The sequence below is a fragment of the Neoarius graeffei genome, chromosome 27 (genome assembly GCF_027579695.1).
Source record: "Neoarius graeffei isolate fNeoGra1 chromosome 27, fNeoGra1.pri, whole genome shotgun sequence".
NCBI lineage: Eukaryota > Metazoa > Chordata > Actinopteri > Siluriformes > Ariidae > Neoarius > Neoarius graeffei.
Genome location: NC_083595.1, coordinates 6,047,933 through 6,120,021, shown reverse-complemented (window position 1 = coordinate 6,120,021; position 72,089 = coordinate 6,047,933). Strand labels below are relative to the sequence as shown.

Sequence of the window (72,089 nt, the reverse complement as noted above, 5' to 3'; positions counted from 1 at the left end):
GATCGGAGATCTCAAACACGGAAGAGGAAAAGAATCGAGAAACGAACGAGAGATATTTATCCTCTCCTGGATCAGAATCAGAATCATAATTCTGATGACCAGCTCATCTAAGGTGTCATTGAGGCATCATGTTAGTGTGGGTCACTGGAGGCTCGGTGTGAATGGTGAGTCATTAGAGTGATCAAAGGATTTCCCGTTAGGGTGATCAATGGCAAATTTAAGATGCCATTCCTCACTCAATCTGGCAATCTGACTCTCTCTGTAAATTTAGGCATCTTAAAATCTTTTTATTAATGCCAAATAAAATATCCAGCACAAATTATATATGATAGACATAAATTAATAATTTATAAATTTTATTTCAAACACGTTTTTAGTTAGCGGGACTGCAGCTTATCACCACTCCCACCCGCGCCGCATATGTGCACTCCTGCTCCCGCCCGCGCGCGCATATGTGCACTTCCGGTCCCGCCCGCGCCCGCAATGAGCTTTCAAAATTTGTCCCGCGCCGCACTGCTTTGCGGCGGGTCCCGCGGGTAAGTGCTGCTTTAAAAAGCTTGAGCGATTGAAGCCCAGGCAGTGTGCGCACATTGCGTGCTGGAATGTGCGCACACTGCCTGGGCTTCAATACCTTACCTGGTGCACAAACTTCAACTCGAAAAACAGCTGAGTTGGATAGAGAGCTCGCTAGACTTAACATCGACATTTGCGCTCTCTTGGAACCCCACCTTACTGAGTCGGGATACATCTGCAAAAACGAATATACGGTCTTCTGGCGTCGTCTAGCCGCTGAAGATCAAAGGCTCCATGGGGTAGGCTTTGCTGTCAAGAATAGCCTCTTATCCTTCATTGACACCCCGACTTTGACAAATGAAAGACTCATGACAATGAAACTCAATAACTGCTCGGGACCGGTCCATCTGATCAGCGTCTATGCACCCAGTCTACAGGCTCCTGATGAAGTAAAGGATTCCTTCTATGATCTCCTCCAAAACACCCTTGTGAACATTCCCTGGAAGCATCCCGTGTATGTTCTTGGGGATTTCAATGCTAGAGTTGGGGCTGATCACGATTCTTGGCCCCATCAGATCGGTATCCATGGCATAGGCAAGGTAAACGAAAACAGTCAGAGAGTGCTAGAGCTATGTGCAGAATTAGACCTCTGTGTGACTAACATGTATTTCAGTGGCCATAAGATGGTGTCTTGGCACCATCCCCGATCCGGTCACTGGCATCAACTCGACCTCGTATTAGCCCGTCGACGGTTGCTCCAAAGCGTCCATCACACCGTGTCGATGCACAGTGCTGACTGTGACACAGATCACACTCTTATCCAGTGCATCGTCCGACTCTCCAAGCCAACGAGACCAAAGATCAATAACCCCCAGAAGCGCCGCATCCCAAAAATGGAAACTCACAACATGAGTGATCCGGGACTGTTTGAGCGATTTAGAGATGGCCTATTGGAGGTTCTTGATGCCCCTTCAGCCAAAGGCACATCATCTTGTGATGACAAATGGTCAAAGCTGCGTGACACCTTGCAGCAAGTAGGGAAAGACACGTTCGGTCTCTGAACGAGGAAGCGGCCAGATTGGTTTCAGGCCAATCTAGATTAGATTAGATTAGATTAGATTAGATTAGATTAGATTAGATTAGATTAGATTAGATTAGATTAGATTTGATTAGATTAGATTAGATTAGATTAGATTAGATTAGATAAAACTTTATTGATCCCTTTGGGTGGGTTCCCTCAGGGAAATTCAGATTCCAGCAGCATCATTACAGATACAGAGAAAAGAAATAGAGAAAACTTCTAGATAAATTAAAATAAATTAAGTATTTACATATACAAATAGATAAAAAGAATAAGATATGGGGAAGAGTGGAGGGGGGAAAGGTGGGGGGGTGGTAGGAGAGATATTGCACATTGTCCAGTATTGCTTATTGTTAGGCTAGGCTACAACTGCTCTTTCCCGTCCTCTGTCCTCCTGTTACCCCTCCCCCCCCCCCAGAGAGGAGTTGTACAGTCTGATGGCATGAGGGACATTTTAGACCAGATCGGTCCAGTTTTGGACGAAAAGAGGAATTCCAGACTGACCTATGTCAACGCACCCAACCCAGTGAATGAAGCAACTATGAAAAAAGCTTGTGCCAATGCACAACACGTTCTCAGAGAGACACAAAAGGAGTTCTGGGACAACGTTTGTGAAAATGTTCAGAGGTGCGATGACCGTGGTGACATCACAGGTGTCCACGCAGCCCTGAAGTTTGTTCTAGGCCCACCACCTCAACTGACTGTAAAAAGACTCTTTGAAAGACTCTGATGGTAACATCTTGTTGGAGAAACCTGACCAACTCAAACGCTGGGTTGATTACTTTAGCTCTCTCTACAGCAATCCCATACCTTTTGATGAATCCGCGCTGGACTGCATAGAACAACTCCCGGAATTGACGTACCTTGACAAAGATCCCACCTTGCAAGAAATTGAGAGCGCCCTAAAGGACATGAAAAGAGGCAAGGCACCTGGGAGTGATGGTATACCTCCAGATCATCTTAAACTTGACGTCCCTGTCTTGAAAGAACACCTGCTTGACCCATTGTTATCATGCTGGCGTGAAGGCCACGTCCCACAGGATCTCAAAGAGACAAAGCTGATGACCCTCTTTAAAGGGCCCATGGCATGGTGGTTTGTTGATGCTTTAAACGGGCTCGTGCAGGCTTCCAGGTGTTATATCCGCAGCCTTTCTCGAAATGAACCCTCGGTACGTAGATATAGCCTCCTGGGAGAAAGCCCCATTTCAGCGCTTTTCGCAGTGCGTTGTTTTGCTAATGAGAAGCAGGAGGCGGGGAAGGGTAGACGGTGGGGGCGTGCCATGGGGGGAGGGGGAGGGGCTGCCGTCTGCCTCCCAAGCCGGCCGAGAGCGCTCCTCGTCGGGCATGGCCAGGCGGGCGAATGCCCTGGTCCATCCACCCTGTCTAAAAAATGGTACAACTCGAGCCCATGGTAAAACTGGGACTTTGTCATTTTTTCCCGCCTGAGGCCCATGGTAAAACTGAGCAGTGGGACTTTGTCATTTTTTTCCGCATGAGGCCCATGGTAAAACTGTACTTCCAGGAGGGGCTGCCGTCTGCCTCCCAAGCCGGCCGAGAGCGCTCCTCGTCGGGCACGGCCAGACGGGCGAATGCCCTGGTCCGTCCGCCCTGTCTAAAAAAATGGTACAACTCGAGCCCATGTACCTGGCTAACTGCAGGAAGCGGTTAGCTGCACAGCCATTGCTAGGCTAATGCACCGATTTTAAAACACAGCAAAATGACCAGTTATACACTTACTTGTTCGGTGTTTGTTGCTGATGCGGCAGGGATGCTTGGCACAGACCCAGGCTTCAGTGACAGTTGATGTGCAAAACCTGCCCTACTGTCCCAAGTTGTGGAAACATTCCTCAGGAAAATGCTTCTGACAAACATACACCGTCTTAGGTAGACTCGACGGCGTATTATTGAAGTAAATAAAATTAAGCCACTGCGTCTTCAGGGGCTCTCCCGTCGGCAGTAAAAACAGACTCCTTTCTGTGTTGTCACATCCATGTACAGCACAATTTACATGTTGTGTCTTCTATGGGCTCCTCACTACAAAATGTAGTCATGTGTTCTGCGCATGCGCAGTAGGCTTCGCGCATGCGCAGTAGGCTTGGTAGGACAAACAGCAACTTTGAGTTGGGCGGGCAATCCATACAGTGGGTGGGAATCCAGAGGGGGGGGCGTGGGGATCATCTCCCTTGCTGATGTAGGCAAGGGAAGAGTTTATCAACGCGCCGTTTTGACGCGCCATTCTCAAATGTTGGGCATAGTTTGGTTTACACATTATGAAATTTCTAGCCACTGGGGTGACTTAAGAAGGTCAGAGGAACTCATTTTAATGTTAAAAAACCTCAGAAAGTGAAAATTTCATGCCATGGGACCTTTAAGAACAAGTGGTTGAGACAAGTCTGGGACAACTATAGAGCCATTGCTTTGCTCAGTCTGATCGGTAAACTCTTCGCCCGTGTAATTCTGAAGAGATGACAGGTTCTTGCAGACAGAATTTATCCTGAATCTCAGTGCGGCTTCCGAAGGCATTGATCCACCATCGACATGGTCTTCACTCTCCGTCTGCTTCAGGAGAAATGCACTGAGTAAAATAAACCTTTGCTGGCTGTTTTCATAGACCTAACCAAAGCCTTTGACTCGGTCAGCCGTGAAGGTCTGTATCTGGTACTACACAAGTTAGGCTGTCCACCTAAACTCCTAGCTATCATCAAGGCATTTCACGACGGAATGTCTGCTTGCGTAGATTTTGATGGTGAACTATCAGAAGCCTTCACAGTGAATTGCGGAGTTAAACAAAGATGCGTGATGGTGCCAACTCTGTTTGGCATCTTTTTATCCACCCTGCTACATATCGCTGTTCCAAACCCTGAAGGCATCGCCCTCAGCACCAGGAGCGATGGCAAACTTTTCAATCTTGCGCGCCTCAGGGCAAAGTCGAAAACCAGCACAGTCCTGATACACGAACTAATGTTCGCTGATGATGCCACGTTTTGCTCTCATAGTGAAGCCGAGCTACAAGGCATGTGTGATGCATTCAGCAATACCTGTGACAAATTTGGCCAAATGATTAGTGTGAAGAAGACAGTTGCCTTCTCAACAAATGCACCCCCTCCTCACATCACCATCAATGAGCGCCCTCTTGACACGGTCAAAGACTTCCGTTACCTAGGTTCCACGGTCTCGTCTTCTGGAAATCTAAACCGTGAAGTTGACTCACGCATTGGCCAAGCTGCCTATCTGTTCAGGAAACTGAAAAGCCGTGTTCGGGACAGCAAGTATCTTACAATCCATACCAAAGTGCGCATATACCAAACTTGCGTACTGTCCACTCTGCTCTACGGTAGTAAGACATGGGCTTCTTATGCCCACGTTGAAAGGAAACTTAACAGCTTCCACCTTAGATGCCTCAGAAAAATCTGTGGGGTTACATGGATGGATAAAGTTCCAAACTTGGAGATCCACAAAAGATGTGGCACCACAAGCCTGTATCCAATCCTGAAACAACGTAGGCTGCGTTGGTTGGGCCATGTGTCCCACATGGCCCACTCTCGTCTCCCCCACCAAATTTTGTACGGTCAGCTTGCAGATGGCAAATGCAACGGGGGCATCCAAAGCTTTTGCTTCGTCAACATTTGCAAGCGTGACCTTAAATTATTCAACATTGGAGCTGATTGGGAGAACCTCACCCAAGATCATATTTCTTGGCGGCACAAGCTCCACCAAGGCGCCAAAAAACTTGAAAATGATCTGGTGACAAAGGAGTCTGACAGAAGACGTAAGAGACATGAACCTTGCCAAACAACGGAATTCATCTGTGAAACCTGCGGCAAGCTGCCCACGGTCGTGACCATCGACACTGAACACACACACACACACTCACACACATATATATGTGTATATATATATATATATATATATATATATATATATATATATATGTATGTGTGTGTGTGTGTGTGTGTGTGTGTGTATATACAGTGGGGAAAACAAGTATTTGATCCCTTGCTGATTTTGTTGGTTTGGCCACTAATAAAGACTCGATCAGTCTGTAATATTAATGGTAGGTGTAGTCTAACATGCTGAGACAGAATATCACAAAGAAAATCAAGAAATCGACTTTAAAGAATTTGTATTAATTTATTTGCATTTTATTGAGGAAAATAAGTATTTGAACCCTCTTGCCAAAAGGACTTAGTACTTTGTGGCAAACCCCTTATTAGCAAGCACAGAGGTCAGATGTTTTTTGTAGTTGATGACCAGGTTTCTGCACATATTAGGAGGAATTTTGGTCCACTCTTCTTTGCAAATGACCTCTAAATCATCAAGATTCCGTGGCTGTCGCTTGGCAACTCTGAGCTTCAGCTCTCTCCATAGATTTTCTATAGGATTCAGGTCCGGAGACTGGCTGGGCCACTCCATGACCTTGATATGTTTCTTCTTCAGCCATTCCTTGGTTGCCTTGGCTGTATGCTTTGGGTCATTATCCTGCTGGAAGACCCATCCACGACCCATTTTAAGCTTCCTGGCAGAGGGAAGGAGGTTTTCACTTAGGATTTTATGGTACATGGCTCCGTCCATCCTCCCATTGATACGGTGAAGTAGCCCTGTGCCCTGTGCAGAAAAACACCCCCAAAACATAATGTTATCACCTCCATGCTTGACAGTGGGGATAGTGTTCTTGGGGTCATAAGCAGCATGTCTCTCCCTCCAGACACGACGGGTTTAATTGATGCCAAAGAGCTCAATTTTGGTCTCATCCAACCATAACACCTTCTCCCAGTCACTCTCCAAGTCATTCAGATGTTCATTGGCAAAGTTCAGGCGGGCCTGCAAATGTGCTTTCCTAAGCAGGCGTACTTTGCGAGCACTGCAAGATGTTAGACCATTGAGGTGTAAAGTGTTACCAACTGTTTGCTTGGTGACTGTGATCCCAGCTGCTTTAAGATCATCCACTAACTCTGCCCGTGTTGTATTAGGTCTATTTCTCACCGTTCTCATGATCCTGGAAACCCCATGAGGTGAGATCTTGTTTGGAGCCCCAGACCTAGGTCGATTGATGATCATGTTGTGAGTCTTGTACTTGCGCACAATTGCACCAACAGTTGTCACCTTAACGCCCAGCTTCTTGCTAATGGTTTTGTAGCCCATACCGGTCTTGTGCAGGTCTACAATCTTCTCCCTTAAATCCACAGAAAGCTCTTTAGTCTTTCCCATGTTGGAGAGTTTGGAGTCTGACAAACTGATTGATTCTGTGGCCAGGTGGCTTTTATACAAGTCATTAGTGATATCAGGTGTCTTCAATTTAGGTGACAAGGTAATTTGGAGAGTCTAACTTGTCTGTATTAACAAGAACTCTTGATGGTTACTAGGGGATCAAATACTTCTTTTGCTCAATAAAATACAAATAAATTAATATAGAGATTTAAAAGTTATTTTCTGGATTTTCTTTTTGATATTCTGTCTCCACATGTTAGAATACACCTACCATTAAAATTACAGACTGATCAAGTCTTTCTTAGTGGGTAAACCAACAAAATCAGCAAGGGATCAAATACTTGTTTTCCCCACTGTATTATATATATATATATATATATATATATATATATATATATATATATATATATATATATATATAAAATATACTAGTGCAGGGCTTTTCAAAGTGTGGGGCACGCCCCCCCTGGGGGGCGCCAGGAGGGGCGCAACGTGAGGGAAAATAAACCAGAATAAGTTACTATTGTGGACATTTAGCGAACTTCAGCTAGCCTTTGCCAGAGACAAAATGGATAGGTTTTTAGTACCTAAAGCTACAGTGAGTGAGGAGACAGAGTCTGGGCCAAGCAAAAAAAGGAGGAAGTATGACCACAATTATTTAAAGCTTGGATTTTCATAGACTGGATCTGAAGATGCTCCACTGCCACAGTGTGTTGTCTGCCAAGAAGTGCTAGCTAATGATGCAATGAGACCATGTCGACTCCGGCGTCATATTGAGACCAAACACCCAAGTTTGGTGAGCAAGCCCCGGGAGTTTTTTGACAGGAGGCTAAATGAACTGCGGTCACAGCAGAAAGTAATTCATACTTTTAGCACTGTAAATGACAAGGCAACTGAAGCATCATATCATGTGGCGTTACGCATAGCTAAAGCAGGTAAGCCTCACAACATCGGTGAAACATTAATCTTACCTGCTGCTAAAGACATGTGTTCAGTGATGATGGGAGATGCTGCTGCTGCCAAGCTGAATGCCATACTGATGTCTGATAACACCATCCAGCGCCGCATCTCAGACATGGCATCGGATGTTAAGGAACAGGTGCTGGATGCTATTCGTGAGAGCCCTCTCTTCTCCATTCAGCTGGATGAGTCTACCGACGTCTCTGTGAAGATTCTCAATCATCCAGGTCATAGTAAACTGTGGGTGGTAGAAATGGGCAACTGGACTTGCTTGAAGATTCTTGAAAACGTTTCACCTCTCGTCCAAAAGGCTTCCTCAGTTCTGTCTGACTAATAGGGAGTATCAGATATTTATCCTCTCCTGGATCAGAATCAGAATCAGAATTCTGATGACCAGCTCATCTAAGGTGTCATTGAGGCATCATGTTGGTGTGGGTCACTGGAGGCTGGGTGTGAACGGCAAGTCATTAGGGTGATCAAAGGATTGCCCGTTAGGGTGATCAATGGCAATCTGACTCTCTCTGTCCTCCTGTGAGTCACCGAAAACAGCTGGGTCCTGGCGTACACCCAGCTGTCTGGGAAGAGTGTCCAAGACCGCCTTGTAGATGGTTGACAAATGATGTCTTAGACCCCCACCTCTGTTCAGTGATGGCCGTTCCAGGTTGACAAAAATGGCTTCTTTAACTCCTCGCTCATACCAATGATCCTCTCTGGTTAAAATGCATATGTTACAATCCTGAAATGAGTGTCCTTTGTTGTTAAGATGAATGTAGACAGCCGAGTCCTGGCCTGAGGAGCTGGCTCTCCTGTGTTGGGCCAAGCGCCTGTATAGCAGTTGTTTTGTCTCCCCAATATACAAATCCGTGCAATCCTCACTGCACTGAATTGCATACACTACGTTGTCCTGTTTGTGTCTGGGTATTCTGTCCTTAGGGTGGACCAGTTTCTGCTTCAGGGTGTTACTGGGTCTGAAATGTACCGGAATGTTGTGTTTGTAGAAGATCCTCCTGAGTTTCTCAGATAGACCAGAAATGTAGGGAATGACAATGTTCTTGCATTTGTTCCTGTTATCATCCTTGTCAGTTATGTTCCTTTTTATGCTCTTTAGGAAAGCCCAGTTGGGATAACCGCAATTCTGAAGTGCTTTCTTGATATGATTCTGCTCCTTCTCTTTTCCCTCTAATGTTGTAGGAATGTTCTGAGCCCTGTGTTGCAAGGTCCTACCGACGTCGCTAACTGTGCTCAGTTAATGGTGTATGTGCGCTATATTAAAGAGCTCAGTGTCGAGGAGGAGTTTTTGTTTTGTTATCCTCTGCCAACTCGCACTACAGCAGGAGAAATATTCAAGGCTTTGAATGATTTCATGCAGGAGAATCGTATTGATTGGAGCCGATATTGTGGAATATGTACTGATGGCGCAAGGGCAATGACAGGCCACCACATGGGTTTGGTGAAGCAGGTGCAAGCGGTTGCCCCGGCCGCTGTTTGGAATCACTGTATCATCCATCGCCAGGCTTTGGTGACCAAGAAGATGCCAAAAGAGTTGCGCGCGGTGCTGGACGAAGCAGTAAAAATTGTTAATCTAATTAAATCACGTGCCATGAATGCTCGTCTCTTCTCCGTCCTCTGCAATGAGATGGATGCTCACTTCCAACAGCTGCTGCTGCACTCCGAGGCCCGATGGCTGTCCTGGGGCAAGGTCCTCACCCACTTGTGTGATTTGTGCGAGGAAGTGCTCCTATTCCTTGCCAAAATCAGTTCTCCACTGGTGAAGCATATGGGGGACATGAACTGGGTTGCAATGTTGGCATATCTTTCTGATATCTTTGACTGAATAAATGCACTGAACACCTCTCTGCAGAGCAAAGACAGCCATGTCTTTTTGGCACACGATCGAGTCTCTGCATTTAGGAAAAACTTGGACTTGTGGTGTGCTCATGTTAAACGGGGCTCGGTGGAAATGTTCCCAACGTTGGAAGATGTTGTGGAGAAGGCAGGGCTGCAACTGGACACTGTACAACAGGTGATCATTGCGCATTTGGAGGGGCTGCATGAGCAGTTTGCAGAGTATTTTGGAGAGGAGACCTTAGCAAATCAGTGGGTGAGAAATCCATTCTCATTCCCAGCGACATCCAGTGATGCACTAACAGTGCAAGAGGAAGAGGCCCTTGTCGAACTGAACTCTAATATGGACTTGAAAAAAAAGATGAGTGAAGTGTCACTTGTGCACTTCTGGCTGTCTGTGGAGACCAAGTTCCCCCACCTCTCCAAAAAAGCACTTCAGGTACTCATCCTGTTCACATCTACATATCTGTGTGAATGCGGTTTTTCCGCATTAACATTGATCAAAAACAAGTACCGGTCTAGCCTGCAGGTAGAGGATGATATACGTTTATTCCTGTCAACAGTGCGTCCCCGCATCAGGCGCCTGTGCATATCAAAGAAGCAAACTCATTGCTCCCACTAAGATGAGGCAAGAAAAGGGGTTGTGGTGATGTGAGGTGTTAAAAAAGAAAATGTATTAAATGTGGGGTTTTTTTAAAGCACATGTTTAAAATGTGTAAAAAAAAGAATGTTTTTAGCACATGTTTAAAATGTGTAAAACAATGTTTTAAAAAAGCACAATGTTTAAAATGTGTGAAAAAAGATGTTCTAAAAAGCACAGATGTTTAAAATGTGTAAAAAAAAAAAGATGTTCTAAAAAAGCACAGATGTTTAAAATGTGGGAAAAAAAGATGTTCTAAAAAAGCACAGATGTTTAAAATGTGTAAAAAAAAGATGTTCTAAAAAAGCACAGATGTTTAAAATGTGTAAAAAAAAAAGATGTTTTCAAAAAGCACAGATGTTTAAAATGTGTAAAAGAAAAAATAAAAATGTGTACAACAACCATTTTTTTTAAAATACGAATGGAACATTAAGTATAGCAACAACAAAAATTGTAAGGGGGGGGGGGCGCTGTTGTTTATTTGCTCTCTGGGGGGGGGGGGGGGGGGGGGTGACTCTCCCACACTTTGAAAACCCCTGTACTAGTGCATCTCAAAAAATTAGAATACCATGAAAAAGTTCCTTTTTTCATAATTTAATTCAAAAAGGTAAACTTTCATATATTCTATATTCATTACATGTAAAGTGAAATATTTAAAGCCTTTTTTGTTTTAATTTTGATGATTATGGCTTATAGCTCATGAAAATCAGAAATCCAGTATCTCAAATTATTAGAATATTCCCTAAGATCAATCAAAAAAAGGATTTACAATACAGAAATGTCCAACTTCTGAAAAGTATATTCATTTATACACTCAATACTTGGTTGGGGCTCCTTTACCATGAATTACTGTATCAATGCGGTGTGGCATGGAGGTGATCAGTCTGTGGCACTGCTGAGGTGTTACTGAAGCCCAGGTTGCTTTGATAGTGGCCTTCAGCGTATCTGTATTTTTGGGTCGGGTGTTTCTCATCTTCCTCTTGACAATACCCCATAGATTCTCTATGGGGTTCAGGTCAGGCAAGTTGGCAGGCCAATCAAACACAGTAATATCATGGTCAGCAAACTATTTGGTAGTAGTTTTGGCACTGTGGGTAGGTGCTAAGTCCTGCTGGAAAAAGGAAAACAGCATCTCCAAAAAGCTTGTCAGCAGATGGAAGCATGAAGTGCTCTAAAATCTCCTGGTAGATGGCTGCGTTGACTTTGGACTTGATAAAATACAGTGGACCAACACCAGCAGATGGCATGGCACCCCAAATCATCACAGACTGTGGAAACTTCACACTGGGCTTCAAACACCTTGGATTCTGTGCCTCTCCACTCTTCCTCCAGACTCTAGAACTGTGATTTCCAAATTAAATGCAAAAGGTACTTTCATCTGAAAAGAGGACTTTGGACCACTGAGCAACAGTCCATTTCTTTCTCTCCTTAGCCCAGATAAGACACTTCTGACATTGTCTCTGGCTCAGGAGTAGCTTGATATTAGGAATGCGAAAGTTGCATCCCCTTTCTTGAAGATGTCTGTTCGTGATGGGTCTTGATACACTGACACCAGCCTCAGTCCACTCCTTGTGAAGCTCTCCCAAGTTCTTGAATCAACTTTTCTTGACAGTCCTCTCAAGACTGCATCCATCCCTGTTGCTTGTGTACCTTCTCCAGCCACCCTTTTCAGCAATGACCTTTTGTGGCTTACCCTCCATGTGGAGGGCATCAGTGATCATCTTCTGGACAACAGTCAAGTCAGCAGTCTTCCCCATGATTGTGGTTGTGTGTACTGAACTAGACCGAGAGATACACTGTGTTCATACTGTTTTACGCAAACTTGAAATGAAATATTCTAATATTTTGAGATGGGTTTTTTTATGTTTTTGCACTGTATGCCATAGTGATTAAAATTAAAATATAAAAATGCTTGAAACATTTTAGTTTATGTGTAATGAGTCTAACATTTTCACTTTCTTAAATAACTGATGGAAAATATTGAACTTTTTCACAATATTCTAATTTTTGTAGATGCACTAGTGTATAAATATATATATATATATATATATATATATATATATATATATATATATATATACACACACACACACACACACATATATATATATATATATATATATATATATATATATATATAAATCTCCTTCTCACCCCCGGCGGGGGGTGGGGGGTGGTGGGGGGGGGGTGGTGGTATCCGTGTCATCCTCAAGCTCAGGTCCTCTACCAGAGGCCTGGGAGTTTGAGGGTTCTGCGCAGTATCTTCGATGTTCCTAGTACTGCGCTCTTCTGGACTGAGGCTTCAGATGTTGTTCCTGGGATTTGCTGGAGCCACTCTCCCAGTTTGGGGCTTACTGCCCCAAGTGCCCCCACTACCACGGGGACCATGCAACCCTTGACCTTCCACATCCGTTCCAGCTGCTCTTTCAACCCTTGATACTTCTCAAGTTTCTCATGTTCCTTCTTCCTGATGTTGGCGTCAGCTGGGATCGCCACATCTATCACCACCACCCTCTTCTGCTCTTTGTCCACCACCACTATGTCTGGTTGGTTAGCCAGGATCTGTTTGTCAGTCTGGAAGCTGAAGTCCCACAGAACCTTGGCCCTGTTGTTCTCAGCCACCTTCTGTGGTATGGCCCATTGGGACTTGGGTACTTCTATTCCATACTGGTTGCAGATGTTCCTATATACTATCCCAGCCACTTGGTTGTGCCTCTCCATGTACGCTGATCCAGCTAGCATCTTACACCCTGCTACTATGTGCTGGACTGTTTCAGGGGCTTCTTTGCACAGTCTGCATCTTGGGTCTGATCTACTCTGGTAGATCCTGGCCTCTATGGCTCTTGTGCTTATGGCCTGTTCTTGTGCTGCCATGATTAGTGCCTCTGTGCTGTCTGTCAGTCCTGCATTATCCAGCCACTGGTAGGATTTCTTGATATCATGATACCATATATATACACATACAGTGGGGCAAAAAAGTATTTAGTCAGTCACCAATTGTGCAAGTTCTCCCACTTAAAAAGATGAGAGAGTCCTGTAATTTTCATCATAGGTATACCTCAACTATGAGAGACAAAATGAGAAAAAAATCCAGAAAATCACATTGTCTGATTTTTAAAGAATTTACTTGCAAAATATGGTGGAAAATAAGTATTTGGTCAATAACAAAAGTTAATCTCAATACTTTGTTATATACCCTTTGTTGGCAATGACAGAGGTCAAATGTTTTCTGTAAGTCTTCACAAGGTTTTCACACACTGTTGCTGGTATTTTGGCCCATTCCTCCATGCAGATCTCCTCTAGAGCAGTGATGTTTTGGAGCTGTCGCTGGGCAACACAGACTTCCAACTCCCTCCAAAGATTTTCTATGGGGTTGAGATCTGGAGACTGGCTAGGCCACTCCAGGACCTTGAAATGCTTCTTACGAAGCCACTCCTTCGTTGCCCGGGCGGTGTGTTTGGGATCATTGTCATGCTGAAAGATCCAGCCACGTTTCATCTTCAATGCCCTTGCTGATGGAAGGAGGTTTTCACTCAAAATCTCATGATACATGGCCCCATTCATTCTTTCCTTTACACGGATCAGTCGTCCTGGTCCCTTTGCAGAAAAACAGCCCCAAAGCATGATGTTTCCACCCCCATGCTTCACAGTAGGTATGGTGTTCTTTGGATGCAACTCAGCATTCTTTCTCCTCCAAACACGACAAGTTGAGTTTTTACCAAAAAGTTCTATTTTGGTTTCATCTGACCATATGACATTCTCCCAATCCTCTTCTGGATCATCCAAATGCTCTCTAGCAAACTTCAGATGGGCCTGGACATGTACTGGCTTAAGCAGGGGGACACGTCTGGCACTGCAGGATTTGAGTCCCTGGTGGCGTAGTGTGTTACTGATGGTAGCCTTTGTTACTTTGGTCCCAGCTCTCTGCAGGTCATTCACTAGGTCCCCCCGTGTGGTTCTGGGATTTTTGGTCACCGTTCTTGTAATCATTTTGACCACACGGGGTGAGATCTTGCGTGGAGCCCCAGACCGAGGGAGATTATCAGTGGTCTTGTATGTCTTCAATTTTCTAATAATTGCTCCCACAGTTGATTTCTTCACACCAAGCTGCTTACCTATTGCAGATTCAGTCTTCCCAGTCTGGTGCAGGTCTACAATTTTGTTTCTGGTGTCCTTTGACAGCTCTTTGGTCTTAGCCATAGTGGAGTTTGGAGTGTGACTGTTTGAAGTTGTGGACAGGTGTCTTTTATACTGATAATGAGTTCAAACAGGTGCCATTAATACAGGTAACGAGTGGAGGACAGAGGAGCCTCTTAAAGTTGTTGTTCCAGGTCTGTGAGAGCCAGAAATCTTGCTTGTTTGTAGGTGACCAAATACTTATTTTACCGAGGAATTTACCAATTATTTCATTAAAAATCCTACAATGTGCAGGCTATCTGCTGGTACCTTGTATAGTGAAGCATCAGGGGGCAGAGCCTTTTCTTACAAAGCTCCACAGTTATGGAACAGCCTTCCAAATAATGTTCGGGAATCAGACACAGTCTCAGCATTTAAGTCTAGGCTGAAAACATATCTGTTTAGTCAAGCCTTTTGTTAATGGTGTTTATGAGGTAAAGGTGTAGATCTAGAGGGTCCTCAGACATAGAGTGTTTTGGTAAACTGGGATGTATGGATGCTGTCAGTCCCCACTCGCTTGCTCACTTGAGTTTGTTGATGGTGTAGTGGCTGGCTGCCTTATGTCCCGGGGCTCCCTCATGCCTGTGTTACCTTCTGGCTCTCCCCTTTTAGTTATGCTGTCATAGTTAGTTGCCGGAGTCCCTGCTTGTACTCAGTGCAATATGTATACTGTTCCTACTTATTCAGGTGACATTGGGCATACCTAACAACCTGCGTTTTCTTTCCCTCCCCCCCAAATCTGTCCCTCTGAGTTCCATGGAGTAAACAGGAAATCTTTTGGTGGAGAGGGTGGAGACCTCGACTGGCTATCATAGCCTGCAGGGAATCGGCCGTCAGACATTCTGTCGCATGTCCCAGACCCGGTGAAATGTAACTGAATTGTCTTGGCCAGCCCTAAGGGTCCCATCTGCATCTCATCATTGCTGAGGAGTGTGCTCCCATCACCCAATCAAGCATCCAGCCAGAGCAGGTCATGATATTTTTTAACCATATTAACATGCCATTGTTGTGTATTATGCCTGATGTCAGGACTCTCGTCTATGCGAGCCTCCCACACAGATTTAATACTTGTGTCATTTTTAGGGCATACCTAACAACCTGTGTTTTCTCCCCCCCCATCTGTCCCTCTGAGTTACATGTTGGTCCTGGGATTGAGATGCTGGCCTCTTCTGCCCCTCGGACCTGCTTGATCCATCCTGGTGCCCTGTGTCTGGTCGGAGTTTTATTGCATCGCTCCTGTGAAGGACAGCCCCATGAGGACAGTTGAGGGTTATACCTGGAGGATGCTCTGGACTCTTACAGTAATGCTTTTATGGCTGAGGACTACCGTTGACTTGCTAACTTTAGGACTGCAGTTGTCATGAACAGTTTTGTACTCAAGTTTCCATCAATGAAGAGTTTATAACATCAACGAAACTGTCTTCATGTTAAAACTGTTAATGTTATAGTCATGCTGTCTGTTGTTGCCCAAATGAGGATGGGTTCCCTTTTGAGTCTGGTTCCTCTTGAGGTTTCTTCCTCATGTCGTCTGAGGGAGTTTTTCCTTGCCACCGTCGCCACAGGCTTGCTCACTGGGGATAGATTAGGGACAAAATTAGCTCATGTTTTAAGTCATTCAAATTCTGTAAAGCTGCTTTGTGACAATGTTTATTGTTAAAAGCGCTATACAAATAAATTTGACTTGACAATGTGATTTCCTGGATTCTTTCCCCCCATTCTGTCTTTCAAAGTTGAAGTGTACCTATGATGAAAATTACAGGCCTCTCTCATCTTTTTAAGTGGGAGAACTTGCACAATTGGTGGCTGACTAAACACTTTTTTGCCCCACTGTGTGTGTGTGTGTGTGTGTATATATATGTGTGTGTATACAGCGCCCTACACAATTGTTGGCACCCCTGGTTAAGATGTGTTAAAAGCCTTCAAATAAATTACATTTTTATTGCAGAAGCATAATCTCACACTAAAAATTGTAGAAAAATATAACCCTTAACTCAAGTGAATTAAAAATAAAAAATCCCTGACTAAGAAATATTTTTCATAAAATAACCCTGTGGCAGTGGGGGCGTGGCCAAGCGTCGGTCTGTGACCGGTGGGTGGAGTCAGGGAAGGTAAGTGGCAGAATCACTACACCTGATTGACAGGTTGATTAATGTGTTTGTGTGTTTTCCCCAGTGACCGCGCCCTATTTAAGGAAGAGAGCGAGAGCAGAAAGGTTTTCGCTCCCCAACCAGATGACTGGTGTGTGTATGTGTGTGTATAGCAAAGTATAGTTAAGGCTGAAAAGCTGTAATAAACGTGTTTGTGAACTCAGTTCTGGCCTGCCGTCCTTCTGTGCTCCACTCACCCATCCGAGTTGCTACAGTGGTGCCGAAACCCGGGACGGAGCACAGGAGAAAACAGCTCCATGGAGTCCTCCCCTTTCGCCAAGCTGGTCCACGCCCTCACCACGGCCCAGCAAAGCCAGCACCAGGCATTCGTCGCCCTCCAGAGGGAACAGGAACAGCGGTTCGAGGCCCTGATGCTGGCTCATCAGGAAGAGCGACAGGCATTCTGGCACCTCCTCACGTCGGCGGGGTCCACCACCGCGGGACCGGCCCCCTTCACCCTGACGAAGATGGGCCTACAGGACGACCCCGAGGCCTTCCTCATGCTCTTTGAACAGGTTGCAGAGACCTCGGGGTGGCCGATGGAACAGCACGCGGCACGCCTCCTCCCCCTGCTAATGGGAGAGGCACAGCTGGCCACGCTACAGCTCCCCGCCGACCGCCGGCTGGCCTATGCGGACCTTCGCCGGGCCATCCTCCAGCGTGTGGGACGCACCCCCGAGCAACAATGGCAGCGCATCCGCGCTTTGCACTTGGAGGAAGTTGGCCGGCCGTTCGCGTTTGGCCAGCAACTCCGGGACGCCTGCGGGCGGTGGTTGAGGGCCGACAACCGCGATGCCGAGGGGATCATCAACCAGGTGGTGCTGGAGCAGTTCATCGCGCATCTACCAGCCGGAGCTGCAGAGTGGGTCCAGTGCCACCGCCCGGCGTCGCTGGATCAGGCAATCAAGCTAGCGGAGGACCATTTGGCGGCTGTCCCGATGGCAGGACAGCAAACAACCTCTTCTCCCCTCTCCTCTCTCTCCCCCTCTCCTTCTGTGTCTCATCCTCGCCCCGTTCCCCCACCGCAGAGGTGGGGGCCGGCCCCACCCCAGCCGGCCCACCGCACCCGCGGTGCCCTCCCGTTTCTCCCATCTGTGTCTGTCTCTCCCCCCCCTCAGGTGAGTGAGCCCCAGAGCACCAGTGCAGAGAGGAAGCCCGGACCGGTTTGCTGGCGCTGCGGGGAGCCAGGCCACCTCCAACAGCAGTGCTAGGTAATGGAGGTGGGTGCGGTGGTTTGGATCCCCGACGCGCCAGGAGCCGCCCTCGATCGGGCCGGAGCGTATCGCATACCAGTGAGTATCCAAGGGGATACATATCAGGCTTTGGTGGATTCCAGCTGTAATCAGACCTCAATCCACCAAAGCCTGGTGCAAGACGAGGCATTGGGGGGAGCACAATTGCTGAAGGTGTTGTGTGTGCACGGGGATGTTCACAGCTACCCTTTAGTGTCAGTTCACATTCTGTTTCAAGGGGAGAAATTTGTAGTAAAGGCGGCGGGAAATCCTCGCCTCACCCACCCTATAATTTTGGGGACTGATTGGCCAGGATTTCGGGATTTAATGAGTCATCTAGTGAGGAGTGGGTCCTGCCGTAGTTTAATAAGGGGAGGTCCCGGTGTCGCGTTGGCAGGAGCAGCTGTCACAGAACCGTCTACATCAGCTCCGCGTCAGAGTGAGGAGCCGCCGGCCCCTCCTCTCTCTCTCAGGGAATCCCTCGCGGATTTTCCATTAGAGCACTCGCGAGACGAGACTCTGCAGCATGCATTTGACCAAGTGAGAGTAATCAATGGTCAAATGCTCCAGCCAAACGCCACCCCGTCCTTCCCCTACTTCGCGATTATGAAGGATAGATTATACCAAGTGATGCAGGACACTCAGACTAAAGAGCAAATTACGCAGCTTTTGATTCCGAAGAGCCGCCGGGAATTGGTATTCCAGGCGGCTCACTTTAATCCCATGGCTGGACACTTAGGGCAGGATAAAACACTAGCCCGAATAATGGCCCGGTTCTATTGGCCAGGGATTCGCGGCGATGTCCGTAGGTGGTGTACGGCGTGCCGCGAATGCCAGTTAGTAAATCCAGCGACCATTCCAAAAGCGCCTGTGCGCCCTCTACCATTAATAGAGACCCCGTTCGAAAGAATTGGGATGGATCTCGTCAGGCCATTAGATCGGTCAACACGAGGGTACCAATTTATATTAGTTCTGGTGGACTATGCAACGTGATACCCGGAAGCAGTGCCTCTTTGCAATATCTCAGCACGCAGTATTGCGGAGGCGCTGTTCCGCGTTATCTCCCGAGTTGGAATCCCGAAAGAGATTCTGACTGACCTAGGCACAGCGTTTATGTCACGTACACTAAAGGAACTGTATAGGTTGTTGGGTATTAAGCCGATCCGCACCAGCGTTTATCACCCACAAACGGACGGTTTAGTTGAACGGTTCAATCGCACCCTCAAAAATATAATTAAAAAATTCGTAAGTGAAGACGCACGTAATTGGGATAAATGGCTCGAACCCTTGTTGTTTTCAGTGTGAGAGGTCCCACAAGCCTCCACGGGGTTCTCCCCATTCAAATTGTTATATGGGCGTAAGCCGCGCGGCATTCTAGATGTGCTGTGGGAAAATTTGGAGGAGGGACCTTCACAAAGTAAAAATGAAATCCAATACGTTATTGACCTGCACGCAAAACTCCACACACTCGCCCACCTAACCCAGGAGAATTTGCGGCAGGCCCAAGAACGACAAACCCGCCTGTACAACAAGGGTATGCGCTTCAGGGAGTTCGCACCGGGAGATAAAGTACTCGTACTGTTGCCCACATCGAGCTCTAAATTAATCGCCAGGTGGCAAGGACCCTTTGAGGTCACACGGCGAGTCGGGGATGTCGACTATGAGGTGAGGCGAATGGACAGGGGTGGGGCGTTACAGGTATACCACCTCAATCTGTTAAAACGTTGGAGCGAGGAGGTCCCCGTGGCGCTGGTGTTGGTGGTTCCTGAGAAGGCGGAGCTGGGGCCGGAGGTTCAAAAGGGAAAATTGGCATCACCCACCGCTCCAGTCCCCTGTGGAGCCCACCTCTCACCGACCCAGCTCGCGGAGGTCACCCGGTTGCAAACAGAATTTTCTGACATGTTCTCGCCCCTGCCCGGCCGCACCCACCTCATAGAACACCACATTGAGACGCCCCCGGGGGTGGTAGTGCGTAGCTGCCCTTACAGACTGCCCGAACACAAGAAAAAGGTGGTTCGGGAAGAACTCGAGACCATGCTCGAAATGGGCATTGTCGAGGAGTCCCACAGTGACTGAAGCAGTCTGGTGGTCTTGGTACCCAAGGCCGACGGGTCGGTCCGGTTCTGGTAGACTATAGAAAAGTCAACACGGTGTCTAAATTCGACGCGTACCCAATGCCTCGTATTGATGAGTTGCTCGATCGGCTAGGCACAGCTCGCTTTTACTCGACACTGGATTTAACAAAGGGTTATTGGCAGATCCCCTTGACTCCATTATCCCGAGAAAAAACGGCCTTTTCCACACCGTTCGGCTTACACCAGTTCGTCACACTTCCTTTTGGGCTGTTTGGGGCGCCCGCTACGTTTCAGCGGCTGAAGGATAGGGTCCTCCGCCCCCACGCCACCTATGCTGCCACGTACCTTGACAACATCATTATTTGTAGTAATGACTGGCCGCGGCACCTATAACACCTGAGGGCCGTCCTTAGGTCGCTGAGGCGGGTGGGTCTCACAGCCAACCCGAAGAAGTGTGCGATTGGGCGGGTGGAAGTACAGTATCTGGGCTTCCACTTGGGCAGGTGCGTCCCCAAATTAACAAGACTGCAGCGATTGCAGCCTGCCTGAGGCCCAAGACCAAAAAGGGGGTGAGACAGTTCTTGGGGCTGGCTGGCTATTATCGTAGGTTTATACCTAATTATTCGGACATCACCAGCCTGCTGACTGATCTCACTAAAAAGGGGGCACCAGATCCGGTCCAGTGGACGGAGCAGTGCCAGCGGGCTTTTTCTGAGGTAAAGGCTGCACTGTGTGGGGGGCCACTGTTACACTCCCCTGACTTTTCTCTCCCTTTTATATTGCAGACGGACGCGTCGGACAGAGGGCTGGGGGCTGTTTTGTCCCAGGAGGTGGAGGGGGAGGATCGCCCAGTGCTGTATATTAGTCGAAAGCTGTCAGTGTGTGAGGGGCGCTACAGCACCAGAGAGAAGGAGTGCCTGGCCATCAAGTGGGCAGTCCTCGCCCTTCATTACTACCTGCTGGGGCGCCCTTTCACCCTCTGTTCGGACCACGCGCCCCTCCAGTGGCTCCACCGCATGAAGGATGCCAACGCGCAGATCACCCGTTGGTATCTGGCACTCCAACCCTTTAACTTCTAGGTGGTCCACAGGCTGGGGGCGCAGATGGTCATGGCGGACTTCCTCTCCTGTCAAGGGGGGGGAGTCGGCTGCGGGCCGGACGGCTGCCCGGCCTGAGTCGGGCGGTGGGGGTATGTGGCAGTGGGGGCGTGGCCAAGCATTGGTCTGTGACTGGAGGGTGGAGTCGGGGAAGGTAAGTGGCAGAATCACTACACCTGAGGTTGATTAATGTGTTTGTGTGTCTTCCCCAGTGACCACGCCCTATTTAAGGAAGAGAGCGAGAGCAGAAAGGTTTTCGCTCCCCAACCAGACGACTGGTGTGTGTGTGTGTGTGTATAGCAAAGTATAGTTAAGGCTGAAAAGCTGTAATAAACGTGTTTGTGAACTCAGTTCTGGCCTGCTATCCTTCTGTGCTCCACCCACCCATCCGAGTTGCTACACACCCATTCCACAATTATTGGCACCCATAACAATTCCTAGAAAATAAATGTAATTGAAGCATTTCTGTCATTTCTACTGTAGTTTATAAAGTTGATCAGAGTATCTAGGAACCTTTAATTAGTAATTCTTCACATCCTGTTTCCCTGGATGTGACACAGAGGCCTATTTCTCTTATCCACTCTTCAACATGGGAAAGACAAGAGAACACACCATTCAAGTAAGGCAGATGTGTGTCAACCTTCATAAGTCAGGGAATGGCTACAAGAAAATAGCCACTCGCCTACACCGGCCCATATCTACAGTCAGAGGAATCATCAAGAATTTAAAACAACTGGAACAGTGGCAAACAAGCCTGGACGAGGATGCAAGTTTATCTTGCCACCACGCACAGTGAGGAGGATGGTAAGAGAAGTAAAAAGTTCTCCAAAGCTCACTGTTAGAGAATTGCATCAAAGAGTAGCATCTTGGGGTCACAAAGTCTCCATAACAACCATCAGGCGCTATCTACATGCCAACAAGCTGTTTGGGAGGCACGCACGGAAAAAGCCTTTTCTCACTTACAAGCATAAACGTAAACATCTGGAGTTCGCTAAGCGGTACTGGGACTTTAACTGGGACCGTGTGCTTTGGTCAGATGAAACCAAGATAGAGCTTTTTGGCAACAAACACTCTAATACATCACAAAAGATGAGTATGCGGAAAAGCACCTCATGCCCACTGTGAAGTATGGGGGAGGATCGGTGATGCTGTAGGCCTGTTTCTCTTCCAAAGGCCCTGGGAACCTTGTTAGGGTGCATGGCATCATGAACTCTTTGAAATACCAGGACATTTTAAATCAAAATCTGGTGGCCTCTGCCCGAAAGCTGAAGATGGGTCGTCACTGGGTCTTTCAGCAAGATAATGACCCTAAACATGTGGCCAAATCTACACAAAAATGGTTCACCAGACACAAAATCAAGCTCCTCCCATGGCCATCTCAGTCCCCAGACCTCAACCCAATTGAAAACCTGTGGGGTGAGCTGAAGAGGAGAGTGCATAGGAGAGGACCCAGGACTCTGGATGATTTAGAGAGATTGTGCAAAGAGGAATGGTTGAATATCCCTCTCTCTGTATTCTCCCATCTTGTGAAATGTTATAGGAGAATATTAAGTGCTGTCTTGTTGGCAAAAGGGAGTTGTACAAAGTATTAACATCAGGGGTGCCAATAATTGTGGCACACATGATTACATGTAAAAGAATTATTTCTTAATGTGGGATTTTTTTCCCACTGAATAAATGCACTTGAATTAAAGGTTGGATTTTTCTCTTTTTTTTGCACTGTTGTCCTATATTATTTAAAAAAATGAATTTATTAGAAGCCTAAGAACATATCTTAACGAGGGGTGCCAATAATTGTGGAGGGCGCTGTATGTATTTTATATATATATATATATATATATATATATATATATATATGCACACTGAGATGCTTTTCTGCTCATCACGGTTAAAAAGAGTGATTAAGTTACTATATCCTTTCTGGCAGCTCAAACCAATCTGGACAGTTTGGGGTGATAATCAAAAAGCATAAGTCTGTCTTCCAAATTAGTGCAGAATAATTAGCTTTAATGTGGTGAAATTTAGATCTGTTATAAACACATCACACTTTTTTTTTCTTTTCTATTAGAGGGCTGTGGTTTGGTCTGCATGCAGCTGGCTCTGAGCTCTGAGATGGAGTGATACTGATTTTCACTCTCAAGTTGTGATTGTTGTGGATTAAATCTTTATTTAAATAAACAGTTAAAGGAAATATTTTGCCCTGTATATCGATAATAATGCTCAGAGTGTAAAGTTTAAAAATGGAAGATGGCTATAGCTTTAATACACACCTCTCCTTGCCTTTGATATTTTACTTGGAGTAAAATATTTTCATCAAATGAATCCAAGGCTCCATTCTGATTCTGTACTTGAGTGTATAGATGAAGTAAATGTGTACAGGGAATAAAAAACAATGACTTGGAATATTGTAATAGTTGTGATTCATGACTAAGAGTAAATGGCTAAGTAAGCAGTAAAGCAGTTGATGTTGAGCTGTTACGCAATATAAACAATCAGAATGGGGTGGGGTGATCAAGCAGAGTTCCCAACAGCACCATCTGAAGAGTTTTATTTCTCTAATACCACAGCAGTTTGACAAAAATGCAGTTGAATTAAGACAAAAAAAACTCAGCTTGTGAAACTCTTCTGTGCTAAAACTTTCCTGTGTCAGTGACCTTACAACCTTTTACAAAGTCGTCCCACCTGAGGCTTAATACACACATTTTAAATGAGTTTATTATTGGATTATCTCGAGTGTCCTCTGTATTAGTCCCTGTTACTATAGAAATGATTCTGAACTCCTCCCAGAGCTGCTGCTGTAGAAAATGAACCCAGTTCGGGAATCTGACTGCTGTCTTGCTTGAATTCTTTTGTAAAGTCTTATAAAATTTCACACTGATGGAATTAATGCAAGGTTGCTTTTTGAAGCACCTTTAAACTGTGGAGGGGATGAATGAAGGAGGGGATAAAAGTTGTGGTCAAAACGTCAACATACACTTCCGCACACTTCTGCATCTGAACATCAGCAGGCGTGCTTCCTGACTAAATCAGACTCGCTGTTTCGAGCTTCTGGACAGCGTTCAAATGTCATCATGAGGATCTTTCAGCTTCACGTTTGTGAGTAGATTCACAAGTTTCAGATTCAGTTTGAACTTTCCATCCTGTAACTGCATTACTTTGTCTTCTGAAATATTTGTGTGGTGTTCTAATAATTTTAACCTGTGTGTGTGTGTGTGTGTGTGTATTTCTTATCTAGATCTACTTGTGTGCTGTGGAGCTGCAGAAGGTTTCATCGAGAAGTCGGTGGATTTGGGACAAAGTGTGACTCTAAAGTGTGCGGTGACTGGAAGTGATGTGTTCTGGTTCCTGATGAAGCCGTCAGAACCTCCAGTTTATATATTACGTTCTTACTCAAGGCTGTCCCTGAGGGCAGACTACAGTAATACGACCTTCAGCAAGACTTTCTCACTGCAATATAACAGCAGTTTATTTATTCACAATATCAGTACTAATGAATTAGGAGTGTATTATTGCATTCAGTCTGGTTCACCTCCCGACATCAGCAGTGGAATCAGACTTTACATCCAGAATCACTCAGCTGGTGAGTTTATTTAAACCAAAATTAAAATAATATCCTTTAATAGTCGTGTTGAACAGGTTTTGAATTGAAGAAACTTTTGTTTAGTTTTAATTTGAATGTATAAATGATTTGTTTTTGGATAAATTTCTTTTGAAACCGGGCAAAAGTGCAAACATGTCTTCTAGTTATAAAATTATACGGTGATTTTTGAGGTCAGTGATAATGAAAATGTGATTATTTTTAAATTACAACTTCCATTATCGGAGTTGTTGTTATATTTATTATTGTCTTACTAGTCGGCATGCAATGATTCAATTCATAATTCAGTTTGATTCCCAATATTTGGTTCAGGATTCGATTTTCCCATGATATTTAAAAAAAAAATTTAAATGAAGAAAATTTTATTACCAAAAAAAGCAACGTTTTTCCAAATCTTTTTCAACTTAAATAGTACTTTTGTTTAGAAAAAAAAAACTTTTCATTTTCTTAAGTCAATAATTATTACCCACATTTGTAAAGGCTGAAGTAAAATATAATAGCCTGTTAATTAAAATATTTCTTTTGTAAAAAAAAAATTAAAACATTAACAAATAGGCCTTTTCTTAATAAATTTATGAACATTTGTATTTCCTCCATTTGCTGCTTCTGTTTTTTAATCTTTCAGCAGTCTGTAAAAATAGAGCTCCGATTTCTTGTGAAATCTATTTGTACAGTCAATTGCACAATCCGCTATTGTAGATCCTCTGCAGTCTGAACAGCACAACTACAGTCAGGAAAAACTGAGGTTATGCAAACTGATGATCATGATTGATTTTTTTTCATCTATTTGAATCATCATAAATTTGTATAGTGATTTATCATCACACGATACATCATTACATGTTTAAGGAATAACTGTTATCTTCATTCTAAAGGTTTTGTCCGTGCAAAGTTAAATATTACAAATCTCAACAGTGCTAAGAAACAGATTAAATATTATTGTACACATATTTAATAAGTGTAAAATTAATTAAATCTATATTGCAGGCGTCTGTGGAATTTAAGTCTGTAAAAAGTTTGAGAACCCCCAGACCTTCAACCATGTCTGATATAAAACTTACTCGACAAAACATGTTTAATGTGGTTTGTTTAACGTCCAAACTATTTGTTGTTTTTCAAACTGTTTCCAGAGAATCAGTCAGTCAGTACACCTGGAGAAACCTGGAAAACCTTCGTTCCCATTCTCACCATATTAGTAATAATGAACCTGGCTCTGGCTGTTACAGTTACAGGTGGGTTTTATTTACTGTATATTCTCATGACGTGTAAAATAAAGAATGTAGTGTGAGTATAGTTTACTCCTGCACAACTAAAAATACAAATCTGGTCTTCTGGTTGTTCTAATAGTCTTCATGTTGTCTATTGACCTTAAATGAGATTCCTAAAAGGTTCATGGGCACCATATTCAGATAGACGGTCTACAAGTGCCAAAGTGATCTCTTTTTAATTGCATGCTTGTGATATATTTCTGTAGTTAAAACGTGTTATTTTGTCCTGTCCGATAAGCCTAGAATTCTAAACTACCTGTGGCTAAGTGATGTGTTTAGTCTTTTTACAGGGATACAAGAAATGTACATCACATTACCATTTTACCGCTAGATATGCGTCACTGCTTAATCAGTGTTCTAATTCATATAATGTATTATTAATAGTTATTGACACACAGGGCTTGTTCATGTGTATAATAAGGACAGGCTAATGCAGTCCTGGCTCTCGCTGGGTTAACTTCCTATTTTTCCATTTTAGTTTTTACAGTTCGTCACTGCAGAAGATCTCCAAAAGCTCCAGCACAAGCTCCAGATCCTGGTTTACAACTGTGTCAGGACGCCAGCCTTGTGGTAGGATAACTGCTCACTCTTTTGCTTCTTTTTTTTTTTAAACAATACTTAAAATGATTTTGTGAATCTGAAACGCTTCTGCAATCAGGACATGTGCTAAAGTCTGTTGTGGATTCTGTTTCTATGAGTGTTCTTCATTTTTCATCATTGACATGAAGAGATAAATGAGGTGTTTGAGTCACTGTAGATGTGGGCACGGTGTCGATTGTTGCGAAGACAAAGTCCCACATGCAAAAGATGTATCGTGCTGCACAGATCAAAATGCATTAACGTGTGTGAGAAAGTGATGCAAGTTGGTAAAACGTTTTAAAATCTATGGTATAGAGCGCCCTGATTTGCTTTATTACAGTTTTGCGTTTACACTTTAGAATACATTAACAAAGCGATGAGTGCACCAGTGATATTGGAGATCATCAGTGTAAGTCAGCTTACTAAAAATAAAAAAATAAAAAAATAGAAGACATCCACTTTAATGAAACAAATGTTACTCCGATACAAGTGAAAGTTTTCCAGTCAAATTTTTACTTAAGTTAAAGTACTGAAGTACTTGCTTTTAAAAATACTTACACTACCGTTCAAAAGTTTGGGGTCACTTTGAAATGTCCTTATTTTTGAAAGAAAAGCACTGTTCTTTTCAATGAAGATCACTTTAAACTAATCAGAATTCCACTCTATACATTGCTAATGTGGTAAATGACTCTAGCTGCAAATGTCTGGTTTTTGGTGCAATATCTCCATAGGTGTATAGAGGCCCATTTCCAGCAACTCTCACTCCAGTGTTCTAATGGTACAATGTGTTTGCTCATTGCCTCAGAAGGCTAATGGATGATTAGAAAACCCTTGTACAATCATGTTAGCACAGCTGAAAACAGTTGAGCTCTTTAGAGAAGCTATGAAACTGACCTTCCTTTGAGCAGATTGAGTTTCTGGAGCATCACATTTGTGGGGTCGATTAAATGCTCAAAATGGCCAGAAAAATGTCTTGACTATATTTTCTATTCATTTTACAACTTATGGTGGTAAATAAAAGTGTGACTTTTCATGGAAAACACAAAATTGTCTGGGTGACCCCAAACTTCTGAACGGTAGTGTAAGTATTAAAAGTGCATTTTCTGTCAATGCGTCGTTGTATTATTGCCACAACGCTTACAAAACCTAAACGCCTCTGAAACACCAACTGGATTTACTGACGAACTTGTAGAACCTGTAGAATAAAAACCTTTAAACACACATTTCTACATTCTGCTTATTTGGCAAGATTATGGTAAAACATATTTCTGAAAGGACTTCAGATAAGTTAACGTTATTCATGTTAGTGTAACTCCGTTTTTACATGCTAACTAACAGTGTGCAAGTTAACTAGCGATGTGTTATCATTAGCTGTGGACAAGGCGATGGCAACTTGGCGGGCAAATCTATAGAAAGTCATTTGACTAACCAGACTGCACAGCTATTGCGATGTTATCACTAGCTCTAAAAGCACAGACAACTTCATTGCAAGCTTTCTCTTGGAATAAAACATCTCATCTCATCTCATTATCTCTAGCCGCTTTATCCTTCTACAGGGTCGCAGGCAAGCTGGAGCCTATCCCAGCTGACTACGGGCGAAAGGCGGGGTACACCCTGGACAAGTCGCCAGGTCATCACAGGGCTGACACATAGACACAGACAACCATTCACACTCACATTCACACCTACGGTCAATTTAGAGTCACCAGTTAACCTAACCTGCATGTCTTTGGACTGTGGGGGAAACCGGAGCACCCGGAGGAAACCCACGCGGACACGGGGAGAACATGCAAACTCCACACAGAAAGGCCCTCGCCGGACCCGGGGTTCGAACCCAGGACCTTCTTGCTGTGAGGCAACAGCGCTAACCACTACACCACCGTGCCGCCCGGAATAAAACATTTATATACTTAAATATGCTTCCGCAGATTGGGCAGCGAGTTTTTGTAGGCTGTGATGTGGTTCGTTTTCGGCAAACAAAACAAAATGACTCTTTAATCCATACAGAAAACTGAAACATGGGTTCTTGGTAGGAGCATGAGTGCGTACGTTCTCCAGAAGAACCGCCTCCTTCCATTCTGCCATCAACTGATCGTGTTAAATAACGCTGCTGAGAACTCACTGATCTTGATTTTATCCAGTCTGTGGATGTGACGTGACCCTAGTGATTACTGATCGTCTCTCTGTGTCAGCTGTGAAAAAACCAATCACGTTTTAGAAAAGAAAAGAAAAAAAACATCCACTTTCAAAGCTGCTTCATAGTAACTAGTAACGAGGACCTGGATAGAAATGTAGTGGAGTGAAAAGTACGATATTTGTCTTTCAAACGTAGTGAAGTTAGTCATATATTTCAAAAAAAAAAATAATAATAATAATAATAATAATAATAAAGTACAGATACTCAAAGTGTACTTAAGTACAGAACTCAAGTAAATGTACTTCTCTGCTAACACTGGATAATACACTCATTAAAAATGGTTTAGAGGACTGAAACTTGCTCATATAAAGAGTTAATAAATAAATTAATATGAACTGAAAATAAGGATTTGGTGTCTGTTTGGAAATAATCCTATTACTAGTTCAACTAGAATTGCATCCATTTAATGATTTGTACACATGCTGCAATATCAAAGTGTGTAATTTAATGTACTTCTTATGTATAAAAAATAGAGAGTATAAACATACAACATGAAGCAGCTGTTTGTTCTTTGACCTTACTGAGGATAAAACTATTATGGTTTAATATCTTAAGCCCGGCGTACACGGGCGATTTTCCGTCACAAGCGTATTGCAATTTTTGGATGCAAGTTTCCCCTCTCATGTGCGTGTTATCTGCGACCAGTGGGCAATTTGGGGAGGAGGATGTAAGTCATGTGGAAATCACATGACTTCACAGGCAGGGATTGACTTAGCTTTTGGAGGTGTTCGCTTCGTTGTCGCAAAGACACGCACACGTGGCAATATCTCTGCAACAAGTCAGCGACTGACAATTTTTTTTTTTTGGTCTGTCAAGCATGTTTGATACCTGCGATCTGTCGCAAGCAACAAAAAAAATCACCATCGCAAATATCCGCACACAAACCAGTTTTTCGCTTGCGTCAAAAAAAAAAAATTACCCGTGTGCGCCGGGCTTTAGTCACAGAATTGTCAGATAGAACTTAATTCCTGTGCTGTGGTGTTCATACAGCACACACACACCGGGACAGCTCTGCTCTCGTTTCATCAGGGAACTGGCTCATACTACACTTTCACACAATTAACACACTGCATTTAAGTTTTTTTTTTAATCTTAAATACAATTTTAACACGTTTATTAATCCAGTCACATCCTGTTATCCTTTCAGTATACTCAGGTGCAGTACGTACTGATGAAAGGATGCATCAGGACAACTGAACTCAACAGCACGCGCTCCTGCAGCCCGTGAACCCGTGACCCGACGCAACACGTGGACTTCACGAAGGTCATCACAGGCAGAAAGAAGCCCCGCTCCTACAGCTACTGATATGTAATGGACAATTCACACGAGTCATTTTGTAAAACCAGACGAATTGATTCAAAAGCATGAACAAACCTTTTTAGAGGCCTAAATTTATAGAAGAGGCCTAAAGTGCTTTTCGAGTTGTGAATTAAACCTGGAGTCACTTAAGGAGACCATCTGGAAGATTTGAATAAGTGAGTCATTGGACTGAAGTGAGTCGTGATTCAGACACTTAAGGGTTCCGAGTAGAATGTCAGCCATTTTGAGAAACATTTAAAAAAAGGAAGGAGGGGGCAAGCGTTGTGGTCCCGCTGGCCATGAGATTTCCCAGAATGCACTGACAGTGTTTCAGTTTAAACCCTGAGGTACCGTTATCCTGCGGTTCGACTGGCCTCGATGGTGTGGGAAGTTACATCATTTCAGACTTCTGTGCATTTGAGCTACAAAGTTGGGAAGAAACCACAGACGTCTCCATGCCAGCTAACTGCAATGTAAAGCAATGTATAGTTAGTGTTATAGATTTAACAAATTGATCTAAAGTAAATACCTGTATACACTCATTTAAAAGTAAGAATTTGTTTGAAGCTGCCATTTTGATTTGCTGTTACTTGCTAAACTCGAGGTCCAGGAGACGGAATTGAGTCGAGGAACATTTTCCTTAGTCAGAGATTAGAAATGATGTTTTTGACTAAAGGTCATCACTCAGCATTGGCGTTACACCTTTTGTTCACTTGTTCTGTTCATCCTGCAGAGTTTTAACAAGCTACTTATATTGTTCTCGTTTTCTTATTGAGCACAAGTCACACATCCTGTAAAAATATATATATAAAAAAAAACTAATTTATTAAATTCCCTTCGGTTGTATGGAGCTACATGCAGCTCTTCAGTGACTGAACACTGGAACGTTATATGAGCGGCCAACGTGGAAAGAGGCGGAGTCAGTTAACTGGTTACTTGATTACACAACCCAAGCCCCGCCTCCCAAAGTTTGAACTGCAGCAGTGATGCAGGTAATATATTAGCATTTTCAACTAAGATTTTTAAACACTGACTATTTTAAAATATTTTGTTTCAAGGTGAGATGAAGCAAATCTAAATTAAATGCTTTTAATGGGAAATTATACTGAAACCTCACCTACTGTAACCTTTATAACTGGGAAACAATTACTCTAAACATTGTGAGTCTGCGATACGGGTATTGTTAAAGATTCGTGCATTGTGCTCAGCTCTCTCTTTTTTTCCCCCCCTCATCTGTGGTTTTTGCACCACTGCGCAAGATTGAGTTGAAGGCAGTCTGGCCTTGGAGGAAGTGGCAGAAAGGGCTTTGCTACGTGTGAATTGTGGCTGAAGTGTATTGAGTCTCCTTTTTGAATAGTTTCTCATTAATTTCTTAATCTTTTACTGAACATGAGTTTAAAAAAAAAAAAAAGTGATTCTTTGAGTCAGGCTCGTTTGAACACACCACTGAGTCGTACTCATGAGAATTCATGTTAAGTCACGTGATTCAACCACAAACTCTCCAGAATATATTAGTGAAAAGTGATAACAGTTTCTGAGAATTCTCACTTCAAAAGATCAGATTCTTAGACATGATGACTGGTGGAAAAGGGCTGTAGTGTGTTTGTGGGTTTGGTACGAGCTTGTCCTCGAAAACCAAAGTTCCTTTTAGACAATAAATAGCATGTGACCCTGACAGAAGCCATTCTCCACTTTTATCTGTAATTCATCAGCAAGTTTTATTTCGGCTGAACTTCAGTCATATGATTGATGGAGGAGAACAGGGGAAAAAAAAATTTCAGATGAACATAGCCAGGGACGGAGGAGAGCTGAGAAACTAATCAAGATCAAACATTTCATAAAATATCTCCTCAATCATTTTGTTCTTTTGTCACTGTGACTCACTACTACATGTCATAAAATAAACATTATCAGTTGTAACCAATTGTCTGATTTTGCATGTATATTTTTTTTTATTATTTCCAAATAAAATCATGTCTGATCTCCATGTTTTAACATCACACCTGGGCGAAATTTTACCACATGCAATTTTAGTTTATCGTCCCACCTCTCTACAATCGCCATCATATTATGTAGTCCAGTGTATCAGGAATAAAAACAAAAATACAGATGATTCAAACATGTCACTCGAGCAGGAACACGACACAGAACACCATTACGACACTAGCGTGACGACTTCACACAATTCCACAGCAGTGCACTTACTCAACGAAACCACACCCAGCGTGCTATTAACAAAGGCGAAATACATGCGTCCCGTTCTCATTTGGATTTTTCAGCAAAACAGCAGGGGTCAATAAATATTCTTCATCCTACTTATTCACAAACTGAAATTTCAGAGCGATATATACACATACGCATGGGAGGAATGGAAGTGAGAAACCTGTCTACACACAACACTGCGACAGAATGTAATGCATGATTAGTCCATGCGGATCTTCTGATTGGTCATCCTGTAGATGATGCTGTCGTAGCCCGGGTCCATGTTCCACAAGTTGTACGAGATGACGATGACGGCGAGAGCCAACGCGATCATGAGCCATGGCACGATGTTGAACACGACAGCGTATTCAAAGTTGTACTTGTAGGCCAGATTGTAGGGGCTTCCTGGGTTACTCTGGAACCAAAACAAGTCAATCACAAACACTTGGGGTTAATACGGGGCAACGTGGTTTTATTTTACTAATCCTCTTTTGGTTTTAAAAAGATGATGCTCTGATTTACCAAAAAGGCAGTGCGCGCTTATCACCTAAAACGATATCAAAAAGGGTGCATTCATCTTAAAGCTCTAAATAGCGGGCAGCGTGTTGCAATAAGCGTTTTGAAACTCGAAGCAGTTTCTCATGGTGCTGCACTGACCACGTGTTGGACAGTCTGTGTTAGGGTGCATCAGTTGCCCCCTAAAAATGAAAAGTTCCTCCGATCATGATGCATTTTTGTTTTTATGTTCCTTTTGGTAAGAAAAACACACTGGGTGAAATATTTTGACAAAATTCAAAAGTTTCATGGTGGCACCAGGAGCTCAAAGTTATGGAAAAAGCTGCTATTTTATGACTTTTATGACAAAATTTCGATCACTTTTCATGAAACATTATGGCACCTTATAGAGTATACCAAATATCTTACACATTTTTAGTACATATTCTAAATATATTATCAAGCACAGTTTGAGTTTTAGCTGTTCACTGAATCATTGTTCAACTACTTTTAAACAATACAAATGTATTATGAATCACATTAATGCTTCTCAATCCCTTGCAAAGGTTCTTAACATGATCTCTGGGCCACAAGAAATCAATAAATGGAGTCCAACACTGAGATTCAAACCTTACGCGAAAACATAAAATAAGCGTTTTTTGGCAAAAAATGAACCTCATGGTGCCACCATTAGACTTTTGAATATGGTCAAAAAGTTTTACAGGATGTCTTTATTGGTGAAAAGGAACACCCAAACAAAAATGCATCAGATTTTATGAAAGTGAGGGCAACTGATGCACCCTAGTCTGTGTGCACGGGCTCAGTCCATCATGGCTGTAATTAACACACTGTGCAGTGAACACGTCTGACTGTGTGCAAGCTTCTGCGTCTTATAAATCAGAAATGAGGTCAGCTTTAGTGTGGGTTTCACACATTAACATTAACAGAGGATGGAGAGAAACAAGTGCGCTTGTTTGTGAGAGCTGCTTGCTGGGGGTTAGCATGCTCTGACCAATGTTTCTATTTACAGTGCACTCGTTACTTCCTAGCTTTGTGGCTAGTGAGAGGTGTAAATGTTTGAGCTCTGGAAACCACCTGAACCTCACTGGGCAAAGTACCCATGATCGTGCTTCGTTTCAGTAATTCACTGCATTAAATTAAGCACTCGTGTTGAATCTGGTTAATGCCAACATTCTGGCTGCCAAAGTTTAAATCGGCCACCCATTGCCATGATTAGTACGACTACAGGCAATTAATGAGATGAGACACTTCCTGTCGAAGTACTGTGCAAGCTGAGCAGGGATGTGTGGGCGGAGCTACAACATAGTACACTGAGTGCAGAATTATTAGGCAAGTGAGTATTTTGACCACAACATCCTTTTAATGCATGTTGTCCCACTCCAAGCTGTTTAGGCTTGAAAGCCTACTACCAATTAAGTATATCAGGTGCTGTGCATCTGTGTAATGAGAGGGGGTGTGGTCTAATGACATCAACACCCTATATCAGGTGTGCATAATTATTAGGCAACCTCTTTTCCTCTGGCAAAATGGGTCAGGAGAGAGATCTGACAGACTTTGAAAAGTCTAAAATTGTGAGATGTCTTGCAGACGGATGCAGCACTCTTGAAATTATGAAGATGTTGAAACGTGATCACCGAACAATCAAGCGTTTCATTGCAAATAGTCAACAGGGTTGAAAGAAGCGTGTGGAAAAAAAAAAGGCGCAAAATAACTGCACATGATCTGCGGAAAATCAAGCGTGAAGCTAACAAGCAGCCATTAGCATCCAGTTCTGCCATATTCCAGAGTTGCAACATTCCTGGAGTGTCAAAGAGTACAAGCTGTGCAATACTGAGGGACATGGCCAAGGTAAGGAAGGCTGAAAAACGACCACCACTGAGTAAGGCACACAAGATAAAACATCAAGACTGGGCCAAGAAATATCTTAAGACTGATTTTTCTAAGGTGCTGTGGTCTGATGAGATGAGAGTGACTCTTGATGGGCCAGATGGATGGGCCTGTGGCTGGATCAGTAATGGGCACAGAGCTCCACTCCGACTCAGACGCCAGCAAGGTGGAGGTGGAGTACTGCTATGGGCTGGTATCATCAAAGACGAGCTTGTTGGACCTTTTCGAGTTGAGGATGGACTCAAACTCAACTCCCAGACCTACTGCCAGTTCCTGGAAGAAACCTTCTTCAAGCAGTGGTATAGGAAAAAAAAAAGCCAGCATCTTTCAAGAAGAACATGATTTTCATGCAGGATAATGCTCCATCTCATGTGTCCAAATACTCCACTGCGTGGCTAGCCAGTAAAGGTCTGAAAGGTGAAAAAATAATGACATGGCCCCCTTGTTCACTTGACCTAAACCCCATAGAGAACCTGTGGTCCATTATAAAACGTGAGGTCTACAAAGAGGGAAAACAGTACACCTCTCTGAACAGCGTCTGGGAGGCCGTGGTTGCTGCTGCACACAATGTTGGTTGTGAACAAATAAAGAAATTGACAGAATCTATGGATGGAAGGCTTTTGAGTGTCCTCATGAAGAAGGGTGGCTATATTGGTCACTGATTTGTTTTTGTGTTTGAATGTCAGATATGTTTATTTGCAAATCTGGAGTTGTCATATCAGTGTACATAGTGAAAATAAGTGAAATGGCTACATATTTGGTTTTTATTAAGTTGCCTAATAATTCTGCACAGTGAAAGTTACCTGAACACATACATATTCTCCTAAAATGGCCAAAACACCCCACTCTAACTTCCATACATATTCAGCTTTGATATTTATGAGTCTTTTTGGTTGATTGAGAACATAGTTGTTATTCAATAATAAAACTAATCCTCAAAAATACAACTTGCCTAATAATTCTGCACTCAGTGTAGTTGTGTTGACCATTGATTGGTCAAATGTAAATCAGACATGTTGACCTCACATATAGCATACAAAGGTATTTAAGATTCAGCCACAAAAAAAAACGCATGACTGCTTGCGTGTGTTTGCGCACTCACTTATTTTTGAAAGATGATTAAAAGTATTGGCACCATTGGCTGTGTTTGGGTAACGGCTGCACACCGCCATTAAAGCTGTGTTTCCTGCTTACTATCACTACACAGGAGAAACAGCGCAAGGGAGGATTCAATAGGTCACTCAAGCAGGAACGCGACACACAGCATCACTGAATGTGTTTGAGCGCAAACCTTAAACACGCATAAGCAGTCATGCAACTCTTTGTGGCTGAAACATCTTTGTACACAAATGTGGTACAAAGTCAACACATCTGATTATTACATTTGACAAATCGATGGCTGACGCCATTTTGTAGCTCCACCCAAATATCTTTATGTGGCTCAACAGTTAAGACTCTGGGGTGGGTTTCCCAAAAGCCTCTTAATGCTAAGAGCATCTTAACTAGGAGAGCGAGTGTTCATTGTGATGCTCGCTCCACCATTTAATGATGATGTTTGTGCTGTGATGCTTTTGGGAAACTCAGGCCTGAAGGTCATGAGTTCAAGCCCCAGCACTGACAAGCTGCCACTGTCGGGCCCTTGAGCAAGCCTCTTAACCCTTTCTGCTCCAGGACCATGGTCACATACGCCGTTGTTGTAAGAGTGTCTGCTAAATGCCTTTAATGTAACGTAATGAATATCGAATGAGACGGGTGGTCTCGGAAGTGTTTATATGAATCACAAGGAGTATTTTAATACGTGTGCGTATCCCGTCATTGCCTGATAACCTCCAGAGAAACTCCTCCCAGAGTTATGACAAGAAAGTGAGACGCGCTCGGCCGTGATGTGGAAAGTCCTGGAGTTGGGTTTGTCGGTGAGCCGCACCGTTTATCGCAGAAGTCAGTCCCACTCTGACGAAACCACAAAATACACATTTGACATGGCTAAGCCTCCTTTAGTGGTGAGCAGCGGTTGTATGACCTTTCAGATACCCCAGGCAGGTATTTAGTCACTGCTTCTTTAAGGTCACATGAGCTACATGCTTAATTCCACTGGTTCTGGAGTCTCACTAGTCAGTTTACATTGGCATTGTGTTGCTGCTTCAGCGTAGGGCTCGGTGGCAAGCAAGTTCAGCGTTTTTGTATCTGGTGCATGAAACCACAAGCTCTTCCTCCAGGCACATGCCTAATCTTCTAATCTCTAAATGCTAAGAAGGAAAAATTTACCTACATAGAATCCCACAGCTCAGCGTACACAGTGAAGAAACGATAAAAGTGCAAGTTGTTGGAAATCAGTTTCAATATTCTACACAATAAATCATTTATATATAAACTGCATGTTTCTGCGATTATTTAAGTGTTAAAGTGAATGTAATGTCCCGAAACCACACTTTTCCTTGTACAAAGCAACAATCATTCTGTTGACTGACCATGTGTTTTCAAACCATAGCAGATCCAAAAGGCCATAAATTAATGGAAAATCAATAAGATCAGACGATTTCACGGAATCTTCTGATCCTGAAGGGGTGCGTGACGTCACGTGTGTAACAATCCAGGTATCGATTTTGTTCATGTGTGCAGCAGTGGTTAGCAGGCATGAAAACGGGTCAGGGGTGAAAAAGGTGAGAAGGGTGCGCGAGTGGTGACGTGGCCTCTGGTGTTGTTTTATTTTGTTTGGGGGGTCCTCCCCCAGAATAAATATTATAGCCTCCTTACTAAGTATACTGTATTGACATTTGCACAAGGACATGTAGTTATAGTGAAATTATGCCCTGGAAAAAAATGCGAATAATAGAACGAAGAAAGTGGAACACAAGGAATAGTGATCATTTTTTCCTGTTATTTGCCTGGACCACCAGTGTCTCCATGACCCGCTTTCGCAGAGTTGCCACATGTTTCAGCCTTGCCCGCTTCTCTCCTTCAGCAGTCGGTTTCTTGGCCTGCTGAGCACTGCAAGTTGCTTGAGAGCCATACTTGCTCTGCTGCTTTTCCTCCTTGTTCACCCTCTGCTGGTGTTTGTATGTGGCTGCTGCAGAGTTAATGTTCTTGCACAATGTTCTGTCCACTTCCCCAAACTTCACGTCCTCCCTTCTAAAGAGCTGCATAGCTGTCTTCCCCCTGGACATCAGCATGTACTTGACCGTCTGTACTGCATTAAAGGTTTCCACATTCATGTTGCCACTCCATTGATCAATTACATCATTCATCAGACTAAATGAGGACGCGACTCTAGGTCCATGAAAGATGGAGAGGCAACACTTAACCAGTGCACCCAGGGAGGGGCACTTGTCTGGTTTGTCGAAGACATGACCCCACCACTCCACGATGCTCTCTCCCTCCTTGAAGCTGGGGATGGTCAGGTCAACACTGAACTGCACAAGTTCCCTCTGGATATCCTGGTCTGCTGGCAAGAGGTGCCCCAGCATACCACTCAGCCTGCCAAGCTATGGAAGTACCTGCAGCTTTCAGTTCTTTTTAAATCAAGGCTGAATACTTTCTTCTTTGCTGCTGTCTTTTATTAAATTAAATTTGAGACTTTTAATTTGATTTCTTTCAGCACGGACAGCACTACAAAATGGCGTCTCCACTATACAGTGCCCTATAGAGGGCTACCGCATGACGTCACCGCGCCGTGAGATTTTGTTAGGTGCCATATTGGAAGACCAAGTACATGTGCTCACAATATAAAACAAAGTACGAGCGAGAGTAAAGTGACACGATGGATGATAATTCTGGTTATGTGAGTACATTACCAGTTGCAGAAAGGGCACGGTATGTGGAGAAACTGGCTGTGATTGATGGGTTTGACCCATATGATAAGACTCGTGGCAAGGGAGAATGGAAACATAAGGAGGACCAGACACCAATTCTGCCATCTGTTTGCTACCCAGACATTGTAAACTATTTGTTGTTTACACCCAGTGCCTACACTGCTGATGACTTGAAAGCCTACAAAGGGCTACAGGCTTACAATTATGTTGTTAGTGGCTTGGTTCGTGATATTACAGCTGTTGTTAAGAATAACCTACACATAGTTATGGCCAAGGTAATCTTGTTGATATTTATCTTTTAATAATATATCTTTTCAGTTGAAAAATTAATACTTTTTGTTACTATTAAGGTAGCCATAATTTAGGTTAATTTATCCAAATTATACACATGTATTTATGATATATGCCTACACAACTATGCTTTATTTATATAATAGGAGGGAGAGCAAGCCCCAAACCATCCTAAATTATTATTATTAAATTGTAGAAGTCTGGGAGGCTTGCTCCTCATACAGTTATCAACTTGGGGCCAATTTAGCATGTTTTAAATCTGAATTTCTTGCGTTTGCTTACCTCAAAGTGTCCGCAGATCATGCACAGACTTATCCATTATATCCACAGTTTTTTGCCAAGTCTCACACAGGTTTTATTTGTATGTTTCTTTCAAGTCTACTGTTGGGCCAATAAATCATAAATAAAACAGCTCAGATTTGTTTAAGTCGTTTGCCACTCCACTTTATTCTCGTGGGTTCACATACCGCTGCCGTTATTTCCCCCTAATCACGAGTTTGTTGGTCTTCCAAAATGGCACAGGGTCTGTTTACTTCCGGTTTCAGGTGACGTCAGTGAAATCCCTCTCTAGTGAGTAGCGAGCAATTTCGGACACAGGGATTGTCAAAAGACGTGCGCCGCCCTCTTTCGAATGCTGACGTAATCAAGCCGGAAGTTTTGTTTGTTTTGATGGTAAATCAGGAAAGTTTGAAAAAAGTAGGAAATTCAGTCCGATGACTCAATCCAGCTTCCAGCGGTCTGGTCTGCACTCTGACTGATGTGTGCACGCTCTGGCCAGCAGGAGAAGAGGCGCGAAATGATGCTGCTTGGCCTTCGCAGCGAGATGTACTCGTCGCTATGGCATCAATATCAAAGCAGGAGGAGGAGGCGCAAACCGGCACGAACTGTCTATGGGTGCGAAGCGACCTCCTTGCCCTTTGGGTCAATATCAAACACCCCCCCCCCAATTTTTTTTTCTCATCGGATCTACACGATTCACGTAGGTCATCCATTTTGGTTTCAAAACGGCGAATTTCGCCGAAAGGTGAGGGATTTTCATGCATGGGTTAGACCAGTCCCGATATGAAATCAAGTTTTGGAGAGAATTCTGATAGTGACTGGAATTCTTATATGTCGGCTGAAGGGGCACATAATTATCAAGGATATTCCAGAGTAAATGGTTCTCTTTTCAAACCCCCAAGACAAGAAACTGCCAGTTCACGACCATCCCACTCAGCACCGATAGCGCACCACCAGCCAGAGAGAACTGGAAACACAGATGGTTAGTGGATTTTTATTCTAAGATGGCCGATGGAAAATATTTACATGTACCTCAATAAATACAGAAATATAATCTTTAAAGGTCTCATTGCATCGTTTTTTCATTAATTGTGCGGTGGTCTCTAGTATGAATGAATGCCCTGTGAGCCGGTTTTGGTGGAAAAAAATGCTGTGGTTCTCCTGTTTCAGGCTGTTCTAGTTTGGTGGAGGAGTGGGTGGCAGGAGAACGACAGGATTTCAGCTCTTACTCATTAATATTCATGACATGTAAACGTGTTACCTCTGATTGGCTAACAGCACTGTGACGCTACCTCCAGCGGGTCAGAACAAGCGGATGTGGGTGTCTTTGTAAAAACTGTTTTGATTGGCTATTATGGTCTCGACATCGATGTTTTGACCAATAACAATGTAGATGATACGAATTTTACATCACATTCAACGAGATTTAAATGAGACTAAAGATGGCGACTTACAAATAATGTGTAAACATCGTTGGAGTTAATAAAGTTTGAACAGCATGAAGGAACATACCCCAACCCCCCAAAATTAATTAAAAAAAATTAACAGATTTGGCATAATGTAAAAAGGTAATTTTTTACTCAGAAAAACCGGAAAACTCATCCCTGCCGAGCTTGTGACCATGTCATGCATGCTAATGTGGAGAATATGAACATGCTATTTTGTAACAAAAACCTTCGAACAAAAAAGTTCATGTTTCACTTACAGCTTGTGAGCTGGTGGTCGATCGTCTTGACGGTACAGATCCAGGGATTAAAAACAACCTCGAAGCAAAACCACTACTGAAGGCACTGAAGTTTGAAAAGTCACTGTGGTTGAAATGATCAGAACACAGCACTAACGCTGCATTACACTTCGCTGGGGGTGTTCCAAAGATAAATTCCAACCATTTCTTCTTCACCTCTTCTATCTTGGGCAAGAAATGCAACGTTGATGTGTTACTGCCACAAATAACACAGGCACGAACTTGTTCAGCCATGTTTTCAACTTGCTGTTAGGTCCTCTTCGTTAGCTACTGACGAGATGGGCTCTGCTCAGTGTTGCCAGATACTGCTGACGTTTTCCAGCCCAAAATATGTTCAAATCCGCTAAAATGCACTTAAAACCGCCCAATCTGGCAACACTGGCTCTGCTATCTCTCCTCACGCTTAAATCCGAACTTTCTTCCCGTGGGCGGTCGCAAGCCAAGGTGGGCGAGGCCATGACTACTAATTTTCGAACTTGCGCAAGTTCGTAGGGCTTTTTCTGATTCGTTCGTTTTTCCGACTATTTTCTTCCATAAGCTAATACAGGGAACAGGGGTAGAATTACATTTTCACATGCAGCATGCATATGCAACTCGGAGTGAACTATGGTATTTCAAAAAGAGACAGTATTAAACATTTTTGGTGGAAGGGCACCTTTAAAACGTACACTTATTCAGTGTAATTATTGAAAATATGAAGTGATAATAGGGGAATTGACAAACTGTCCAAATGTCATTTATTAAATAAATGGGTTTCTTATTTGCTCTAATAATTCCCATGTGGTCGCTCTGGTGGTGATGGACACTTGATGAATCAGATTTATTATTAGTCGGCGACACGAAATCTGCCCCCTTTGTTTGCAAACCTCACCCACTGTTGCTTTGGATGAGAAGCATTTCTCAAAAAATTGTGAACCGAATGTCCTGTTGTATCGGGATTTGAACATCCAAACACAACGCAGTGCTTTCCAATCGTTATTTTTGTAAGATTCCAACAACAATGTCCAATTTCAGCGCGTAAACAAGCACGGAGTCAGATGAACCGAACTGACCCAGATAACCGGGTTTCCACACGTGACGTCATGCGAGATTAACCCTGAGGCAAGGCTGCCTTTATCCGGGATTTATCGATAGTTTTGTGCTTGATAATTTCTCCCCCCTGCTTTAACTAATTCATTTTGGTTGTTACTAGTAATATTCATTGTAAGGCATTACATACACTTTTTAAATCCTGTTCAGTTTGTGATTAAATAGGAACGAGGCTTGTGTGGATCCAGAACCAGCGTTTTAAGTGTTAAACTGTGTGTTTGTCTCTCTGGCTGGTCTTTGTTGAGGGTGGGCTCTGAGGCCCTTTTTTTTTTTCCAAGGTATTGCATGCATGTTTTTTTAAAAAGACCCTTGCATACATCCTGAAGCTTAGCAAAGTCAAATGGGTCACGGGGGATAAAGTTCAGAGCAGAGAAAATACAGCTGCGAAGGACATCACATGTTTGTGATGCACAAGATGAGGGGCAGAACAAAAAATACCCAGCCTTTATATGGCTCTTCATAACAAGAGATTAATTCTTTAAAGCGTTTAAGTTTCACTAAAGGAGAAAGTGCAGTACAGGAGCTAACAATTTAACACTGAATTTCAATTTTAGAAATCCAAATTTATAAAGCCATCATGTCCATTTCCACTAGTCCTTCAGTCTAGCAGGCAGCGTGACCTGGCCGAGTGTTTTAGCTTCTGGTAAAAGAAATAGTGCTTATGACCACAGCTGAAAATAAACACGCCGCCTCCTTAACAGACCCTCGTGTGAACACTGTGACCCTGCGTAAAGCATCATGCAAATATGCAGACATCAAAAGTGCTGAATTTAAAAACTCACAATCTGCTTTGCCTCCAGGATGGAGCGCGACTTCCTGGTTAGCGGAGTCTCAAACGTCTTCACCGTCACCACCTCCACCACCGCGTTGCTGCCATAAACGCCGAAAACATCATCAGCAAACTAGAGAACATGATGGAGATGAAGAAAGGGTTTAATGACATAAAACATAAGCCGTCACCACTGGCGTTAAATTTCTCCTCGTCAATCCGAGATTTGTATTTGCGGCCATCACTAAAACGTGTTTACTACAGCTGTATACAAATGTATATTATTTATATATGCAATGTGTGCAAGAGTGACGTTGCTACAGAGCCTCAACGCAAGTGAAAGTTAGTTTACAACTTTTTTTTTTTTTACTCTTTTCTGACACTTTCAAAAGGTGTTTGTGGTGAACGTGATGGTGCACAGGTGCAGGTTTAGGAAGAGTTTCCCCCATTTAACCACATGCAATAGGATCTGTTTGCTGAAAACGTGTGGTGTGGTTTTTCACCTTCTGCAGCGCAGCTACCAGAATCTGCCGGGCGTCTTGGAACTGAGGGGAGTCCGGGCCGTAGCGCCGGGTGAGCTCCTCCATCCCAGCCAGCTCCAGAGAGAACAGATCAGGAGCCTGGTCCTTAGCCAAGTGCTTGTGTCTCATCAGCTAGAGAGAGGGGGAGGGACAGAGAGAAGAAGGGGAGAGATGGTCAGTGTTTTCATTCATGGCCAAAGGCTCAGTTCCCAAGACTCAGAGGATTTCAAGCAGATTTTCTTCAGAGCTGTTGCAAAAATCAACATCTCATAGACCCATCCAGCTGTTGTCGTAAAAATCAAAGTGAGGCTCCGCCCCAAAACAGCACGTGTACTACGTACATACACAGGGTATAGTGAGTGCAAGGAGACCCTATTAATGAATACGAGCAGTAGCCAGGCAGCTGACAGGTGTGTGTATGCAGTCAGCCTGCTGCAGCGTCTTATCATTTTAGCTTGTGAACATGCGTGTTAACGATACCATGAACACAAAAGGATGGCGCACACCCTTTACATGGAGTCTACAGCGCAGTCCAGGAATACAGGATGTTATTACAGTGTGGGAAAATAAGGAATTTTAAGCAGACTGTCACAGGACAGACAAGTCTGAAATGTTCTATCCACCCAAGTTTCAGTCTGTCCGAATGACGGGCCAAAGGCCCAGAACAATGCGGCCAGGGGTCCGGGGCCCACCTTCAGGCCCCGGAAGCTGAAGGGCTTTAGATGCCTAGAGATGCTTCTCAGCTATTTCAAGGCACGTTTCTATCATCTTCAAAGGCCAAATTACACTCGACATTAGTTGTTGATTACACTACAAACTGAATATAATTTACAATAAAATGTCAGAAGGGTCAAGAAAAACAATGTTTAAAGTCGGATCCTTTTTTGGGGGGGGACGGGGGAAGGGCCCTAAATCCGCACCAGGTGGCTGTAGTAGTTACTAGAGTCTCTGATGTTAACTTACCAGAGCAGAAATATCATGCAACACTTGAATCTCGAATAGGAAGAGCAGATCAGCCTGGAAAAGAAAGTGCAAAATAAATGACATTATTAAAAAAAAAAAAAAAAATTTCAAAAATCAGCCAAAGGAGTCTAACTTACTAAGAACAGTCAATGTCAAACATCAAGCCTGTTTCTATGGCAACCGCTCTAACCTTATGGTAACCGTATGCTTCACCCAGCGCAAAACGGAGCCGAAACAGGTCGTTCATTTTCAGTGATGCTGATTCTGATTTGCAACATGATGTGGGCGGGGTGTGTCGAGTCACGCAACACACGAGTGGTACGGCCAACATAGGACACGCGATTCATAATGCCCGGTCTGAGTGGCGGTGTGTCTCACTGGTCCACACGTGATCTGATCGTTCAGGGACGCACGTTCATGCCAAGGTTCAATTTACAGAAAAAGACTTTTATTTTTAGTATGCAGTCTGAAGCTAACTTGTATGGATACGACATTTGCTTACTAGTTCGCAGCTCCCAGTGAAATCATAGTAACCGAGCAAAAACGAAAAACATGACACGCCCACAGACGAGCAGCACAGAATGATTTGCTTTCGGTATCGCTTACTTTTACATATAGGTTTTCTTTTTCCTGCGTCATTGAATTGTCTGAAACCAAATTTTCCTACCACAGGAAGTTGTCTAATACTGAGCAGCCATGGAGGAGATATTACGCAACACCACCTTGTTTTAAAAACATGCACAAAAATCAAATCGTTTGTTTGTTTTTCGTTTATTGCCAGTTAAGCAGCTGTGGCTATTTCATGGCAAATACAGGTAATAAATTTAACTTGACATAATCAAAACCAACAATCAAATAAATACATTAAATAAGTTTGTTTACATCAATACACTTTAAAAAAGTTTAAAACCTTTAAAGGTGGGACCTTATTAAAAATATCAAATATACTATCTTCTTTAAAAAATTCCTGTCTTTTTACTCTAAGGGCAGAGCAAGATAAAATATGCTTAACTGATAAGAGACTACCGCAAAGATCACAAAGGGGAGGTTCACCTCCAGTTAATAAAAAACCATGGGTGAGTCTAGAATGTCCAATTCTACACCTTGTGTACACAACTTGATCATGTCTGCATGAAAATGACTGGGTTATCACTTGTTTCACTGTATTACATACGTCATGCAGCTTATTTCCAGCACATTCATCCCATTCGGCTTGCCATATCTCACTTATGTAAGAACAAAGCACAGGTTTAATGTCAGAGACAGGGATTTGGCATTGAGAAATGTCTTCATTCAGGGCTCCTTTAGCAGCACTGTCTGCCTTTTCATTACCACTCAGGCCCATGTGACCAGGGACCCAGTAAAAAATAATGTCCATGTTAAGTTTAGTTAGGTGATCCACTTTAAGTATTTTGGTAATCAGGGGATGATCAGTCTTTAAAAACTCTGTGCAAATTAAAGGATTTTTGTTGATTGGACTCTTCTATGTATTCAAGGCCCAAGAGCAAGGCTTGGGCTTGGGCTGTAAAAATAGAGCACAGGTTTGGGATGTGTATTCCATGCTGGTTAGAAGCGACTACCATTGCTGACGACACACAAGTATCTGTTTTTGAGCCATCAGTATAGATTGGGATGTGCAAAGGGAAGCGCTGTCTTACATCAAGGAAACAACTCTGGTACTCGTTTGGATGTGTGCTAGATTTCTTTCTGTGACTTAGGTCCTGCACAATTACAGGTTGCCTCAAGGTCCAAGGGGGAGTGGAACAGACATATGAAGATTGCAGACTGTCCAGATCAATGTTCAAGTCCTCCAGGAAGGGTTGTATGCGTATTCCAAAAGGTCTGATAGACCTAGGTTTAGCTTCATAAAACTGCAAAAACTGGGGGTGAAAGACAGCACAGTAAGCAGGATTATTTCTGTTTGCTTTGAGTTTGATTGCATACTGTAGAGCAAGTTTTAGGCGCCTTAACTGGGGGGGGGGGGGGGGGGGGGGGTTTCTCTTGCCTCCACGTACAGGCTCTGAACTGGTGAGGTTCTGAAGGCTCCCAAGATCAGTCTTAAGCCTTGATGATGCACAGTGTCCAGCGTCTGAATGTATGATTTCCTTGCTGATCCGTAGACAATGCTCCCATAGTCCAAACGGGACCTCACTAGTGCTCTGTAAAGACGCAGCAGCACAGTCCACTCTGCTCCCCACTTTGTCTTTGATAGAACTTTTAAAATATCCAAAGTTTTAAAGCATCTCTTCTTGAGACATTTCATGTGTGGAATGAAGGATAATTTGTTATCAAAGGCAAGTCCAAGAAATTTAACTTCTTTCACCACTTGAATTGGTGCACCGTCCATGTAGAGCAGAGGATCATGATGTAATGATCTAAGTTGACAAAAATGAGTACAGACAGTTTTAGATTTAAAAAACTTGAAGCCATTTTGAATCGACCAAGTACTGATCTTGTTTATGCATAATTGGAGTTGTCTCTCAATTGTACTCATATTTTCCTCTGTAGCAGATACAGAGGTCATCGGCATAAAGGCTGCAAAACAAATGTGGGCTGATTGCTTGTACGATGCTATTGATTTTGACACTGAATAGGGTGACAGAGAGAATGCTGCCTTGAGGGACTCCTAGCTCTTGAAAATGTGGAGTTGAAAAGGTAGTACCCAGTTGGACCTGGAAACGTCTGTTGGACAAAAAGTTTGAGATAAAAATGGGCAGATGGCCTCTGAATCCCATGCAGTACAGATCCTTTAGAATACCATATTTCCACGTTGTATCATAGGCTTTTTCAAGGTAAAAAAAAAAAAAACTGCTACGACATGTTCTTTTCTGATGAATCCATCACGTATAAAGGACTCCAGTCGAATACACTGTACTCTTCCCCTTCCTGAAGCCACGTTGATATTCAGTCAGATGTCCTGCTGTTTCAAGCATCCAAACTAGTCTATTATTCACCATCCTTTCCATGGTTTTACATAAACAACTAGTTAAGGCTATTGGACGGTAGTTTGCGGGGTCAGTGTGATCTTTGCCTGGTTTGGGAATGGGGATAATAAATGCTTTCTGCCAAGATGGTGGAACATTTCCTGATTCCCAGATCGCATTAAATATTGTCAGGAGATGGGCTAATGCACTGGATGGCAGGTTTTTTAAGAACTGATAGTGAATTGCATCAGGGCCCACTGCAGTATCATGGGAGTTTCTTATGGAGCAGAGTAGTTCATCCATTGAGAAAGGCTGAATGTACGGTTCTGAGTTATCTGACAGGAAATTCAAGTCCTTTCCCTCCTCTTTCCTGCGCAAAGCTCGAAATTCAGGTCGCCAATTTTCCACAGAGGAGTTCTTTTCAAACGTTACAGCAAGTTTATCAACAATGTCCTGCTTTGTTGTCAGAAGACCTTCTTGACATTTCAAGTGCTGAACTTGAGGTTCCACCTTTTGCCTTCATCTTTTTAATAAAACTCCACACCTTTTTAGAGGATGCATCGGATGTAAGACTGGAAACATATTGTCTCCAGCTTTGTGCTTTAGACTCATTGATAGTCCTACGTGCTTGAGCCCGGCAGATTTTCAATCTAGTGAGATTTTCTGTTGTTGGATGTTTGTTAAAAATTCTCTCTGCTTTCTTCCGGGAGTCAATGGCCTTTTTGCAGTTGTCATTAAACCATGGGTTGGACTTAAAGTGGGGCTTTCCTGAGGTCTTAGGGACAGTTTCCTCAGCAATTGCTATCAATGTTTCAGTGAAGTGCTCAACAGGATTTTCAATATTTTGGGGTAAGTGACCAAGTTGGGCGTCACAAAGGTATTGGAAGACATTCCAGTTAGCTTTTTTAAAGTTGCCATCTAGGAGGTCTTAACTGTATATCCGCTTCAGTAGATGTCATGATCAAGGGGAAATGATCGTTCTCACAAAGGTCATCCAAGGGTCGCCAAGAGAAGTCAAGCAAGATGTCAGGGTCACATATTGATAAATCAATTGCTGAGTAAGTACCATGGCCTGGATGTAAATAGGTAAAAGATCCATCATTCCACAGGCATAAGTCATTTTTAGAGATAAAATCTTCCAGAGTCTTGCCTTTAGCGTTTGAATGATTCCCACCCCATGCAGGGTTATGTGCATTAAAGTCCCTTAAGAGGAGGTATGGGGTAGGCAGTTGGTCAGTTAAGTCATCCAGGTCATGCAAAATTACAGTGACATCAGGAGGAATATAGACGGAGCACAAAGTAACTACTTTATGAAGTGTTATACGGACTGCCACCACTTGCAGATGAGTAGTAATTACAAGGTGGCTGTGTATTATGTCGTTCCGTACCAGGACAGCCACCCCACCTGAAGGACAATGAACATTTGGGCCATAGGCATTAAACATTGTATAATTTTTTAAGGACATAATATTATTTGGCGATAGGCGAGTTTCTTGAAGACAGAAGACAAGAGGATTGAAAAGAGCAGCTAATCGCTGCAGTTCAGAGAAGTTTGCTTTAAAACCACGACAGTTCCATTGAATAATATGGTTAGCTATTGTCATGTGGGTAGAACAGGAACAGGGCCCTTGCTCCTACTTTTGGGGGAGGAGCTTCGGCTGTGAGGGGTTGAGGGTTCCTTCATTTCCACATCCTTATAGTTTCCATTCCTATGTTCTTGACTTGATTTAGACTGAAGTAGTATTTGTCGATTTCTTTTTCTCTTTTGATGGTTGGGAAGGTTCAATCATGACAGACGTTTGACTGGCAGAAGACTGGGAATTCATGTTTTTGTTTTTATTGGAAGTTGAAGATGTTTTGTTTCCACTAATCAATTGCGGCTTATCTTTGTTCAGCCAGGTAAAGTCTGTTTGACAATCAGTTGACTTCATAGGGGGTTTCACAATAGAAGCAAACGATTGCTGGAACTTGTACAAGGAAAATCTTTCCATCTGTTTCCTTGCCTGTGGATAGCTTATTTTCTTAGTGACCCTAATCCTTTGAATTTATCTCTCTTTAATCCATACAGGGCAGTCCTTTGATGAGGCTGGATGGTTCCCTTGGCAGTTGCAGCATTTTGGTGGTCTTGTACAGATTAGTTCATACCCATCTTCTCCACAGGTACAGCAAACTGATTTATTTTTGCAACTGGCAGAGCCATGGCCAAATTTTTGGCAATTGAAGCATCTCAAAGGGTTAGGGATGTATTTATCCACCTGCACACTTAAGTATCCGATTAGGATTCTTTCAGGATGGTCATGTAGATTGAAGGTCAAGATATAGGTACCAGTTTTTATGATTTTATCATCCCTTTTCAAGGTAATTCTCCTTAAATGAGTCACGCCTTGCTCTTTCAATTCAGTAGCTATGTCAGCTTCTTCCATATCATGGAGGTCTCTAGTGCAGATTACTCCTTTGCAGCTATTCAGATGAGGGTGAGGGAAGGTCCGCATAGGTACTCCTGCTAAACTATTACAGTGTAATAAATTGTCTTCATGAGACTTTCTTGAACATTCAACTAAAATCTGACCAGATCGCAGTTTCTTAACATCTTTAACAGCCCCCGCTATTCCTGAGATTCCTTTCTGAATCACAAAAGGGGACAACTTTGCGAGGGGCATGTCTGGTGTTGCAGATTCCAGAACTATAAATTTAGGCCAGTTATTTATTTTAGGGGGGTACATCAATGCCATTTCAGAGCCTTCATCCAAGTCTTGATCCATGAATCTTCTCTTATTGGGTTGATTAGTAGCCATATTTGCGGATAAAAATTCATCATCTCTGCTCCTCACCCACCTCGGAGCCCAACTAGGGGATGCACAGAGCTGCGGTTCTCCTCCAGATATGCATCAAGGATACAGGGATGGTATACTCGAGCAATTTAAACAAAAATGTTCATATCACTCGATTGACCCTCAGCCAAAGTCTTTAAGGAAAAATAAAAGACTTTGACAAGCCGATTGATTGGATCGGGCCCTTCCAACCTCCCGTCTAAGTGAAGTAGGAGCCAAAGCACTGCGTTGGACTTGTGGGAGCCGCAGCCAGCCACATTCCTCAAGTACCAGGCAATCGTCCTCCACTGACACGGGTAGCAACTTGCGGCAAACAAGTCGCCCCATTTGTCGCCTCTTACGATCAGCAAGGGAGTGCTAGGGACCTATTCTACGGGGTAGAATAGGTCCCTAGCACCCCCTTGCTGATCGTAAGAGGCGACAAATGGGGCGACTTGTTTGCCGCAAGTTGCTACCCGTGTCAGTGGAGGACGATTGCCTGGTACTTGAGGAATGTGGCTCAAGTACCAGGCTCCACCGAGTGTTTGTTTTCCACCGCTTATTTCCAGTACTGGGTTTTTTTTCTTTATAGTTCTGTTCCACTAAAAACCAGAGTGAGGTAAGCAGTTAAGTTGAGACAGGAGGCCATGTGTAGCGTGTGCGCGCGCACGCACGCATGTGTTAGATCTGCACACACTGCTGCAGGAGTGTTTACCTCCTCGCTGGGGGCGAGCTGCAGAACCACAGGCGTGCTCTCAGCAAACAGTGTGTGGTGAACGGCACCGTCTGAGATGAGACAGAGCGGGGGGGGGGGGGGGGTTAGTAAGACACAGAAGGAGGGAATCCACAGGCACCCATGCTGAGAGTCTCATAACAGTAAAATAAAAGTTGTTCAATTCCACAACTGCGCAATATTAAAATAACTGCAGGGGAAGTCAAACCTTCAAGAACACTCATTTACAAAAAAAAAAAAAAACATCTAGCCACTTCCTTTTTGTACAGAATAGACAAAATAAAAGATTCCAAAGAAGCATTAAAAGGATAGTTCGGGATTTTTGACATGAATCTGTATGGCATCCCCATCAATAGTGTCGTGCAAACACACTGACTTACCCCTGACAGCATCCTGTGAGTCCAGTTCTTGTCCAGTTTTGGTCCAGACGAAAGTAGTCCGGCAAGTTTGTTGGGGTCACGAAAGTAAAACGTTTTTCGTCTCAAAACAATGTGTGTTCAAAAGAGTGATATATTTGCATCACAAAACCGTTGCCAAATAAAAAGTCAGACCTCGAAATCGCTTGGCACTATTTTCTCTCCCTTCTTATCACTGCGCGCTGCCGCCAGGTGACAGCCACGGCTGTTTCATTCATTGTTTTAGTGATGGGAATTTCGGCTCTTTTTCGGGAGCCGGCTCTTTTGGCTCTTCTTACTATAAGGAGCTGGCTCTTTCGGCTCCCAAACGGCTCCTGAGATTTTATTTTTGATTTAATTGCTGCAATTAACTAGTTAATTAATTACATTATTATTTATATTTTATCAATAGAATGTTTTCCATTTTATTTTTTTAGTTTTTGTAGCCATTGTAAAGCTTTGTAAAGTATAGCAGTGTAACAATGTTCTAGCTATAGAAATAAAACTTACCAATTAATAAATTATTTTCTCACAAACATAATGCAAAACTGTGTCATATTACCAATATAAAATACACAGAAGACATCAACTGTTTATCCTTTATGGCTTTATTTCACACTCGACCTTGAACAAAATGCCATAAAATAAATTATGAAGTATAAATCAGGCCTAAGAAACTATGAAGCAAAGTTGGAAATTATTTTAACAAACACAGAACAATGTGCAACAAAATATGTGGCACCTTGAGCGCGTGTAAAAAGAGAAAAAAGTGCCGCACTCTGCTCCACCAGTAATGAGAAGCCGCTGGAACAGCAAATATGCTCCTGTTATAATGACTGCTGTCTCGTTGTATACCGCAGATTAATCTGGCCATGCCAAGGCGGTTGCCGACCGAACCTGTCAATTTATGAGCAACAATTTATATCATGAGCTTTAGGAATTCACGGCAACAAAACAATGATCATGGTTGTCAAATAGACAATCATCCTTTAGCTGAGCTGAACTCTGTCTCTCTCTCTCTCTCTCTCTCTCTCTGAGGCACCTAAGGACAAAAAACTGATTCGGTTCCCCAACTCGGCTCCCACCGAAGAGCCGGCTCCCGTCGTTCACTTCAAAGAGCCGGCTCTTTGAACCGGATCGTTCGCGACCGACACATCACTACATTGTTTACTGGTAGCAAAGTTAGCGACAACATGTCTGACTACGACGGTGAAATGTGTGCGGAGATTCAGCCACATCTTTGTTGCTACAGCCTGGATAGTCGCAAGTGCGCACCATTTTCACAAATATATTATTGTATAGGTTATAGAAGGTGATAAATTTGTCGCTGTTCTTGCTCTCAAATTAGCTTGTTAGCGCCGCTGATCTGAACTCCTAATCACTGCCAAACAATGGGAAAGGTGTTGATTCCTGCGCAGATGTCAACATGACAGTGCGCAGTGATACCGAGGGAGAGAAAATAGTGCCAAGCGATTTCGAGGTCTGACTTTTTATTTGGCAACGGTTTTGTGATGCAAATATATCACTCTTTTGAACACACTGTTTTGAGACGAAAAACGTTTTACTTTTGTGACCCCAACAAACTTGACGGACTACTTTCGTCTGGACCAAAACTGGACAAGAACTGGACTCACAGGATGCTGTCAGGGGTAAGTCAGTGTGTTTGCACGACACTACTGATGGGGATGCCATACAGATTCATGTCAAAAATCCCGAACTATCCCTTTAAGGATTAAGACACTTACATTTTCCAGAGGATAAGAAGAGATGTTAGAGGGAAGATCGAAACCATCAATGCCATAGACGGCAATCAGAGCGTTGGCACGAGGACGCTGGAACAGGGAACCTGGCACGAGGACGCTGGAACAGGGAACCTGCCGCTAAGCCTGGCCATTCGAGATCTTCCACACACACAGAAATCACGCAAATATCAACTTAAATCTCACAAAGACAATTCAAACATGGTCACGTTAGTTCCAAGAAAAGTCATTTGAAATGTTCTTTCATCAAATACGAAATGTGGATATCAAAACAAGACAGAGACAGTTACACAACACCTTTAGCAAAAGAAGTTCCCCAGAGTTTGAACAAGATATCCATGCTGATGTCATCACCGAACCATAACACAGTCTGAGTATTTAAGCAATTATCAAGAGATGAACACAACATGAGCACATCTGGATTAAGTCTGGAATAATAAATGTTGGTCCACTTTTAACAGTTTCGATCCTGCACACCTCACGGACGGAGAAGCCCATGGTGAGAGCTACCAGGTCCGGGATCTTCTCTCCCGCTAGCGGCCATTGTCCCGACCTGAAGTTCACATACTGAGGGCTACGCAGCACCGTCAGCTGGTCTCCAAAAACACCTGCAAAAAAAAACAAAAACCCACACAATTTTCTCTTTTACAGTTTAATGCAATTGGACTGATTAGATACAATACATTTTATGAACTGTGTATAATATACTATTTTTCATGTATAAGTTATTTCCATGTGTGAATTGCACTCCTTAATACAAAAAATGTTCTGGGTAAAAATCTCCCAAAAAAGCAAAGTAGTCTTTAAAGGAGTTCTTTCAGTCTCTCTCTCTCTCTCTCTTTACAGGCCCAGTTCTTGTGCTAACAGAACATCAGATTACTAATCTGATTAGGGTTCTAATTAAAAAAAAAAATAATTTTAACAAAACCAGGAAATTAAAAAAAAAGAAAAAAAAAAGCAGTTCCTGCTCAGGCCTGACTGAAGGCACGTCATGTGATCAGAGCAGTCACGTGACACTGCATCCGTTTCGTTACTCCGAAAGCGGGTGATATTTCACTCTTTAACGTTTAAAATTGTATTTAGTTTTTCACAAATTGTTGAAATATAAAAAAGTCCATTTTAAAAAGCATTTGTCGTCAGTAAAGATATGAGAACGAATATTTAATCTACCCCTATCGAGCTGAGAGAAGACATGGCTGAATCCCCAAAACCCTGTATAATGACTATATAGTGCACTTCACAGGCTGTAACCTGCATTCTCTCATAACGTGTATAATATATAGTGCACTTACAGAGTGAACATGAAGCTATTTGGGATTTAACCCTTCAGCCGGCTGTATTAGCATCCTATGCTAACCTCAAGAGTTCATCTCTCTGACGCGTTTAGACAATGATACCTAAACAATGATATATAAATATGCACCCTTTTTTTTTTTTTTACAATGTTTACAAAATCAGTCCTAAATCGCTGAATGTTTACCTGCTAAAACCGCAAGTGTAACGAAAACTACCGCGCTCTTCATCATCCGCCGACTTTAGAGAAACGACAACACTTTCCGGGCGGCACGGTGGTGTAGTGGTTAGCGCTGTCGCCTCACAGCAAGAAGGTCCTGGGTTCGAGGGCCTTTCTGTGCGGAGTTTGCATGTTCTCTCCGTGTCCGCGTGGGTTTCCTCCGGGTGCTCCGGTTTCCCCCACAGTCCAAAGACATGCAGGTTAGGTTAACTGGTGACTCTAAATTGACCGTGAGTGTGAATGGTTGTCTGTGTCTATGTGTCAGCCCTGTGATGACCTGGCGACTTGTCCAGGGTGTACCCCGCCTTTCGCCCGTAGTCAGCTGCGATAGGCTCCAGCTTGCCTGCGGCCCTGTAGAACAGGATAAAGCGGCTAGAGATAATGAGATGAGACAACACTTTCCTCGCGCACCAAGAATCAGCTGACCGTCACTGCGCTACGCTGTGCGTGATGACGTTAACTATTACGGAGGACGTGCTGAAAAAAGTTTATTTATATCGCCACCTAGCGGATGCACCTGGGTGGTGACTGAAAGCTGTAAAAGTGAGTTTCTGTGTAAAGTGATGTTTCGTGCACGGAATCTACAGGAAAGCCAATCTGATTTCTCATCTCATCTCATTATCTCTAGCCGCTTTATCCTGTTCTACAGGGTCGCAGGCAAGCTGGAGCCTATCCCAGCTGACTACGGGCGAAAGGCAGGGTACACCCTGGACAAGTCGCCAGGTCATCACAGGGCTGACACATATGGCCCTTTTCCACTACCCTTTTTCAGCCCGCTTCAGCTCACTTCAGCCCGACACGGCTCGCGTTTCGACTACCAAAAAACAGCACGACTCAGCTTGCTTCAGCCCTGCTTAGCCCCTAAAACTCGCACGGTTTTGGAGTGGGGCTGAAGCGAGCCAAAGCGAGCCGAGTGAGGCTGGGGGCGTGAGCAGACACTCCCCTGTGCACTGATTGGTGAGGAGGAGTGTCCTCACATGCCCACACACGCCCCGCGAGCACGCTGGGATCTGTAAACACCGCAAACCCGGAAGGAGAAGAATTACGAATTACGAGAATTTCTGAAGCCTTATGCGCCTCGCCTCATCTATACGCTCTTGCCAGTATCTGTTCGCGTTGTCGGTGACAACAAGCCACAGAACCAAGACCAGCAGCACTAACGACTCCATGTCCTCCATGTTTATTGTTTACTATTCGGGTCGTGAGACTACCGCTTAAAAGCTCACTGATGTCACTGTTTGCGCTGCTTAACGACATCACGTGACGTCCACCCACTTTCGCTAACTCCACCCAATGTGTCCACCCACTTCCAGCCAGCACGGTTCAGCGCGGTTGTAGTCGAAATGCAACTCCAACAACCCCACTCAGCTCGACTCATCCCAACTCAGCACGGCACGGCTCAGCCGCGTTTGTAGTGGAAAAGCGGCAATAGACACAGACAGGGGCGCAGATAGGATTTTTGAACTGGGGGGGACTGAGCTGTCAGCAAATTATTCCATTTTGTGTGTGTGTGTGTGTACTACTGTTCAAAAGTTTGGGGTCACTTTGAAATGTCCTTATTTTTGAAAGAAAAGCACTGTTCTTTTCAATGAAGATCACTTTAAACTAAGCAGAAATCCACTCTATACATTGCTAATGTGGTAAATGACTATTCTAGCTGCAAATGTCTGGTTTTTGGTGCAATATCTCCATAGGTGTATAGAGGCCCATTTCCAGCAACTCTCACTCCAGTGTTCTAATGGTACAATGTGTTTGCTCATTGCCTCAGAAGGCTAATGGATGATTAGAAAACCCTTGTACAATCATGTTAGCACAGCTGAAAACAGTTTAGCTCTTTAGAGAAGCTATAAAACTGACCTTCCTTTGAGCAGATTGAGTTTCTGGAGCATCACATTTGTGGGGTCGATTAAATGCTCAAAATGGCCAGAAAAATGTCTTGACTATATTTTCTATTCATTTTACAACTTATGGTGGTAAATAAAAGTGTGACTTTTCATGGAAAACACAAAATTGTCTGGGTGACCCCAAACTTTTGAACGGTAGTGTGTATACATGTTATTTCACCTCCCTCACTTCCATCACCAGGAACTACCTGCAGGCCAGGACAATGATAACATTTTAACATAGCCTATGGAAATCCAAAGTTTACACATTATCATCACGCACAGAAATTGCAAAACTGCAAAACTAGTTTTAAAACCGCTAAGTTCCAACTGTTAAACATAGCGAGAGGCTGGGCTACGTGTGTGTGTGTAAAGTGTAAACCAGTGCATCCTGACTTTCTAACTATGCCTGTGTGTTGCGTGAGCGGCAGTCAGTCAACAACTCTTCGCAAAGTTTCCTTATGAAACAATATGCTTGCTGAAATTATGGCAGGGAACGCCAGATTAAACATTAAAACTGCCTTCTGAGCACTGTATCTACAGGCTACCACCGAAAGAAGGAGGCTACCAGAAAGGCATCTCTACTCCGTACGATTTTACTTTCACTACGACATTACTTTGAACAGACTATCAAAAAATTGCAAGGTGATATGATAAAGTAAGGCACAGTTTACTTACAGTCGTTTTTTTTTTTTTAAACGATGCAATCGTTTTCTGCCTTTTGGCACCCTTCATCATGCCGTGCTGGGGTCCTGAACTAGGAGGAGCTGTCCCCGATATGCCTGTCAAACTTGTTGTGGGTAACCATAGCAACCAAGCTCGAGCTCACAACCCGTGCAGTCTGCGCAGTTGCAACTATGTATATACTGCTGTGCACCTCAATAAACCGAATGGTAATTTGTCTTTTGAGTTTTCCGTGAGGTTTGCCTTATGCAAAGAAAGACAGTATAGACGTTTTTTCCTCCCTATAAGTGAGGGGGACCGAACGAGGTGAATTTAAATCTAGGTGGGACGAATACCCCCCATCCCCCCCTCTATCTGCACCCGTGGACACAGACAACCATTCACACTCACATTCACACCTACGGTCAATTTAGAGTCACCAGTTAACCTAACCTGCATGTCTTTGGACTGTGGGGGAAACCGGAGCACCCGGAGGAAATCCACGCAGACACGGGGAGAACATGCAAACTCCACACAGAAAGGCCCTCGCCGGCCACGGGGCTCGAACCCGGACCTTCTTGCTGTGAGGTGACAGCGCTAACCACTACACCACCATGCCGCCCCAGTCTGATTTATTATTCTTATTTTCACAGTTTAACAGCTATAAATCTTAAGCAATTAGGGTCAGTGTCAATCCACACACTTTGCCAACAGAACATGCTTAGAGATTCTCTCCTGGTCAAGGTGATGATAAATTCCAAGAAATATAATTCTGAAAATGCAAATTGTCTTGAATCTACTCTTTTTTTGAAAGGAAGATAATAATAATAATAATAATAATAAATTTATAAAAATATATTTATAATATATTTTTGCAGGATTTTAAGTTCTTTGGGATCAGGGGCGGTCCTGGGGGCGGTCCGACCAGGCAGCCGCCCGGGGCGGCATCACGGGGGGGGCGGCACGAGCGCGGGCATGCAAAAAAAAAAAAAAACGGTCCCAAAAAAAAAAGAGCTCGTGCAGGAGATCAGGAACTTTCCTGACTTGCCGTCAGCAACTGTGACCCCCCTTGAGCTGATCACATTCATGCACAAGAAGGCGCTATCAGAGATCTACCCCAATTTCTGGACTGGACTCAGAATTGCTGCCACTCTGCCTGTCACTGTGGCTCAGGCAGAGAGGAGCTTCTCGAAGCTAAAACTGATCAAGACTTACCTAAGGTCAACAATGTCACAGGAACGGTTCAGTGGCCTTGCTGTGATCAGCATAAACCACGCCTTAGGGGAACAAATCTCATATGAAGACATTGTGGAAGAATTTGCATCCAGGAAGGCCAGAAAAGCCAACTTTTAGGTTGTGCTTTCACTTTTGCATCCTGAATATAATTGCCACTTAAATGTATATAGACTGTTTTCCTCTTACTTCTTTTGCACGTCTTGTTATTTATGACAAATTATAGTGGTTTGCCATTTTTGCCACTTTAAAGAGTGTTAACTTCTTCATTTGTTACTTCTTGTTATTTATGATACACAATAGTGTTTGTTATTTCTTCTTATGTGTACAGTAATATGTATAGGATGTACCTCTTCTCTGTCGTTAGTTCATTTATTTATGATACATGATTGCGTGTTACCATTTTTGCCACTTTAATGTATAGTATTTTTAGATATTTTGTCACTTCATGTTATTCTGTAATTGTGATTGTTTAACTGTTTAGCTTCTTTTGTTATATATGGTGCGACTTTAATGGAGATTTAAGTCTTCTTGTTAATAATAATGGTGAATGGTACTCTATGATAATTCATTGTGCACTCTGTTGGTAAAACTGACTGACTTGTGCAATATTTTGACCATCGGGTGGTGCTGTAGTGCAGTTGTGCTTTCTTAAAAAGCTGTGGATAGCTGTAATGCGAAGTCATTGAGTCTTTTTGTTTATTGTTTATCTTTTATTGTTTATCTTTGTATTTTTTATTGCACTAGTCATTAAAACTGGAAATTTGTTCTTGAAAATAGCTGTTGTGAGTTTGTGTATGGGGTCGTGTGTGTTCTGGACGAAGTTAGTGTTTTCTTAGGTGGTGGGTGGGAGGTGGTTGTCGGGTTGGGCCGGGGGGGCGCCAGCAGGGGGTTTCGCCCGGGGAGTAAATCACTCTAGGATCGCCACTGTTTGGGATGCCTGCCAGCAGTAGCTGAGGGCAGAAGAATGTTTGGTGAAGGTTCTGTGTGTGCACGGGGATGTTCACAAGCACCCACTGGTGACTGTCCAGATCCAATTTTGGAGGGAAATGCATCGTGTGGAGGCGGCAGTTAGTCCATGCCTCACCCACCCACTCATTCTGGGAACAGATTGGCTGGGGTTTAAGGATTTAATGGAGTGAGTGGTAGTGGGTTGGTCCTGCAGTAACACCTCATGAGGGGATTCTAGCATAGCATTCACTGGAGAGCCTTCCCGTACTTTTCAATAATTAAGGACAGACCGTATCAAGTGATGCAGGATACTCAGACTGGTGAAAAGGTGACACAGTTGTTGATCCCAAAGAGCCACAGGGAACTTGTATCCCTTGCGGTTCATTATAAGCCTACGGCAGAACACCTAGGCCAAGATAACACATTAACCTGTTTCACGGCTCATTTCTACTGGCCAGGGATTCATGGGAATGTCCTTAGGTGGTGTGCAGCATGTCGCAAATGCCAGCTGGTGAATCCAGCAGCCACAACAAAAGCGCCATTGCGCCCTCTTCCCCAAATCAAGACCCCCCTTTGAAAGAATTGTGATGGAGCTTGTCAAGCCATTAGATTGTTCAGCATGAGGGTATTGCTTTATTTTAGTCCTAGTGGATTGTGCAACATGATACCCAGAAGCAGTACCGCTGTGTTGCATTTCCACATGTAATGTTGCAAAGGAACTGTTTAAAATTATGTTCCAAGTCAGGATTCTGAAAGAAATCCTGACTGACCAAGGCATTACATTTATGTCATGCACCCTTCGCGAACTCTACAAGTTATTGGGGGCTAATCAATCTGCACAAGTGTTTATGATCCACAAACAGACGGCTTGGTCAAGCGATTTAACCAAACCCTAAACAACTTAATCTATAAGTCTGTGCGCGAAGACACTCATAAGTGGGATAAATGGCTGAAGTCACTGTTATTTGCAGTACAAGAGGTTCCAGAAGCCTCCACGGAGTTTTCCCTGTTTGAATTATTGTACAGGCATAAACCGCGTGGCATCCTAGATGTCATAAGCGAAAATTGGAAGGAGTGGACCTTCTAATCGTAAAAACGAAATTCAATATGTCCTCAACCTGCATGCAAAACTCCACACACTCAGTCACCTAACCCAGGAGAATTTGCAGCAGGCGCAGGAATGTCAGTCCCAGCTGTATAACAGGGATGTGCACCTGTACAAGCTCAGACTGGGAGATAAAGTTCTCATATTATTGCCCACATCAAGCTCTAAATTATTTGCTAAGTGGCAAGGGCCCTTTGAGGTCACATGGCGAGTTGGGGACATCAACTCTGAGGTGAAGCAAATGGATAGGGGTCGGGTGCAGCAGATATACCACCTAAGTCTGCTTAAACTATGGAACAAGGGGGTCCCTATGGTGTTGGCAACAGTAGGTCTGCCAAAGGAGGAGCTGGGGTCAGAGATAAAAACAAATGTAGCCACTCAATCCAACCCGGTCCCCTGTGGAGACCACCTCTCGCCATCCCAACTCACGGAGTTTGCCAAGTTGCAAGCAGAATTTTCTGATGCATTCTCACCCCTTCTTGGTTGCACCCACCTCATAGAACATCACACTGAGATGCCCCCAGAGGTGGCTGTGGATAGCCACCCATACCATTCACCTGAACACACACATGCACACACACACACACAAAAAAAAGTAGTTCAGGACGAATTAAAGGCCATGCTCGAAATGGAGATAGTCGAGAACTGGAGCAACCTGGTAGTCTTGGTCCCCAAGGCTGACGTGTTGGTCTGGTTCTGTGTGAACTAAAGAAAAATCAATGCGATGTCTAAATTTGGCACATACCCAATGCCTTGCATTGACGAATTGCTTGATCGGTTAGACATGGCTCGTTTTTATTCAACACTGGATTTAACGAAAGGATATTGGCAGATCCTCTTGACTCCCCTATCCTGTGAAAAAAAATGGCCTTTTCGACCCCATTCAGTTTACACCAGTTTGTCACCCTTCCATTCAGGTTATTCAGGGCCCTGGCAATATTCCAGTGGTGCATGGACAAAGTCCTGCACCCAAATGCTGCAAATGCTGTGGCCTACCTAGACAACATCATAATATATAGTAACGATTGACCACGGTACATGAAATATCTTAGGGCTGTTCTAGAGTTGTTGAGGTGCACGGGGCTCAAGACTAACCCAAAGAAGTGTGCAGTTGGATGGGTGGAAGTATGGTATCTGGGCTTCCACTTGGGTCATGGGCGGGTGCATCCCCAAATTGACAAGACTGCAGCCATTGTGACTTGTCCAAGACCAAAAAGGGGGTGAGGCAGTTCCTGGGTCTGGCTGGCTATTATTGCAGGTTTGTGCCTAACTATTCAGACGTCACCAGCCTGCTGACTGATCTCATTATAAAGGGGGCACCAGATCCATCTCTGGTAATGACCTAATCACACTGAGAATCTCTGGAAAATATCCTTGTGGTGTGTGCAGAAAAGGGGTTGGCCAGAATTCAATTCTCTGTAGTGGTTTCAAAATGTGGGTACACAAAAAGATGTTCTGGTGTGCAGGGGAGGTTAGTTGAAAACCCAGATTACAAGTGTCAGCGTTGTCTTGGAGGAGCTCGGCCGATTGATGCAAGACCATACAGTGAGGTAATGTTGGCAGGTGGCAAACTAGAGGTCATCGATAACTTCATATACCTTGGTGATGGTATCTGCCCAGGAGGTGGTTGTGAACTGGCAATGATTATCAGAACTCGTTCTGCTTGGGGAAAGTTTAGAGAGCTGCTGCCATTGTTAACCTGCAAAGCTGTCTCACTTCATACCCGTGGTCAACTATACAGCAGTTGTGTGCGTAGCACCATGTTATAGACCCTTTTCAGTCACGTGACCTTCGTAAACGCGACCACCATTTTGGACATGTAGCGGACTTCGGCTCGAATTGGTTTGAATGCGAGGAAGGCGACAAATGGAGAACATACAAGAAAAAAGAGCGAGATGCAGAAAACACCTTCGCTATCCAGCGACGTAGGGCATTTACAGGGCGAGCAGAGGGAGAAATAACAACAGTAACGACACATTAGCAACGCCGTACAGAAATAACGGTTTATGGCACAGACCCTTTCGGTTCTCGCTCATCTAGCTGCTACAATGACTGCTTAGACTGCAACAATAATACCTAACACACATTTAAGTATCCGTCGTAAAGACGTGAAACTCGTCGAGTGATGAGTGTGTTCATTGATAAGCTAACACAATCTAAAAGTAGACATACCATCACACTGCCCTGGCGCTGTGTACAGTTTACCTTCTATGGTTTGTGCACTCACTATTTGCCATTACTTTCTCCAACCGTTGTTACAGATTACAGGGAACGGCCTGGATTTAAGAGACAAATACATGTTCCTCTTGTTTTGAACACTTATTTGTAGGCAGTGCTTAATTTGTAAAGTGGGAGGTCCGGAGCGCAGAGGATGAGCGGCTCCGGTGCGGAAAAAAAGAGGGGGGGAGGGGGCGCGGCGCTGCGCTTCTGGGCATGTTTTGTAATAACACTGCAAATTAAGTTCATCTGCAGATATTTTGTGGATGTCGTTTCATGAGAGAAATCACCAACAAGACAGATATCAAAATCAGACATTAACACTAAATAAACTTGCATTTTTTTAAATTTAATTATTTGTTTTTTTTGTTGTTGTTGTTACATAGTCAAAAGAGGTGTCGGATCACTGGATCCAGTGTAAATAGCTGCCGGAGCCAACGCCCGAGGTTCCGGAGCGCGCTCCGGCTTGCTCCCCCTCAAATTAAGCGCTGTTTGTAGGACACTGCCTCTGATCTGTCCTACAGTCTACCAACAGCAAAGGAACACAACGCTAGCTAATGTCGTTAGCTAATAGCTACTACAGAAGAACAAAGAGGTTACAATGGGTTATTTTAGCCTATTTGGTTACACACTCGCCGCCACAGAATGTTAACAGCAATGTAATGCCTTTTCTGGCTAATTTTATTCGTCTTACCTCCAACAAAGTGGTCACTACACAAGCGTTGGTATGCCGAGGGCTGCCAATCTGTTAATGGCCGCTATCCATCTTCTCCGTCGGGATCCGATAAAATGATAAACCTTGCCTTGTTTGTTGATGGTTACTACATCCAGGTGCACAACAATATAGTGGCATGATGAAAGCCTTGCTGAAAATAAACACTTTCTTTGCTGCCGTTCCTCAATGTTGGCTGTGGTAAACTACTGGTAGTACATGTCCAAAATGGCGGCCGCGTTTGTCGTGACGTCACGTGAAAAGGGTCTACAGGCTACGGTTCTGAATGTTGGGCACGCCAAAGAGATGACCAAAAACGGCTTGAGTGTAAAGAAAGAGCCATGCTTTTATGGATGTGCAATGTCAAAAGAGGAACATGAATTACAGTGGTGCTTGAAAAGTTTGTGAACCCTTTAGAATTTTCTATATTTCTGCATAAATATGACCTAAAACATCATCAGATTTTCACACAAGTCCTAAAAGTAGATAAAGAGAACCCAGTTAAATAAATGAGACAAAAATATTATACTTGGTAATTTATTTATTGAGGAAAATGATCCAATATTACATATCTGTCAGTGACAAAAGTATGTGAACCTTTGCTTTTAGTATCTGGTGTGACCCCCTTGTGCAGCAATAACTGCAACTAAACATTTCTGGTAACTGTTGATCAGTCCTGCACACTGGCTTGGAGGAATTTTAGCCCATTCCTCCATACAGAACAGCTTCAACTCTGGGATGTTGGTAGGTTTCCTCACATGAACTGCTCGCTTCAGGTCCTTCCACAACATTTCGATTGAATTAAGATCAGGACTTTGACTTGGCCATTCCAAAACATTCACTTTATTCTTCTTTAACCATTCTTTGGTAGAACGACTTGTGTGCTTAGGGTCGTTGTCTTGCTGCATGACCCACCTTCTCTTGAGATTCAGTTCATGGACAGATGTCCTGACATTTCCCTTTAGAATTCGCTGGTATAATTCAGAATTCATTGTTCCATCAATGATGGCAAGCCGTCCTGGCCCAGATGAAGCAAAACAGGCCCAAACTATGATACTACCACCACCATGTTTCACAGATGGGATAAGGTTCTTCTGCTAGAATGCAGTGTTTTCCTTTCTCCAAACATAACACTTATCATTTAAACCAAAAGTTCTATTTTGGTCTCATCCATCCACAAAACATTTTTCCAATAGCCTTCTGGCTTGTCCACGTGATCTTTAGCAAACTGCAGATGAGCAGCAATGTTCTTTTTGGAGAGCAGTGGCTCTCTCCCTGCAACCCTGCCATGCACACCATTGTTGTTCAGTGTTCTCCTGATGGTGGATTCATGAACATTAGCCAATGTGAAAGAGGCCTTCAGTTGCTTAGAAGTTACCCTGGGGTCCTTTGTGACCTCACCGACTATTACACACCTTGCTTTTGGAGTGATCTTTGTTGGTCGACCACTCCTGGGGAGGTGTTAGGGTTATTGTGGCAGTTCGTGTAAATGGGTGGAGCACAGAAGGACGGCAGGACAGAACTGAGCATACAAAAACTCTCTTTATTCAGCTTTTCAGCTGTAAATACACACACGCACACACATTAGCTGTCTGGTTATGGAGAGAGTCCCTCTGCTCTCACTCTCTCTCCTTAAGAAGGGCGCGGTCACTGGGAAGACACACAAACATCAATTAACAACAGGTGAAATGATTCTGCCACTTAACTTCCCCGACTCCGCCCTCCTGTCACAGACCGATGCTAGACCACGCCCCCGCTGCCACATACCCCCACCGCCCGACTCAGGCCGGGCAGCCGTCCGGCCCGCAGCCGACTCCCCCCTCCCTTGACGGGAGAGGAAGTCCGCCACGACCATCTGCGCCCCGGGCCTGTGGATCACCTTGAAGTTAAAGGGTTGGAGTGCCAGATACCAACGGGTGATCCGCGCATTGGCATCCTTCATGCGGTGGAGCCACTGGAGGGGCGCGTGGTCCGAACAGAGGGTGAAAGGGCGTCCCAGCAGGTAGTACCGGAGGGCGAGGACCGCCCACTTGATTGCCAGGCACTCCTTTTCGATGGTACTGTAGCGCCCCTCACGCACCGACAGCTTGCGGCTAATGTACAAGACAGGGCGATCCTCCCCCTCCACCTGCTGGGACAAAACGGCCCCCAGCCCTCTGTCCGACGCATCCGTCTGCAACATAAAAGGGAGAGAAAAGTCAGGGGAGTGTAAAAGTGGCCCCCCACACAGTGCAGCCTTAACCTTAGAAAAAGCCCGCTGGCATTGCTCCGTCCACTGGACCGGATCTGGTGCCCCCTTTTTAGTCAGATCAGTCAGCGGGCTGGTGACGTCCGAATAATTAGGTATAAACCTACGATAATAGCCAGCCAGCCCCAGGAACTGTCTCACCCCCTTTTTGGTCTTGGGCCTCGGGCAGGCCGCAATTGCTGCAGTCTTGTTAATTTGGGGACGCACCTGCCCATTGCCCAAGTGGAAGCCCAGATACCGTACTTCCACCCGCCCAATCGCACACTTCTTCGGGTTGGCCGTGAGACCCGCCCGCCTCAGCGACCTAAGGACGGCCCTCAGGTGTTGTAGGTGCCGCGGCCAGTCATTACTATAAATAATGATATCATCCAAGTACGCGGCCGCATAGGTGGCGTGGGGGCGGAGGACCCTGTCCATCAGCCGCTGAAACGTAGCAGGCGCCCCAAACAGCCCAAAAGGAAGTGTGACGAATTGGTGTAAGCCGAACGGTGTGGAAAAGGCCGTTTTTTCACGGGATAATGGAGTCAAGGGGATCTGCCAATAACCCTTTGTTAAATCCAGTGTCGAGTAAAAACGAGCCATGCCTAGCTGATCGAGCAACTCATCAATACGAGGCATTGGGTACGCATCGAATTTAGACACTGCGTTGACTTTTCTATAGTCCACACAGAACCGGACCGACCCGTCGGCCTTGGGTACCAAGACCACCGGGCTGCTCCAGTCACTGTGGGACTCCTCGACGATGCCCATTTCGAGCATGGCCTCGAGTTCTTCCCGAACTACCTTTTTCTTGTGTTCGGGTAACCTGTAAGGGCGGCTACGCACTACCACCCCCGGGGGCGTCTCAATGTGGTGCTCTATGAGGTTAGTACAGCCGGGCAGGGGTGAGAACACGTCCGAAAACTCGGTCTGCAACTGGGCAACCTCCGCGAGTTGGGTCGGGGAGAGGTGGTCTCCACAGGGGACCGGAGAGGGACGTGATGCTAATGTTCCTTTTTGAACCTCCGGCCCCAGCTCCGCCTTCTCTGGAACCACCGACACCAACGCCACGGGGACCTCCTCGTTCCAGAGTTTGAGTAGGTTGAGGTGGTAAATCTGTAGCGCCCCACCCCTGTCCGTTCGTTTCACCTCATAGTCGACATCCCCGACTCGCCGTGTGACCTCAAAGGGTCCTTGCCACTTGGCGACTAATTTAGAGCTCGATGTGGGCAACAGTACGAGATCTTTCTCTCCCGGTGCAAACTCTCTAAGGCGCGTACCCTTGTCGTACAGGCGGGTTTGCCGTTCTTGGGCCTGCCGCAAATTCTCCTGGGTTAGTTGTGTGAGTGTGTGGAGTTTTGCGCGCAGGTCAATAACGTATTGAATTTCATTTTTGCTTGGTGAAAGTCCCTCCTCCCAATTTTCTTGCAGCACATCTAAAATGCCGCGCGGCTTACGCCCATATAATAATTCAAACGGGGAGAACCCCGTGGAGGCTTGGGGGACTTCTCGCACTGCAAAGAGCAAGGGTTCGAGCCATTTATCCCAGTTACGCGCGTCCTCGCTTACAAATTTCTTAATTATGTTTTTAAGGGTGCGATTAAACCGTTCCACTAAGCCGTCCGTTTGTGGGTGATAAACACTGGTGCGGATCGGCTTAATACCTAATAACCCATACAGTTCCTTCAGTGTTCGTGACATAAACGAGGTGCCTTGATCAGTCAGAATCTCTTTCGGGATTCCAACTCGGGAGATGACGCGGAAGAGCGCCTCCGCAATACTGCGTGCTGAGATATTGCGAAGAGGCACTGCTTCCGGGTATCGCGTTGCATAGTCCACCAGAACTAATATAAAGCGGTACCCTCGTGTTGACCGATCTAATGGCCCGACGAGATCCATGCCAATTCTTTCGAACGGGGTCTCGATTAACGGTAGAGGGCGCAAAGGCGCTTTTGGAATGGCCGCTGGATTTACTAACTGGCATTCGCGGCATGCTGTACACCACCTACGGACATCGCCGCGAATCCCCGGCCAATAGAATCGGGCCATTATTCGGGCTAGTGTTTTATCCTGCCCCAAGTGTCCAGCCATGGGATTAAAGTGAGCCGCCTGGAATACCAATTCCCGGCGGCTCTTCGGAATTAACAGCTGCGTGACTCGCTCTTTAGTTCGAGTGTCCTGCGTCACTCGGTATAATCTATCCTTCATAATCGCGAAGTAGGGGAAGGACGGGGTGGCGTTCGGCTGGAGCGTTTGACCATCGATTACTCTCACTTGGTCAAAAGCATGCCACAGAGTCTCATCTCGCGATTGCTCTAACGGGAAATCCGCGAGGGATTCCCCAATAGAGAGAGGAGGAGCCGGCGGCTCCTCACTCTGGCGCGGAGATGACGTAGACGGCTCTGTGACAGCTGCTCCTGCCAAAGCGACACTGGGACCTCCCCCTGTCAAATGGCAGGACCCACTCTTGACTAAGTGCGTCATTAAACCCCGAAATCCCGGCCAATCAGTCCCCAAAATTAAAGAGTGGGTAAGGCGAGGATTAACCGCCGCCTTCACTATAAATTTTTCCCCTCTGAAAATAATGTGGACCGACACCAAAGGGTAGTTGTGAACATCCCCGTGCACACACAACACCTTCACCAATTGTGCTCCCCCCAATGCCTCGTCTTGCACCAGGTTTTGGTGGATTGAGGTCTGATTACAGCCAGAATCCACCAACGCCTGATATGTATCCCCTTGGACACTCACCGGTATGCGATACGCTCCGGCCCGATCGAGGGCGGCTCCTGGCACGTTGGGGATCCAAACCACCGCGCCCACCTCCATTATCGAGCACTGCTGTTGGAGGTGGCCCGGTTCCCCACAGCGCCAGCAAACCTGCCCAGGCTTCCGCTCTGCACTAGTGCTCTGGGGCTCACTCACCTGAGGGGGGGGAGAGACAGACACAGAAGGGAGACACGGAAGGGCACCGCGGGTGCGGCGGGCCGGCTGAGGTGGTGCCGGCCCCCGTCTCCGCGGTGGGGGAATGGGGCGAGGAGAAGACACAGGAGGAAGAGAGAGAGAGAGAGAGGAGAGAAGAGAAGAGGTCGTCTGCTGTCCTGCCGTCGGGACAGCCGCCAGATGATCCTCCGCCAGCTTGACTGCCTGATCCAGCGACGCCGGGCGGTGGCACTGGACCCACTCTGCGGTTCCCGCTGGTAGACACGCGACGAACTGTTCCAGTACCACCTGGTCGATGAGTCCCTCGGCGTCGCAGCTGTCGGCCCTCAACCACTGCCAGCAGGCGTCCCGGAGTTGCTGGCCAAACGCGAACGGCCGGCCGACTTCCTCCAAGCGCAGAGCGCGGAAACGCTGATGATGTTGCTCTGGGGTGCGTCCCACCCGCTGGAGGACGGCCCGGCGAAGGTCCGCGTAGGCCAGACGGCGGTTGGCGGGGAGCTGTAGCGCGGCCAGCTGCGCCTCTCCCGTTAGCAGGGGGAGGAGGCGCGCCGCGCGCTGTTCCACCGGCCACCCCGAGGTCTCTGCTACCTGCTCAAAGAGCGTGAAGAATGCCTTGGGGTCGTCCTGCGGGCCCATCTTCGTGAGGGTGAGGGGGGAAGGGCCCGCGGCGGTGGAGTTGGTGGACCCCGCCGACGCGAGGAGGTGCTGGAACGCCCGACGATCTTCCTGTTGCGCCAGCACCAGGGCCTCGAACTGTTGTTCTTGCTCCTTTCGGAGGGCGAGCAGCCCCTGATGCTGGCTCTGTTGGGCCGTGGCGAAGGCGTGGATCAGGTCGGCGAAGGTGGAGGACTCCATGGGGCTGTTGTCTTCTGTGCTCATTCCCGGGTTTCGGCACCACTGTGGCAGTTTGTGTAAATGGGTGGAGCACAGAAGGACGGCAGGACAGAACTGAGCATACAAAAACTCTCTTTATTCAGCTTTTCAGCTGTAAATACACACACGCATACACATTAGCTGTCTGGTTATGGAGAGAGTCCCTCTGCTCTCACTCTCTCTCCTTAAGAAGGGCGCGGTCACTGGGAAGACACACAAACATCAATTAACAACAGGTGAAATGATTCTGCCACTTAACTTCCCTGACTCCGCCCTCCTGTCACAGACCGATGCTAGACCAGGCCCCCGCTGCCACAGTTATATAAGTATTATTCTTATTATTCTTATAAGTATTATTATTAAAATGGTGACAAAATTAAGAGTTAACTTAAGGTTCAGTTAAAAATGACCTTCTGTCTCGGCTGGACATTGTTTGGGAACATTTTGTTTATGAAATGTGTATTTTGAACAGAGAAGTGTCTGAAGGACCCACCAAGGTCTGTTTTAGTGTCAGATCGACCCACACACACACTTTAATGTTGGATGTAATGGTAGCCTTATTGCTGAACAAAGAGTTAAGACTCTTATATTATATTTTTATAGTATATATTATAGTATATATTACTTATAGTATATTTTAGAGCTTTTTAAGATCCTTTATTATTTTGGACTATTGCATATACTATGGCAGTGATTTTAAACTGTTCCTGTGTAGCCTGACCTTCGTCCAGTGGAGAAGAACACTTCTTTGTTAGACCAAACATAGTCTTTGTTTAAAACATTGTCGTAAAAACATCTCACGCGCTTTGACGTACGTAAATGAAATTGCTGAATTGCTGAAATATTATTTTGCTTATGATTGAAGGTTTCATTCACACACACATACATATGGAATTAAGATGTGATTTGCTGACCTAGCACATAGACACAGATATCAAAATGATGTCACTCACTCACACCCTCCCATAGACACACACACACACACACACACACACACACACACACACACACACACACCCCTCTCTGAGGTCACATACAAACACACACACATTTGACAGACACAATAGCCGTTTGGAGAGATTATGATTTGTTATAAAAGGTGTTTGTAATCTTTCATCTTTGACGAAGTGACTGTGCGAATAAACTGGCATGTGAACAACTCAGGTGTTCCCTTGTCTGTTTCACTCGTTCTATCATTCGTCCCGGATCCGAGGGGGCTCACGAAGGAATCTCGGGGTCTCTTTCTGGGTGAACCCCAACAGGAGGGTAACAATGGTCTTCAACAGTGGCGATCCTAGAGTGATTTACTCCCCAGGCGAAACCCCCTGCTGGCACCCCCCCGGCCCAACCCGACAACCACCGCCCACCCACCACCTAAGAAAACACTAACTTCGTCCAGAACACACACGACCCCATACACAAACTCACAACAGCTATTTTCAAGAACAAATTTCCAGTTTTAATGACTAGTGCAATAAAAAATACAAAGATAAACAATAAAAGATAAACAATAAACAAAAAGACTCAATGACTTCGCATTACAGCTATCCACAGCTATTTAAGAAAGCACAACTGCACTACAGCACCACCCGATGGTCAAAATATTGCACAAGTCAGTCAGTTTTACCAACAGAGTGCACAATGAATTATCATAGAGTACCATTCACCATTATTATTATTAACAAGAAGACTTAAATCTCCATTAAAGTCGCACCATATATAACAAAAGAAGCTAAACAGTTAAACAATCACAATTACAGAATAACATGAAGTGACAAAATATCTAAAAATACTATACATTAAAGTGGCAAAAATGGTAAAACGCAATCATGTATCATAAATAAATGAACTAATGACAGAGAAGAGGTACATCCTATACATATTACTGTACACATAAGAAGAAATAAACACTATTGTGTATCATAAATAACAAGAAGTAACAAATGAAGAAGTTAACACTCTTTAAAGTGGCAAAAATGGCAAACCACTATAATTTGTCATAAATAACAAGACGTGCAAAAGAAGTAAGAGGAAAACAGTCTATATACATTTAAGTGGCAATTATATTCAGGATGCAAAAGTGAAAGCACAACCTAAAAGTTGGCTTTTCTGGCCTTCCTGGATGCAAATTCTTCCACAATGTCTTCATATGAGATTTGTTCCCCTAAGGCGTGGTTTATGCTGATCACAGCAAGGCCACTGAACCGTTCCTGTGACATTGTTGACCTTAGGTAAGTCTTGATCAGTTTTAGCTTCGAGAAGCTCCTCTCTGCCTGAGCCACAGTGACAGGCAGAGTGGCAGCAATTCTGAGTCCAGTCCAGAAATTGGGGTAGATCTCTGATAGCTCCTTCTCGTGCATGAATGTGATCAGCTCAAGGGGGGTCACAGTTGCTGACGGCAAGTCAGGAAAGTTCCTGATCTCCTGCACGAGCTCTTTTTTTTTTTGGGACCGTTTTAATTTTTTTGCGCGCCCGCGCTCATGGCGCTCGCGCTGCCCTGCGATGCCGCCCCGGGCGGCTGCCTGGTCGGACCGCCCCCAGGACCGCCCCTGGTCTTGAATTTCCTCCATTTGTACACAATCTGTCTGACTGTGGATTGGTAGAGTCCAAACTTTAGAGATGGTTTTGCAACCTTTTCCAGCCTGATGAGCATCAACAATGCTTTTTCTGAGGTCCTCAGAAATCTCCTTTGTTTGTGCCATGATACACTTCCACAAACGTGCTGTGAAGATCAGATTTTGATAGATCCCTGTTCTTTAAATAAAACAGGCTGCCCACTCACACCTGATTTGTCATCCCATTGATTGAAAACACCTGACTCTAATTTCACCTTCAAATTAACTGCTAATCCTAGAGGTTCACATACTTTTGCCACTCACAGATATGTAATATTGGATCATTTTCCTCAATAAATAAATGACCAAGTATAATATTTTTGTCTCATTTGTTTAACTGGGTTCTCTGTATCTACTTTTAGGACTTGTGTGAAAATCTGATGATGTTTTAGATCATATTTATGCAGAAATATGCGTACCCCATTATGAGCCAGTTCCAACACTGCTTTTCTAAACTTACAGGAAATGACAACCTGCACCACAGTGTTAGAAAATGTGTCCTGCAGGGACACCCACTGTCAACACAATAAGTCATCCTGCATAAAA

General features: G+C 44.3%; 2 protein-coding genes across 3 annotated transcripts; one reads left to right on the top strand and one right to left on the bottom strand.

Annotated features, from left to right (window-relative positions):
- The first annotated feature begins 23,986 nt into the window (after window positions 1-23,986).
- Window positions 23,987-31,898, top strand: LOC132874928 (uncharacterized). Of its 2 annotated transcripts, none has more exons than XM_060911425.1 (5): window positions 23,987-24,070; window positions 24,210-24,554; window positions 25,703-25,804; window positions 26,328-26,410; window positions 29,764-31,898. In XM_060911425.1, exons 1-5 carry the CDS (start codon window positions 24,046-24,048, stop codon window positions 29,842-29,844), a joined length of 636 nt encoding a protein of 211 aa, XP_060767408.1. In that variant the 5' UTR covers window positions 23,987-24,045; the 3' UTR covers window positions 29,845-31,898. The 2 variants fall into 2 exon arrangements, with proteins under 2 accessions (XP_060767408.1, XP_060767407.1); XM_060911424.1 differs by having other exon boundaries at window positions 26,319-26,410.
- On the bottom strand, window positions 31,609-52,959 carry LOC132874786 (renin receptor-like). Its single transcript, XM_060911185.1, has 6 exons — window positions 52,906-52,959; window positions 52,594-52,728; window positions 43,987-44,040; window positions 43,006-43,155; window positions 42,516-42,635; window positions 31,609-32,533 (listed from the first exon to the last, which is right to left on the bottom strand). The coding sequence occupies exons 1-6, from the start codon at window positions 52,957-52,959 to the stop codon at window positions 32,339-32,341; spliced, it is 708 nt and encodes a 235-aa protein (XP_060767168.1). The 3' UTR covers window positions 31,609-32,338.
- Window positions 52,960-72,089: the final 19,130 nt, after the last annotated feature.

Bases quoted from the DNA above. Each gene is read 5' to 3' on its own strand.
- LOC132874928 (XM_060911424.1), top strand. From the start codon at position 24,046: ATGAGGATCTTTCAGCTTCACGTTT. The intron at 24,071-24,209 runs GTGAGTAGATTC...TTTCTTATCTAG, and splicing joins GATCTTTCAGCTTCACGTTT to ATCTACTTGTGTGCTGTGGA. The intron at 25,805-26,318 runs GTGGGTTTTATT...TTTCCATTTTAG, and splicing joins TCTGGCTGTTACAGTTACAG to TTTTTACAGTTCGTCACTGC.
- LOC132874786 (XM_060911185.1), bottom strand. From the start codon at position 52,959: ATGACATCAGCATGGATATCTTGTTCAAACTCTGGGGAACTTCTTTTG. The intron at 43,156-43,986 runs GTAAGTTAACAT...CCCTCTCTCTAG, and splicing joins TGCATGATATTTCTGCTCTG to CTGATGAGACACAAGCACTT. The intron at 42,636-43,005 runs GTGAAAAACCAC...CATGTTCTCTAG, and splicing joins TGGTAGCTGCGCTGCAGAAG to TTTGCTGATGATGTTTTCGG.